A 72089-nucleotide genomic window follows, 5' to 3' on the forward strand; every position below is an offset into this window, starting at 1 on the left:
TCGCATGATCTTGGTGGCCAACTTACCGGTCCATTTCTTGAGATGAATTGTTCTCCGAAGTTTTCCCTCAAAATGGCCATAGAATCGCGAGCTGTGTGGCATGTAGCGCCATCTTGTTGAAACCACATGTCAACCAAGTTCAGTTCTTCCATTTTTGGCAACAAAAAGTTTGTTAGCATCGAACGATAGCGATCGCCATTCACCGTAACGTTGCGTCCAACAGCATCTTTGAAAAAATACGGTCCAATGATTCCACCAGCGTACAAACCACACCAAACAGTGCATTTTTCGGGATGCATGGGCAGTTCTTGAACGGCTTCTGGTTGCTCTTCACTCCAAATGCGGCAATTTTGCTTATTTACGTAGCCATTCAACCAGAAATGAGCCTCATCGCTGAACAAAATTTGTCGATAAAAAAGCGGATTTTCTGCCAACTTTTCTAGGGCCCATCCACTGAAAATTCGACGTTGTGGCAGATCGTAAGTCTATTCATGATGAAATGTCAAAGCATACTGAGCATCTTTCTCTTTGACACCATGTCTGAAATCCCACGTGATCTGTCAAATACTAATGCATGAAAATCCTAACCTCAAAAGAATCACCCTTTATAACTCTTTGCTTTAAACTGGTCATTTGGGGAATTAGAAACAATCATTATATGAACTGATCCAAAGTTATCCATATGGTTAATTTCACCGTTTGTTTTACCAATAAAAGGGGGCGTCCTCTCCCTTTACGACAAATGAAACAACCACTTTGGGAATGGTTCGTTGAACTTCGCTTGGAAGAAGTTCAGATGAACAATATGTGCTCTTGTAAAAGGTTCTCCTGTAATTTTACCTAAGGGTTGATTCACTCATCTTCTTACATTCGAATTATATTCCCCAAATACCCATTTATAATCTTTTAAAACAACTTCATGGGACTCGCATGGAGGAAATGTGATTTAACTATACACAATAACGCAAAAAATTCATAAAAATCAGAAAATCCTCCAATGTTCTGTTTGCAACACGTCGATATGTTGGTCTTTAACCCCATATTGTGGATATATTCTGGGTCGTCGTGAAATTCTGCATTTATTCGTCTGTCCGTATGTGGAAATCACGCTAATTTCCGAACGCTATCGACTTGAAACTTCGGCATAACTGCAGTTTACTGGCACCTCACCAAATTGCTTAAATTTCAAGTATTTTTGTGTGCTGATTCTAACAAGGTAAAATGTTTGGTCTGCAAATATGCATGGCTTCAGAAATAACCAGGGCTGTGGAGTCGGAGTCTTTAGATTTTGCTTAGTTACTAAGATAAGAAGTGTTCTCAGTTTGTTTCGGAGTCGAGCAAAATTTCTACGACTCCGACTCCGAAACAAACTGAGAACACTTCTTATCTTAGTAACTAAAGAAACATTTCGACAAATTAGATTCCATTCGAGTTTTTAATCGAACAATGAAAAACGAAGTAAAGGATTTCAGGCCATTCAAAGTGTATTTATATGGGTGAAATTTCACGGTGATATAAAAAGTAGGTTTTACTAGAATATGGGCCGAATAGATCAATTGTATTGTCCATTTTTAACATATTAAAACATCGATTTTTGACCATATATGTACTCTTGATAAAGGTACAATTTTAAGACAATAGAGCAGTAGAACCTAACGTTCTAAATTTTTTGGCAGGCATGTCGAGTTCGAAGATGGGCCATACAAGACAATTTTGTGATATAGCACCTACATATAAAGCCATCTTCCGATTTGTTTTAAGAAGTTTTTACCAGTCTATTTTTTTTTTTGGAATTTAGAGTTATTATCCATAAATAAATGCGTAAATTTCCCGTCGGCACAGATTTTGTATATGGAGATAATTACTTGAGAAATCTTTATGTTTGTATTAATTTATTTCACCATAAGCCGGCTATCATAAACCTTTTTTCGGAAGGTTCAAGTGTGGTTCACTTTGGGTTTAGCGAACTGCCTGAATTTATTCTTATAATTGGTTGATAGTTTTGCTGCAAGTAGAGGATGCTTATGAGGAATGTAATTCCGAAACGTGCGTCCATCCAACCATCTTGCAGTCTATAGGGCTTTGGTAGTTGAAATGTATTAAAAAACGACAAGTCTCAACTTTATCAACCCTGGCCTCTAATGTCCATAACTGATAGGCCATTTATAAATCGATGTTTCACGATTTTATTTCTATAGAAACAATATTTGTAACTGTCCAGCTATTCCTGTCATCTGTTGTATGATAGTGGTTATTTAAAATTCCGCCTAATTTTTGGCAGTTTATGTTTGTTTTCTATATCCGACACATTTTTTAACATCTAAACTGATTAGCCCGACAGTTTGATTTTGTGTATTTTTCTTTTTTATATAGATTTATTTTTTATAAAATGCGTATATATAGTTTAATTCCAGGATTTTACTTCTTAAAGTTCTGGAAGCTTAATTATTTTTTGAAATTTTTTGTTTTTATAAATACATATTCTGGAGATTGTTGTTATCTTCCCATATTTTGATGTGGTCTCTATATAGTCTTGTGTCGTATTTTAATTTATTGGCGTGACATTAAAATGTAGAGTTCTTTACATCCCTAAAATGCTGAGATTTGTCGTCGAGTCGTATCAAAATTTAAAATGAGGGTCCTTTAAAATAGAATTCTTATATCGGTCTATTTTTGGAACACTACACCTTAAAATTACAATTGGAAACTGTTAAAATGAGATTAGGTACACCATCTGGAGGAATGCTGGAGACGGAGTCGAGCAAAATTGACTCGACTCCACAGCCCTGGAAATAACCCTGGAAAGGTAAATCAAAATTTTGCAATATCGCAGTATCACAAACTTGATTTTGTTGTAAAGCTTGTTCAGGAGCTATTAACTACAGAAAATTGACTTAAATATCAACTAAAATATTTGAGATATTTAAAAAAATCAAAATGTTGGTCAAAATTTTTTGACAAATTTAAGTCTTTCCTATATTTCCTCCCCGTGTGTTTAAGGCCATCCTCTGTTCTTTTTGGGGTATAATTTGTAACTATAGCTAAAGTTTTAGCAAAGTTATTAAGCGTTGATTTACATACAAAAAATATTTATTTGTGGCCTATTAAGAAAAATATGCGTTATCTTGTAGTCACTTATTTGTTGTATTTACAAATTTTAATGCAAATATATGTGTCAATGTTAGGTTATGTTAGATTTAAGTCGCCGATTTATTTTCAGGTTCCTTAGACTATTCAGTCTATTGTGATACAACATTAACTAAAAGTACCTATTACATATGGAAACTTCCCGTTTGAACCGTTGCACCTACTCGATTATTTTCTTCTGTTGAACCAACCAGATTGTACGAAAAATATTAGCAGACTGCTTAAGTTAACATTTTCCAGGTCCGCCAGTAATATAAAACTGTATGCTCCTAAAATTCCCTTACGCCCTACAGAAAATGCAGGGCATTTACACAGGAGATGTTTAATTGAGACCTTTTCCTCCGCATCATGACAGCTCATGCAGTAGTCAGTATACCTCGCACCAATAGTTGTTGCAAACTCGCCTATCAGGCAGCGACCCATAACAGATATCAAGAGTTATATCTCACGTCTTGAAAACATATCAAGTGTGCGGTTTAAGTTTAGTTGGGGCCATATTTGTTTAGTGTTGTTGCAACACTTGCAATTCTCCCATGGGACACTTGCCATTATAACAGCTTTCTCATGCAGCTTGCAGGTAGCGAGAGTCATACCAACAGATTCTAGTTCCCCTGGAAGAGTAGAGGTAGAGTAGTTCCCAGCCTTGCTAACTCCTCCACTTCGCTGCTCAAACTCAGACCCATTTTATGTTCGCGTTAGCCAACTTTTGATTCTCTCCGTAGCAAAAAGTCTCAAACCCCGGCTGAGGGCCTCCTACCAATGTTGCTATATTTTCGCGTTAGCCCCTTAAAATAATAATAGAAAGAAAAACAACCGTAATTTCTCAAAACTAAATTAAATTTAAATCAAACAATATTCCAAAAAAGTAAAATGTTTATATAGGGAAAAGTTATTTATTTGTATTTGTGAAAATTAAACTTAAATTCGCATCGAAACTTTCATTTCCGGTCTCTTCTTCCGATGAGAAAAAAATATACCTTCTTCGTTCTCCTCTATAAACCGGTACAGATCAATTTCATTATTTTCCTTTGTTGGGTCATATAGTTGTACAGCGAATTTTAGAAATTCGGTGAAACAATTTCTATTATTGCTTGGAATGTCTCAGAAAAATTATTTTCTGTATATTATCGTTGAAGCGTATTTTTCCACTTGTATTTGTATGCTGCTTCAGGATTAATGAAGGTTACAGTTTGGTTAGCGTTACAGTATGTATAACCCTCCTCTTGCAAACAATCATAGGCCTGAAAATTAATAAAATTATAATTTATATTTAAAATAACATTGAATTGCATTTACCTTCCAGCAATCGGAAATTATTGTTGTCCCAGGCTTAAAATCATTTGTTATAACCCTGCCAAAATTTTTTGAATTTGATGGCGCTTCTTAGAATCCCCACCACGTCGAAAACGGTAGTATACGATATCCAAAACACGTCGGAAAAGTGAGGTCGCTACTGAGAAATTGTACCACGCCAAGTTACTATAAAAAAATTTCGCATGAGTTCAATTATTAGGTGCCTTTATAGATAAATTTAGAACGACGTCAATAAGAGCCCCTTCAAACTATCAGAAAAAGTGAATTTTAAGATAGTTGCAAACGAACCATTGTGGTCAAGTAAAACACGATTGTTTAGATGTTTATTGATTTGATTAAACATTTATAAACTCTTACAAATATAACATTTATACGACTATCACATCACATTTGACATAATTTTTTTGCATTAATAAAAGAATGATGTCGAGTTACAAGTAGTAGTAGTAATTATGTTTTCAGCACTTCATTATCGTTTTTATTTAAATAAATTATAATAAACTAGTTGCGCTTGGTGTTTCACAAAATATAAAATGGCTCTTGTAACAATAGTGATGGCAAAATACTTTCATGTTCATTTCATACTTTTTGATACACTTCCCCCATCACAGTTGGTGATTGTTGTAGGGTCAGTTAAGAGTCTGTGGTAGCGATAAGGATGAAATGGAATTTTGAAATGCTGTCAGGGAATTGGCGAGAGTGTGATTTTGCACCGGCCTGCAACAGGAACAATGAAACATTTGAAACATTTCCCTTCAACGGAAGAGCCTATATTATATTTTCTTTTTTCGATTCATCACTCTAGACTATTTTTGTGTGAAATCCGATGAAGACCTAAATCCCATTAAAATGTTTTCGACAAATATTTCAAAAGTAATGTTACGTATTTATACAAAATTTTCTCGTTTTTTAGTAAGAATATTAGTACAATTCAAAACTTAAAAATAATAACAGAAAGAAAAACAACCGTAAATTCTCAAAACTAGATTAAATTTCATAGGGAAAAAGTTATTTATTTGTATATGTGGACATTAAATTTAAATTCGTATTCGCGGAACATTCATTTCAGTTCTCTTCTTTCGACGAGTACAAAATACATATTAGCTCTTCTTCGTTGTCATCTCTAAGTCGAGCCAGATCAATTTCATTATTTTCCTTTGTTTGGTCAGTCCAGTGAATTTTTATTTGCTTTTCAATTTTTTAGAAAAATGATTGTTATGTGCACGTTTACCAAAGGGTTACCTAGATTGTTGCGTGTGTTGGCGTTGCCGGTATGCTGGCGTTTAGCGCGGCTATTGCTCGCCGGACGGGGGTAGGTTCTTGCCAACAACATGGACGTTGGCAGCACAGTGACAAAAAAAAACTTAACTCATAGCGGACTTTACATAAAAGAGGTTCGAATAAAAAAAGACCCGAAACGCAAAAGGTTGACAAAAAACAAAAACCGACGTAACATGTACTCTCAACCGAAAAATATTATACCACAATAAACACTCACAAAACGACTGGTTGGCAGATGTTATGCCAACATTATCCCACCCCAGGAAACGTCGAAGCTTCCTTTCCATGATACTCCATAGAAATCCCTGAGCATCCCAAGATTGTGTACCTCTACTTACCCCCACCTTACTTCTTTTCCATCCCCCAACCTCAAGAAGCCTCTACGGCGAACAACTCATTTTCTTTGTTCAAACTATACAAATTTAGAATTTATTAAAGGAGAAAAATAAGCCAAAAAAACTATCCAGATTCAGGTATACAAAATTATCAAGATCAACAGAACTATCTGGTGGATTATAATATAATTAAATAATTGTAAAATTTCGAATGCAAGAATATACATAATGTACAGAAAATATATAAATGCATGCGACAGGATCATCGCCTGCTAGGCTTCTGATTTGGGTTCTTCTTTCGGCAGAAACAAAGGGGTATGAAAGCTGGAGTTCTTCTGTATTACGTTCTGTCCGTGTATGTTTAGCAATGTACGTCCGTCCAGTCAATATAAATATACCGGCTTTAATTTACTTTTTTTTTTAACTTTAATTCAATTTCTCTCCTCCCTTCGTCTAGGTTCGACAACCGTGTGACGGGCAAAGTTCCCAGCAAGATGACCTTCCTAGATTCAAGCTAGGATCCTGGTGAATAAACCACAAAAAAGGGTAAGTTATAATTATAATATAAAATCAAAATCACTAGTTCGTGGCATGTAATTAAATTATCACTTTCATAGCAGTATATATATATTTAAATGGTTTCACAAATAATAAGGTTTTTGTCTTTTCAGATCGTCTGTCTTGTCCCAGGTCCAGCTTTTAAAGCTGCAAGCCCGGAGGGGAATGCGGAGAATCCTGGAGCTCCCACGATGTATCGAACTGGCGATGGTGGCTGATATGCTCGCGTCCCGGTTTCTCAATCAATTACTTTTCTTTATAGCTTTATTTATCGTGATATTTAAGTATAGTTTTAGTTTGTGGTATTTTTTCATTAGGTTAAGTTAACTTATTGTTCATATAACTTATTTTTCATTTGTTTTAGTTTCAATTCAATTTTATAACCATAAGTCTCATATTTTTATACCCTCCACCATAGGATGGGGGTATATTAACTTTGTCATTCCGTTTGTAACACATCGAAATATTGCTCTAAGACCCCATAAAGTATTTATATTCTGGGTCGTGGTGAAATTCTGAGTCGATCTGAGCATGTCCGTCCGTCCGTCTGTTGAAATCACACTAACTTCCGAACGAAACAAGCTATCGACTTGAAACTTGGCACAAGTAGTTGTTATTGATGTAGGTCGGATGGTATTGAAAATGGTCCATATCGGTCCACTTTTACGTATAGCCCCCATATAAACCGATCCTCCGATTTGGCTTGCGGAGCCTCTAAGAGAACCAAATTTCATCCGATCCGGCTGAAATTTGGTACATGGTGTTAGTATATGGTCTCTAATAACCATGCAAAAATTGGTCCACATCGGCCCATAATTATATATAGCCCCCATATAAACCGATCCCCATATTTGACCTCCGGAGCCTCTTAGAGGAGCAAAAGTCATCCGATCCGATTGAAATTTGGTCCGTGGTGTTAGTATATTGTCTCTAACAACCATGCCAAAATTGGTCCATAAGTATATATAGCCCCCATATAAGCCGATCCCCAGATTTGACCTCCGGAGCCTCTAAGAGGAGCAAAATTCATCCGATCCGGTTGAAATTGGGTACGTGGTGTTAGTATATGGTCTCTAACAACCATGCAAGAATTGGTCCATATCGGTCCATAATTATATATAGCCCCCATATAAATCGATCCCCAGATTTTCGGTCTGCAGTTATATATAGGCGATCCCCAATCACACAAAAATTGGTCCTTATCGATTCATAATCATGGTTGCCACTTGAACCACAAATAATCTACCAAAATTGTATTTTTATAGAACACATTGTCAATATGTTATTTCTATAGAAACTTTTGTCAAAATTTTATTTCTATAGAACATTTTGTCAAAATTTTATTTCTATAGAAAATTTTGTCAAAAATTTATTTCTATAGAAAATTTTGTCAGAATTTTTTTTCTATAGAAAATTTTATCCAAATTTTATTTCTATAGAAAATTTTTTCCAAATTTTACTTCTATAGAAAATGTTGTCAAAATTTTATTTTGTGAAAATTTTATTTCTATAGAAACTTTAAACTTAATTATATACGTATTTAATCGGCCTTTTTAGTTTAATATATACCACGTATGGACTATGTTGTATATATCACGGTGTTAGGAAGTTTTAGGATACCTTGCCATCGGCAAGTGTTACCGCAACCCAAGTAATTCGATTGTGGATGACAGTCTTCAGTATAAGTTTCTACACAATCCATGGTGGAGGGTACATAAGCTTCGGCCTGGCCGAACTTACGGCCGTATATACTTGTTTATTATTAAGTTCATATTTTTCAATTGAAATTCATTAGCAATAGTTCATATTAATATTAACAAATTCGAAAAGTTCGACAATAAAAATCCAGTTCTTTTTATTCCAACCAAAATTTCTGATAGACTTTTTCCACTGGTGTAAAAAAGGGTTAGCAACACCACATACAGTGTACATATCTCTTGTATCAGGGGTATCACACTATGCCGGGTTTAAGTTTTACGAGCGCGAAGCACGTCCAGCCAGGTCCAAAAAGTGCCATGGCTCCCTTTTTTTCATCTTTTCTAACTTCGCCATTTTAATTCAGAAATAAAAACAAATATTTCCCCAGCCAACCTGATCATCATATGATTGAAGTGGCGTTGCCAACCAATCTCGCTCAACTAAAAACCATTCACAATGCGACAACCATCTTGACCCTCGCATACAAGGGCGCACACAACATGATTTCCTGTATATATCCGTTGAAACATATTTTTCTACGGCTATACACAGATTACAAACATTTTAGGTGTCTTCATAATCCTTCAATTGTATTTGTATACAGCTTTGTTCCAGGATTTACGAAGGTTACAGAGTGGTTAACACTAGAGGTCTGCATCGAATAACTTTTCACTACATGTATGCAATTCGCTGTCGAATATAGTACATACACTGTCTTTCTCTTAGAGTGCAAGTAGTGATGTGAAGAGAACACTTGCTTGTCAAATACCACCAAGTACTTATCCGAAACAATATGTGTTCCGAAAAAAAGGAACAATAAAAATGCAAGTACTTTAGAAAAAGTACGACATGGATTCTCTTCACTTCACGTTGTACCACAAGTATTTCTCAGTTATGTACGAAGCAAAACTTTCCATTGTTATTAATTATAGATATGTATGTATGTCACATATATCATATATTTATGTATGTCACACACTTACCTTAACCCTCTAATGCCCAAGCCCGCCTTTAGGCGGTCTTCATTTAATAAAGAAGCTTTTAGTAAAACACACCTTAAGACAACAAAAATGGGTAAAATTAAAAGAAAACTTAGTTACAACAGTTCAAGAGGCTTTGCAGCATGTACTGAATTTTACCGTGTAAATTTTTCTTGTTTAGTTTTCTTGCTTTCGTGTCGTTAACATTGAAAATTTAATCAGCTGGCAAAAAAATTGGGGCATTAGAGGGTTAACGTTTGCCGTTCTTTATAACAAACCGAAAACATATATTATGGAGAGTAACTGTTTTTTGTATTTCTGAAACTGCACGTGGTACATTGGGTACTCTATAAAGTTTTGTTCTTGCAACATAATCGACGTGATCACTCTGAGTACACTTAAATAAGAGAGAAAGAGGAATATGTGTTTGTTGGTAGTGAAGACATCAGAGTAGCAACAAGAAGTTACTCGTGGCTTTTGGTGTTCATCAAAATGTGTACCAATTGTTTTGCGACTCTCTCAAATAGATGTACTCATGTAGCAAGTACACGTGTACTCTTTATTTACAAATGGAATTGTGCAGACCTCTAGTTAACACTATAGGTTGTATAACCGTCCTCTTGCAAACAGTCATTTAAATTTTTTAAATTATAATTTATATTTAGAATAACTTTAAACTGAATTTACCTTCCAGCAATCTGAAATTATTGTTGTCCCAGGCTTAATATCCCTTTTTGTAATTGGTAAGAGCGTTTTGAACCGGCCTGAAACCGGAACAATGAAAAAGTTGTTGGAACTTCATTCTACTCCTCCAAAAACTCATTGCCCTTCTACGGGGTTCACTTTATTATATTTTCTTTTTCCTATTTACGATTCATCAATCTCGACTATTTTCCCAATGCGCCAATTTCAATATTTGCGTGGAATCCGCTGAAGGCGCAACTTCTCGCCAGAAATTTTTCCAATTTACTCTGATACTCCTAAGCTCTAACATTATGTAGCCTCTAACATTACGTAATCAACCGGTAGATTTGGCACCACATAAAAACAAAGGCTAATATCTAGTACACCAACAAGTGCGAATTACATTTCTAATGACATTTGTCGGATTTAGAGCGTGGTTTTGAAATGTATTAATTGCATCTGAAAAGAAAAGAATTAAGTAATACAAACGAAATTAAATACTTTACTTACCTCCACATCCATCAATCTGTATTCTCGTACATTTTCTGGGCATTTTTATGAACTCTATCTAGGTAAGAGGACCCACCTAATTAATTGCGCAGTGCCTCTTACGGCACTTTACCAGTTGTTTTGTTTCCGAGTAGATCGCAGATCTCAATATTCATAATCAATAATATCCATATTTATTCATAAACAATAAGCGTGACTAACTAATATCAACGTATTTTAAGTAACGACAAATGTCACTACGAATTGGTTTTTTTTGCCGTGTTCTGGCCTCCCGAACACGCAAAATTTTGGAGAATTGAAATCGCTTATATTTGAGCTTGCACTTATAATTTCCAATTGACTGCCAAAAATTTAATAAATTGGAAAAAAAACAAGTATATACAGCAGTAAGTTCGGCAGTGCCGAATCTTAAATACCCACACAAAACACAGTAAATCCGTATTCTCCGTCCATTCCAAGAAACAATCAACACACGACTGACGCGCAAAATGAAAATCGTGTGTACCTGTACCTTTTCGCTGCAAAAAAGTTAAAAAATTAAGTAGTCACGAAAAAAAATTAAATGGTCTTTATTACCATGTAAAGGTTATAGACATGTCTATACTTAACCTATAAAAATACTTTTTTCCCTGTAACAAAGTAAAAAAATAGAATGGTAAGGTACATGATTTTCCCGACCATGTAATGGTCTCAAATTCTATCATTTAAATAATAGAACATGTTTGCGGCATTTGAGAACCATTCAAATGCTTATTGCCGCCATACATTTTTCTCCGCTCGAAAACTATTTTTACAAAGACAAAATAAATACATGGTTCTCGCGGCAATTACATGCTCTAGATAAGCATTAAATGAATGCGGCAACCATGTCCAAACATGGTTTTTCTGTGCGTGTATGCATGCCAAATTTTTCTTGAATCGGTTCAAATTTAGATATAGCTCCAGAGTTGGGGAAATATGGTAGAATGTCTCATATTTTAGACCCATTATCAATGGGAGTTTCCTCCAATTGACTCAGAGAATATATTTAATATTACAATGGCCAAAATACCCACATATTACACAAAATTCTGTGATGATTTACTAACAGTGCGTTTCATCCTAGGGCGTTAGCCGATTTAAATTTTAATTCTAGAGATTTTGTAGAAGTAAAAAACATTGTCTCCAAATCGGTTAAAATATAAATATTTGTATATGGGAATATAAACCTTCATGATAACTCCCAACAAATTTGAACGAGTTGAGTTGGTAACACAAATTTTGGTTTACATAGTGGTGAAGGGTATAATATAGTCGGCCCCGCCCGACTAAGAAAGCTCGTCCAGTTCCAAAGATTTTCTCTTTAGTATAGCACCGAAAATGTAAGCTGCTTTATAGAAAGAATGAACTACCTTGTGCAAAAATTGAACTAAATTTTACTGCACGTTTTGAGATTTTCACAAAGTGTTGTTAAAACCAATAACATTTAATGCCCTGGGGTGAAATTACACCCTCTTAAAGAAGAAAAAAATAACTAAAGGTAAAGAACAAAATCATTGGCGCCAAATCATTACCATTTTAACCACACAATAGTTACTTCTTACTATTTTTGGGAATTATTCAAAATATTCTTTTGCTTTAGTTCATATTGAACTTATGTGTACGGTCATTGAACTACATACCCAGGTTAGTTCATAAAATGTTTGAGACATACTTAAAAAACGAAAATTTCATTGAGATGTGGAAAATTTCGAAAACAATAAAAAAATTGAACAACAAACAAATAATTGTTTGCAATAAAAATAAGTTAACTTTAGCTTTAGTGCAACTACGGATTAATTTTTCTGTGATCCAAAGTTCAAATTCAAAAAGTTTTATATCTTTACAATAAATTATTAAGGAAAAGTATCCTTAAATCAACTATACCGGTCTTAAGGGTTTAACCATATTCCTCGAAACACAGTTCCGCCCTTTTTGGTAATTTTTTAAACAGATTTTTCATTATTTCTACTGGTGATAAATATTGAAATGAACGGAAGCTTGCTCTAAAAGTTGGTGTTATAATTCCTCTGAAACAAATTTTTTGACTAACGAAGTTTCCTCCGATTGGTTAAAAGGTTTCTTTAACGGCAAATAAATGCATTCCCCACATGTATTTACCTCTCAGGTCTATATATCCGTTAATTTAAAAATTCAAATTGTAACGATCAGTTTACGCCATCACTTATTACAATCATCTCTTTATTTTCTAGTACCTTCTTAAACTTCTCGTATGTTCTTTTTGTTTGCTTAGTTTCATATCGAAATGTAAGTTTCTCGCTCTCTCATAGAAAAACAACTCCTTTTTGTTTTTTTATTGTCATCAAAGATTATATGACACGAAATTGTCGTGACTCACGAAGATTTTCGTGATTCGTGCGTGAGTCACGCTCATGTCAACAGCGTGAGTATGCGTGAGCGTGATTAACAAACCAAAATGTCATGCGTGAGCGTGAGTCACGAAAATAATATCTTCGTGAGTGTGCGTGAGTAACGAAATACACTCACGAAAATATTCCTGCTCACCAACATAAAACGCTTAAGAGTTAGATTCAATTACAATTTTAGTGACACCTGCGATGTTAAGAGTTTAATAACACTCTCGATTTTAATAATGCTCATGTTTTCAGACACTTGGTAAGGTAAATTAATCATAAAATTATTCGTGAGTCACGATATTTTTCGTGAGTCACGACGTTTTCGTGTGTGAGTGTGCGTGAGTACAGATTTTCTTTTCGTGAGTGTGCGTGAGTCCTACCAAAAAATATCGTGCGTGAGTGTGCGTGAATATGATTTTTCAGTCGTGAGTGTGCGTGAGCGTCAGTAAACTATTAATCACGTTCACAACTCTATTATATATTCAGGAAGATAGAAAATTAGCTTCTAAGGAGATCGAACCAGGTTAGTTTAATACTCGAACCGGGTTAGTTTAATACTCGAACCAATCGCGTATACGACAAGTATTAATACAGCATTAAAATGCAAATAAAAAGAAATTAAGTGCACGAAATAAATTTCCATAAAAGGGAAATTGTAATTTTGTTGTTCTTGCCTAAAATTTAACATTGTTTCATTAAGAAAAATCGAAGTGCAAAGTACATTACTGAAACTTATCAGTTAAACAAATAAATTGTAGATTGTCCTTATTTGAAAAGAAATGTGTTTTAATTCTCGGGTAATTAATCACGCCTTAATATAAAAAACGTAACAATATATTGATTCACAAATTTACGGATCTAAGATTTTAAACTTTTTCGCCCCTCCTTTAAATTTTTAAAGGAGGGGCGAAAAATAAATAAATAATTAAATTATATATATAAAATAAATCTACTGATAAGGGCACCCCTAGCTACACTCAAAAAAAGTTTACTTGGATCCAAATATTTTGACCTTCGCTTAAGGATTTTTGGTATTGATTCTGAGCCAAAGATGCGGCTTCTTTAAAATAAAGAAATTTTTAGCGACCTTTCTAGGAGCAATAAAATTAATATTAGGGTACAGATTACATTTATCAAATTTTCATTGTTTTTTCGAGGTTTATTAATAAAGGTAGTCACGTACAAATAAATGCCCGTTTAAAATTTCAAATTATAACGAATACTTCAAAGTAAAAAATTTTTTCTAATTCCAAAAAAAAAAAACTTTAAACCAAAGATGCTAAATCCTCAAAATAAGTCTTATCCTATATTTGAAGTGTTTTTATCTTAAATCTAAAGTTTCAATATATCAGTTAATTTAAGGACAAGTTCTTTAAATCAAAAATGTGTTTCTTTACTTTAAGGAAAATTAGCCTTAGTTCAAAGCAGGGATCCGGAGCGGAGCAAGCCCTTTTTTTGCCGGAGCGGGAGCGCAGCGGGAGCGGCATTTCTAAAATCCGGAGCGGAGCGGGAGCGGAGCGGTTTCCAAATGAAAAACCGCTCCGAATAAAATATTACTTGAATGAAATGTGTAACTTTGAAATTACACTGTGTAGGTAATTTCAAATTTAGCTAGTACTTAGCGTAGTGTGAGTAAACGTTTAAAATGTACGATATGTATTTTTGTACGTACGTACATTGGGGAAAACACAACGTGTTTTTTAGTAATTGTTTTCAAAAACGGCAAATGTCAAAATATATATATAGTATGTGTTGTAAAAGTAACAACAGTACTTTCGATCAATTTCATCCCGTATTACTACAAAGATGTTTGTAATGAACGTCAAATAAATGCGATCTTATTTATATTTAATTTTTTAGTTTTCTACACTGAAAAAAATATTGTCGTGAAGTCAAAGATTCCATGTCCTTAGAATAAGAATGCAAATTTTGCTTAACATGGAAGACGCATTTCTCTACAATAAAGTTTTTTATACCCATCACCATAGAATGGTGACGGGAGTATAATAAGTTTGTCATTCCGTTTGTAACACATCGAAATATCGATTTCCGACTATATAAAGTATATATATTCTTGATCAGGGAGAAATTCTAAGACGATATAACGATGTCCGTCTGTCTGTCTGTCTGTTGTAATCACGCTACAGTCTTCAATAATGAAGCAATCGTGCTGAAATTTTGCACAACCTCGTCTTTTGTCCGCAGGCGGGTCAAGTTCGAAGATGGGTTATATCGGTCCAGGTTTTGATATAGTCCCCATATAAACCGACCTCCCGATTTGGGGTCTTGGGCTTATATAAATCGTATTTTTTATCCAATTTGCCTGAAATTTGAAATCTGGAGGTATTTTATGACCGTAAAGAGGTGTGCCAAAAATGGTGAGTATCGGTCCATGTTTTGGTATAGCCCCCATATAGACCGATCTCCCGATTTTACTTCTTGGGCTTATAGAAACCGCAGTTTTTAATCAATTTACCTGAAATTGGAAATCTAGAGGTATTGTAGGACCACAAATACGGTCCATATTTTGGTATAGCCCCCATATAGACCGATCTCCCGATTTTACTTCTTGGGCTTATAGAAACCGCAGTTTTTATTCAATTTACCTGAAATTGGAAATCTAGAGGTATTGTAGGACCACAAATACGTGTGCCAAAAATTGTGAGTATCGGTCCATGTTTTGGTATGGTCCCCATATAAAACGACCTCCCGATTTGGGGTCTTGGGCTTATAGAAAGCGTATTTTTTATCCAATTTGTCTGAAATTGGAAATCTAGGGGTATTTTCGGACCATAAAGAGGTGTGCCAAAAATGGTGAGTATCGGTCCATATTTTGGTATAGCCCCCATAAAGACCGATTTCCCGATTTTACTTCTTGGGCTTCTAGAATCCGAAGTTTTTATCCTATTTGCCTGAAGTTGGAAATCTAGAGGTATTTTCGGGTCATAAAGAGGTGTGCCGAAAACGGTGAGTAGCGGTCCATGTTTTAGTATATCCCCAATAAGAACGATCTCCCGATTTAACTCCTTGGGTTTCTAGAAACCGTAATTTTTATCTGATTTGCCTGAAATTGTAAATATTCTGGTATTTTAGGCTCGGTCCATTTGGTAATGCCTCCATATAGATCGTCTTCACTTGAATTGCTTGAAACTCAATGTAAAATTTCCAGATTTTACTTCTACATATTTAAGATTTCAAATCAAGACGCTATTTTATAATTTTCTTGCACACTTACAAGAGATGTTAATGATTCCTCTAAAACTCAAACAAAAATGGTTCCTATAAATCCAGAATCTGATATAGTCCTCATAGGTGAAATCTTTAAATTTATCTTCGGGAAGTGTCCTCAAGTCCTCAAGCCTTCCTAAAATTTCAAAGGAAACCCTAATATTTGGTTCATGGTGGTGGGTATTTAAGGTTCGGCCCGGCCGAACTTAGTGCTGTATATACTTGTTTTCTTGTCCAAAAGGCAATAAACTTTTGAATGAAGTTGTAATGTCCTTATAATTAAGTGATTTTACTTAAAAATGTGTATCATAACATGAAAGATAAAATTTTTGAGGTAAGGTCAACGTGACTTTAAAATTAAGAAAAATTTTTTAAAATTAATAAAATTGTCTTTAAATTTGTTTCCTTTTTGCATCTTGCCTACAAAGCAAAAAATCGTTAAAAAATAAGACATGTTTTTCAACACTTTATTTTAAAGACGCTTTTTACTTGAAACATAGCATAATTTCTACTGGAAGTCGAGTCTTAATATGGAAAAAAAATAACTCGTTAACTCGTTTTTAAAGGATTTTGATAACAACTGACGAAAAAATGAAAAATTAACATATGCTTCCTAGAATGCTTCCTTTAATGAAGTCAAAATGGATTTAATATTTCTGAAAAAATCTTCAAAATTAATAAAATATTTCAACACATTGTTTTAAAGTCATTATACCCTAAACCACATAGTGGTTAGGGTATAACAAGTTTGATCTGCCAAAAAATGTGCCTACAAGAAATATTGATTTTAGACCCCATAAAATATATACCGATCGACTCAGAATCACCTCCTGAGTCGATCTAGCGCTTGGAGTCCGTCAATTATTAACCGATTTTGATGAAATTTGGTACTGGGAGTTTTTTGGGCACAAGGACGAACGTTATTGAATTTGGAAGAAATCGGATCAAATTTAGATATAGCTCCCATATATATGTATTGCCCGATTTCGACAAATGGGGTCACGTTGCACTTTTTTTACTAACCGATCGTCGTCAAATTTAGCACAAAATAATCTTCTGTATCACCCTTTAAGTCTGAAAATTTCATCGAAATCGGTTCAGATTTAGATATAGGTCCCATATATATGTATCGCCCGATTTTGTCAAATTAGGTCATAAAACCCTTATTTATCAACCGATCTTACTCAAAGTTGGCGAAATGTAATCTTCTATAGCACTAACTATATGTGCAAAAAATCATCGAAATCGGTTCAGATTTAGCTATAGCTCCCATATATGTACCGCCCGATTTTTCTAAATAAAATAAAACTCAATTGAACAAATAATACAATGTTTGTACTATAATTTTCTCGAAGAGGAGCGGAGCGGAGCGATTTTTTTTTCTCGGAGCGGAGCGAGGAGCGGAGCGGTTTTTTTTTCTCCGGAGCGGGAGCGGAGCGGAGCGAAAAAAATGGACCGCTCCGGATCCCTGGTTCAAAGACATGCGACTTTAACGGAGGGATGCAAATTTACAAAATTTGTGTCCTAAATTTAATGCAAAAAAGGTTTGAAGCAAAGATTACAAACTTTATTTTAATTAAAATTTCATTAATTTAAAGAAATTTGTCCTTAATATTTTGTAAATTTCGCATCCTAAAATTTAGGTTGCGTAATCTTTAATATCACGTCAATATTTTTCAGTGTAGGTTAGGTTTCAGTAAAAAAGGTGATTTATTTTTTAGAGCAAACCCATAAAATTGATATATGAATGAATCACTTAAGAACTTAAATGGACTTGATTGCGATTTGAGCAATTAAAAATACATTCCATCAATTAATTTCGTGATTGAATCAGAAAACAACGTTTTCTGCGTGCAACCAAAATATCTTAACTACCCAACGAAAAAATTTGGAAGTTCTTCTAAAGACACAACTTTAAAAGCACTTCCAAAAAGGTTAACTCAAAGATGTTCTTTATTTTAACTGCACAGGAAGTTCATTTGAGTCAATTTATTTTTTTTTGTTTCAAATGGGTTAAAAACAGATTAAGAATTAATAAAATGGTACAAATTTTTAAAATTTTGCCAAAAAAAGCCAAATCCTTTCTAGAAAAATTGCGAATTTTTGAAAATATTTGATGACAAACGTACCAGACAAGCGTTATAATGTATTCAAAAATCATTAAAAAAATCAAAATGATCTATTTGTCAAAATATCACAAAATTTCTTAATTCACATCCAAAACACTGAATTCGCCTCACACTTTAAGAAGTAATGTAAATTCAGTGCGACGGCTTTTGAAATGGTGGACATCCGTCCTATGACAAGCCCATGCTAAATTCATAGCTTCTGCGTCAATTTGGCACCACTTCCGGATCCAAAAAGAACATTTTCACTACTTTTTTGGCGACGCTTTTTTGCTGTTATTTTCATAATCCTAAAATATATGCACTTGGCAATAATATGAGAAGATCCAATTAAAATTGGATTTAAATCCGAGAGTTTTTCAAGTTTTTAGTTATACAAATTCTTGGGATTTGGGATTCCGAATATCGAAACATGGGGGAATGTGATGTCAAACAAGTATTTGCAAATACAGTTTCAAAATGTTCAATTTATTTTCTTTTTTGTTGAGAATTTCAGGGTAAATGTTTCAAGAACAATACATGTGAGTACAACTTAATAATAATCATCAAATGTTCGTTTTCAAATTTCATATAAGAATAGAGTTCAAAATGGTTTCAATAATACATTACTAGAATGGTATTAAACAATAAATATTTTTATATAAAATTAAAATAAATAATAATAAAAAGAATAAATACAAATGATAAGAGTATAAATAAATTAAATAAATAACATATGCGATGTCAAAGACTTCTTTTGTGATCAATCAATACTCAATTGTCTCTACAACGGAATAATACAAAGAAACGCAATCTGTTAACAATCTGAAGAAATTTGTGTACAAATACGAGTATAAGTCATAAAAGGTCTTAAGATAGTTCATTGGATGTATGATTTCGTTCATTTTTGTTTTAGTTAAAGTTTATAAAATTTATTAATTAAATTTCATACGATAACAGTGGGTTTCCATTAAAAAAAGAAGTTCCGCCGTACGTAGAGATTTATGGACATGAAGGTCGTGTTTTGTAGTATACTTTTACAATTTCAGTTTCCGGAGTCTTTGTTTTGTTACTTGAGGGGGAGGAACGTTATTTCCTAATATTTTCAATAATTCAAAATATATACTAAAAAATCTACTAGAAAAGCATGCAAAATGTATATAATAAATGAAAAGTAATATAAGTGCCATATATATGTATAGATTCAAATCTTTAATTTAATTTTCTCAAATTTGAATTATTATCCAAATTCCAGTTGGTTTTTAAGCTGCTCCAATTTTGTCTTGAGATTTGAATTTAATAAGAAGAAAAAAAAATTAAATACAATTGAGAGATCATTTCATACAATCTACCACTGATTCGAGGGCCTTCGTTCAGCTCCAGGTGCTGCAGATCCCGAAAATCGTGGTGATGATGCGTTAGATGATGTTTGAGGCATGGTTGATGTTGCAGCTTCATTTGCCTGCAGCGTATGTACAGCTAATAGCATCTTCTTACGAGCACCAAAAGCAGTTATTCCCAACTCCATTAAGTTTTCCTCGGTTAGGGTCATAAACATTTCCAAGTCAATTTCGTTTAAAACGAAAATTTCTGGAATAAAAATAAAAAAATTATTAATGCATATAGGAAATATGGGTCATGCGAGGAGATGTGTACACTGTTAGAAAAATATGTTTTTCATATGTTCCGATATAAACAAAATGTGTTTCGGGCACAATTTTTAAACACAATATATTTAAGTGCTAACATGCAATGTTCCTAAACTAACACAAAATGTTTGGGACACATATGTTAATATGTTAGAATATATTATGTTTGGGGCATGAATGTTTCATAAAAATAATATGCGTGAATGTAAACATATATAAATTTACAAATTTCGAGTAAACATATATATGTTGTGATACTTTATTCAGAGAGCGACAGAGAGAGAGAGAGAGAGTTAGTATAGAGAAAGAAATAGAGATGGAAACCGGGAGGGTTGAATAAAAAGATATCAACATAACACAGCGAGAGAATGAAATGAGAGCAATTTCTGTGAAACCGCTTGTATGTTGTTTCGGAAAAATGTTTTATAATATGGCCAAAAATTTGGTATGCTTAAGTCTAAATATTATTTAATTTGAATAGTAGATTGAGTATTCGGAATAAAGAGAATAGACATTCGGAACCAAGAAAATAGACATTTGAAAAAAACAGCATATTTGTATTACAGAAAAAGATGCGAAGAACTCAAAAATGTCGTGGAAGTTAAAAATAAGTGAGGGAATGAACACAATCTTCTTTGGGGAATTCTTCCAAGCATATACTATTTTTGGACTCAAAATGCTTCCAAACATATAATATGCTCACATAAAACAAACATATTAATGTTTCGGCGGTATCCAATAATATATGTGCTTCCTGCAAAATATGTTTGGAACATATGTTAGAGAAGCGATTTTTTTTGAGGGTGTAACGCCACTAAGAGGAAACGATCATGAGGTTTAGATAAGTAGTGACATCTATTAGAAAAATAATGATTTTTCGTTTTACTACGTTCAAACCGTGTTCAAACTACACTGAAAAAAAAAGCATGCCCGGTTCCAAAGATTTTGTCTTTTCTTTAAAAAATTTGGTATTGATTCCGAGCCAAAGAAGCGGAGATTACAAGTAAGGATGTTTTTAGTACACAATTCTCTTTTTTTTGTGTACTTGTTTCTAGGAAGCAAATTTTAATTTTTCGCTTCTTCAGATTTTTTTTTTGTTCATATCCTATCAAAGTTCTTTAAAAACGAGTTAACGACAACTTTATTTTCAAAATTAAGACTCGACTTCCAGTAGAAATTATGATATGTTTCAAGTTAAAAAACGTCTTTAAAATAAAGTGCTGAAAAACGTGTCCTATATTTGAACGATTTTTTGCTTTGTAGTCAAGATGCAAAAAGACAACAAAGTTAAAGACACTTTCATTAAATTTAAAGAATTTTTCTAAATTAATTAAGTCAAGTTGACCTTAGCCCAAACATTTTTTCTTTCATGTTATGATACCCATTTCTAAGTCCAATCACTTAATTATAAGGACAATACGACTTCATTGAAAAGCTTATCGACTTTTGGACAAGGAAAAAAACTTTATATTAGAGAAAAGCGTCTTCTATGCCAAGCAAAATTTGCATTTGTATTTCAAAGACATGAAATTTTTGACTTCAGGACAATATTTTTTTCAGTGAAGAGTTCTGCGAGTGATTGAAATTTCTTGTTCACTAGGGAAAATGTTTATTCTCATAAACTTCTAAAGACTCACGCTTATGACAAATTTTCTAGGAAAAAAACATTTTGAGTTTTCTATACACTGAAAAATTACGTGATATTAAAGATTACGCAACCTCAATTTTAGGATGCGCAATTTACACACTATTAAGGACAAATTTCTTTAAAAATATGAAATTTTAATTAAAAGAAAGTTTGCAATTTTTGCTTCAAAAATTTTTTCATTAAATTTAGAACACACATTTTGAAAATTTGCGTCCCTTCGTTAAAGTTGCATGTTTTAAAACTAAGGCAAATTTTCCTTAAAGTAAAGAAACTCATTTTTGATTTAAAAAAATCGTTCTTAAATTAACTGAAATATTGAATCTTTACATTTAAGATAAAAACGCTTCAAATATAGGCTAAGACTTATTTTGAGGATTTAGCATCTTTGGTTTATTTTATAATTAAGAAAATATTTTTTACTTCGAAGTATCCGTTATAATTTGGATTTCTAAACTGGCATTTGTTTGTACGTGAGTACCTTTATTAATAAAACGCGAAAAGAGAATGAAAATTTTATAAATGAGATTCAAAATCTTTGAATCCAAGTAAACTGTTTTTTGCGCGTAAAAATCAAATTTTGAGAAATTTTTCTGTAGATATAAAATTTTGAAAAATTTTTCTATAGATACAAAATTTTGTATAGAAGTCAACTTTTAAGAAATTTTTTTATAGAAATAAAATTTTGACAAAATTTTCTAAGGAAATACTATTTTGAGAAATTTTTCAATTGAAATAAAATTATGAGAAAATTTTCTATTGAAATAAACTTTTGAGAAAATTTTCTATAGATATAAAATTTTAAGAAAATTTTCTATAGAAATAAAATTTTGAGAATATGTATTTGATATAGAAATTTTGACAAAATTTTCTATAGAAATAAAATGTTGAGAACATATTCTATAGAAATAAAATTTTGGGAAAAGTTTCTATAAAAATAAAATTTTGTGAAAATTTTTTATAGAAGTACAATTTTTACAAAATATATAGAATAAATATATATAGAAATAAAATTTTTACAAAATTTTCTATGACAAAAAATGACAAAATTTTCTATGGGAAATTCTTTTCCTCTGTTGATTAAGCCACTCTTGTAGTTTAGTCAATGCAATGGTTTTAAGCTGAAATCAAAACAACAAATATGATTGAAGAAGAAACAATAAGAAACAAAACAAATAAAGAAAGGGAAAACGCTCTCAAAATAAACCCTGCCAACTGCACTCAAATCGATGATTTGACTTTGGCAAAAGAAAGGGGAGATGTTTGTACAAAGACTTATTTAGTCTACTTAAAGTCTACTATCATGAAACTTTTTTCGGAAGGTTCAAGAGTAATAATAATAAATAAAATTTTTAGAAAATTTTCTATAGAAATAAAATTTTTTTGATATCGGCGTGATGCCTACCTTTATAATACTGTTAGTTCAAATTTTCTAAAAATATTCAACATTTTCTCAATTAACCAAAAGTTTTCTTCCTAGTGGGTTCATTGTTTTTTCAGTGTAAAAAATGTTATAATTTTTTTTCTATAGAAAATTGTTTTCTAAAGAAATAAAATTTTGAGAAAATTTTCTATAGAAGAACAATTTTGAGAAAATTTTATATAGAAATAAAATTTAAAAAAAAAAAATTTCTATAGAAAATTTCGTTAAATTTTTTTTAAAGAATTTTTCTCAAATTTTTATTTCTATGGAAACTTTTCTCAAAATTTCTCCAAATTTTATTTCTATAGAAAACAATTTTCTATAGAAAAAAAAAATATAGCATTTTTTACACTGAAAAAACAGTGAACCCATCAGGAAGAAAACTTTTGGTTAATTTAGAAAATGTTGAATATCGGCAGGCATCACGCCGATATCACAAAAATAAGTAAATATTTTTCGACAAATTCAAGAAAATTTATTAGACATAATTAAGTTTTTTTTACTTGTTGAAGAAAATTTTGTAGTTTAAAGAAAAAAAATTGGAGTTAAAAATTGCAAGAATGTCTTTAGTGACATACAAAGTTCATGATGGACGCATTTGAAGCAAAATTTACAACTTTAAATATATAATAAACTATTTTGTGAGAAATACGAATTTAGTAAATATTTATGCTTAATTTGTGTATAATTTTTTCCCGTTTTTTCGTTCGTTTAACTACGCAAAAGTATATTAAAGTAAAGGAAACGTTTTCCAAACATATTAATTCCATGAGCTAAAATAATGTTAAATTGGCTTTAGTGAAACAGAGTGTTCACTTTTATTGAGTGTATAGAAATAAAATTTTGGCAACATTTTCTATAGAAATAAAATATTGCGAATATTCCTTTCCAACAAAGATTATTAGAGTTTTCTATAGAAATAAAATTTTGAGAAAATTTTTTTAGAAATAAAATTTTGAAAAAATTTTCTATAGAAATAAAATTTTTAGAAAATTTTCAATAGAAATAAAATTTTGAAAAAATTTCGATAGAAATAAAATGTTGAGAAAATTTTATATAGAAATAATTTTTCTATTGAAATAAAATTTTGAGGAAATTTTCTATTGAAATAAAATTTTGACAAAATTGTGGGAAATTTTTCTATAGAAATACAATTTTGACAGAAATTTCAGCGAAAATAAAATGTTGACAAAAATGCGATAAAAACTTTCTAAATAATACGTATTAAATTTGGTAAATTTTTGGTAAAATTTAAAAGAATACATTCAACCACAGCAGTATGTTATGATATTTGTTTACTTACTGATATAATGTTCCAAACCAAGAGCGGTTAACAAAGAATGTATATCCTTATGCTGAGACAACTGTAGACGACGATTTGTTGGCGTGGAGTCAACAATACCCGTTGTTGCACCCAAACCATAAGGTGAAACGAGATTACCAGCCCCTCCACCTAAACCGGATGAAGAACCAGTTGGTCCTCGATGCCAGGGTGATAGATCGTCTACCGTCTCCATCGGAACAGGTGATGTGCGACTTAAACCCATGCCAATCCAGTTGGGTGTGGGAGTGCGCAATTCGCCTGGTACCGGGGGTCTTTCCATGGCCTTGAAACCCATGGCGCGCTTAATGTCAAAATCAAATGTGCGATTGTGCTGGAAAACAAAAACGTTCTTCACAAATTTATAGGAAATAATTTACTCTACTACCTTTAAGTCATAGTGCAGATTACGATAGCTTTCAGCGCTTCCAGGAATCATAGGTCCAATGGGTCCCGAAGCACCCAAGCCTAAGAGGACACCATCACTAGATCGCCTACCCAGGCGGCTGCAACCTGCCTCACTGCTATAATTGGAATCGGGCGAGAAAGGCGATGGACGATTGGTACCTAGTAAAGACGGACCATTGGAACCGCTATTCGGAACCGAACCCAAAACATTACCAAATGGTGGATATGCCTGTTCCAAAGATGTGGTACTGCTGCTAAAGCTTTGATAACCACTGGTGTTATTGCTGCAACTATTGCGTGGAGAAATATTATGAGATTGTGGGATATTATGTTGGTGGGGCATATGGATCGGTGGCTGCATTTGTGATTGTTGTGGCAACTGTTGCTGTTGTTGTTGGTGATGATGATGATGGTGATGTTGCGTCTGCGGTTGATTATGTTGTTGCATAGCCTGCAAATAATTATTGTTGTGATGTGCATGTTGCATATGCGGTGGTGGCTGTGGTTGTTGTTGTTGCTGTTGGTGCGGAGGAGGCGGCTGCGGTTGTTGTTGTTGCCGGGCATACGAATTATTATGGATCTGCAAGTATTTTTGTGTCGGTGAGCAAATGCCCGTTGGAGTTGTAGGATAAAGACCTCCGAATTGTTGTCTATTCATTTGGTTCAGATTTGCGTTGCTGTTGTTATTATTGTTATTGTTGTTAATGTGATTGTTGTTGTTGTTATTGTTTAGCAACAAATTATTATTGTTGGCAAACGGTGACAGGGGTAAGTGTCCTGTAGATGGCGGCATAATATTTGGTGTCTTTGGACTATCATTGTAGCCGGCTAACAAAGCTGTCAATGTGGTACGATAGACCAAATTGAAATCTTTGTCTTGTGGCATAAAATATCGTTCCGGTATATCCGGCTTGATTAGGGGTGTTGTCAAACGTAAAATCTCTTGACGTGCTTCGTAGATTTTATCTAAGAAAGCGTGCACAATAAAAATAAACTTCGAAATTGGAAAGTTCTTTTTGTTTTTCTTACCTATAAACTTTTCGACTCCTTTAACAACAATGGCCAAAGTACTTTGTCTTTGTTTCTGGCGCAGTGTTATGTAAACGCCATATTTGGGACTTAGGCTCATTATCTCAGAGGCATCGTTTTGATTATCGGGAAAGTCAAATATTAAGGCAATTGGTAGATTACCCTGCAGGAGATCAAAATATATCAACCCAAAACGAACTTGATTTTATGTGTATACTTACAAGTAATTGTTGTCGTGCCTTGTATACACCTTCTATGGTCCCTGTTATTGTCACTTGAGATTTTTTCAGTGGTTTAACATTCATATCAGATAAATCGGGAAAGATTATCTTAAAAAAAATAAAATTTTAGTATTCAAAAGGTTGATAAAAATAATTAAAAATCGATTTTTACTCTAAAGCCAATAATTAAAAAGTCGAAAAATCGGTTATTGGGTTGTCCACGTTAGAGACCTCTAACCATGTTACCGTTGTGCGACTTTAGTCGCATTTTGCAACCTTTCTGACGTCATACGACTTTTTGTGAGACGTTTTTAAAATATGCAAAACGTGCGACTGTATGCGATTAAAGTCGCACAAAGGGGAAGTGCTCCAATTAGAAGCAATTTTTATAAATGGGAATTCATAGCCGTGCGCTTTAAGCTTTATACTAAGATCACGTTTTCGCACGAAAAACTGTATATAAAAGTCGTTAGCGCGGAATAAATGCGAAATCTTTGTTTTGAGTATTTTCAGACACATCTATACAACCCTGGATTTTTAGCACGCAAAAATAGGCAGGCATATTATTTCGCATAAATAAGTTAACATCCCTGGGTTTGAGACCCTACACCCTCAAAAAAATCGCGTCTGTAACATATACCCCAAACACATTTTACTTCAAGCATATATATTTTCAGAATTGGTCCAAACAAAATATTGTTTGTATTATTCAAACATAGTATGGTTCACCTGAGGGCATACACTGGTAGAAAAAAATTTTAATGAAATTTCCTTTGTGTGGATATATTTTTAAGGCGTCAATTGGTTACTTGCAGCATACTCCCTAGGTCTCTCTTTCTAAACACATATATGTTATAGGCTATTTCTAAATTAATATATGTTTGCATCTAAGCAGATTATATTTACAAACATTTTATGTCCCAAACATAATATGTTCTAACATATTAACATATATGTCCCAAACATGTTATGCTAGTTTATGAACATTATATGCTTGCACTTAAAAATATTGTGTTAAAAAATTTGAGTTCCAAACTTACAATTTTTACACCCAAACCTATGAAAAAACAGTCTTTTTCGTCCATGTATTAACAGAGATAGATGAAGATATTCGTTTTTCGGAAAAACGAACTTAGTTCTAAGCATTACGTTGAATCCACCGTTGCACAATGGCCCTCCTTCATACATCATAGATTCAACCCCCGTTTCGACCAAACAGCAATTTTAATTCTTTTAAAAACTTAAATTGGCTGATGGTAAATTGGTAGTGGATGTACACCCAGAGAAGGAATATGATCACCTCAAACATGTTTCAAGAGCACCATGTTACTTTTTCACAGCGACCATGTAGCATTTTTGTCGCAAAAATATTCGTTTCTTGTCAAACATAACATGCTTTCCGAAATAAGATACATAATTTCCGAGAAAAGAACATGGTTACGACAAACATGCTACATGTTTTCCGTGAAAAAGTAACATTGTGCTCTTGGAACATGATTGGGGTGATCATATTCCTTCTCTGCGTGTACATTTCTACTAATTTTAACAGAGAGAGAGAAAAAAAAAAACAATTTTTACTCTCTTGCAAGTTTACGTTTTACTGGATTCTATGTTACAATAAGATGGTAAAATATCTTTTTATGTTAAAGGGACTGTTCCTCTATTGTTGTTGTGTTGATTCATAGAACATTTTTATACCCTTCACCACTACTGTGGTACAGGGTATAATAAGTTTGTGCATTTGTATGTAACGCCAAGAAGGAAAAGTCTGAGACCCATCGTTTAGTATACCGATCGTCTTAGAATTAAATTCTGAGTCGATTTAGCGATGTCCGTCTGTCTGTCTGTCCGTCTGTCTGTCTGTCCGTCTGTCTGTCTGTTGATGTATTTTTGTGTGCAAAGTACAGCTCGCAGTTTTAGTCCGATTGTCCTAAAATTTGGTATAGGGTCCTATTTCGACTCAAAGACGATCCCTATTGATTTTGGAAAAAATCGGTTCAGATTTAGATATAGCTGCCATATACATTTTTCACCGATCTGGTCATAATTGGCGTGTATATCAACCGATCTTCCTCAAATTCCGTACATCCGAATATTTTATGAGTCTCGAAAAACTTGCAAAATATCATCCAAATCGGTTCAGATTTAGATGTAGCTCCCATATATAGCTTTCGCCCGATTTACACTCCTTTGTCCACAGAGGCCAATTTTTTGCTCCGATTTAGTTGAAATTTTGCACAGGGAGTAGAATTAGCATTATAGCTATGCGTGTCAAATTTGGTGGAAATCGGTTCAGATTTAGATATAGCTTACATATATAGCTTTCGCCCGATTTACACTCATATGACCACAGAGGCCAATCTTTTACTCCGATTTAATTGAAATTTTGCACAGGGAGTAGAATAAGCATTGTAGCTATGCGTGCCAAATTTGGTTGAAATCGGTTTAGATTTAGATATAGCTCCCATATATAGCTTTCGCCCGATTTACACTCATATGACCACAGAGGCTAATTTTTTGCTCCGATTTAGTTGCAATTTTGCACAGGGAGTAGAATTAGCATTGTTGCTATGCGTGCCAAATTAGGTTGAAATCGGTTCGGATTTAGATATAGCTCCCATATATATGTTTTTCTGATTTCGACAAAAATGGTAAAAATGCCAACATTTTCCTTGTAAAATCGCCACTGCTTAGTCGAAAAGTTGAAAAAATTATTCTAATTTTCTTAAACTTCTAATACATATATATCGAGCGATAAATCATAAATAAACTTTTGTGAAGTTTCCTTAAAATTGCTTCAGATTTAAATGTTTCCCATATTTATACCCTTCACCACTACTGTGGTACAGGGTATAATAAGTTTGTGCATTTATTTGTATGTAACGCCAAAAAGGAAAAGTCTGAGACCCATCGTTTAGTATACCGATCGTCTTAGAATTAAATTCTGAGTCGATTTAGCGATGTCCGTCTGTCTGTCTGTCCGTCTGTCTGTTGGTGTATTTTTGTGTGCAAAGTACAGCTCGCAGTTTTAGTCCGATTGTCCTAAAATTTGGTATAGGGTCCTGTTTCGGCTCAAAGACGATCCCTATTGATTTTGGAAAAAATCGGTTCAGATTTAGATATAGCTGTCATATATTGTCGTGTATATAAACCGATCTTCCTCAAATTCCGTACATTCGAATATTTTATGAGTCTCGAAAAACTTGCAAAATATCAGCCAAATCGGTTCAGATTTAGATATAGCTCCCATATATAGCTTTCGCCCGATTTACACTCATTTGCCCACAGAGGCCAATTTTTTGCTACGATTTAGTTGAAATTTTGCACAGGGAGTAGAATTAGCATTATAGCTATGCGTGTCAAATTTGGTTGAAATCAGTTCAGATTTAGATATAGCTCCCATATATAGCTTTCGCCCGATTTACACTCAAATGACCACAGAGGCCAATTTTTTGCTACGATTTAGTTGAAATTTTGCACAGGGAGTAGAATTAGCATTATAGCTATGCGTGTCAAATTTGGTTGAAATCAGTTCAGATTTAGATATAGCTCCCATATATAGGTTTCGCCCGATTTACACTCAAATGACCACAAAGGCCAATTTTTTGCTCCGATTTAGTTGAAATTTTGCACAGGGAGTAGAATTAGCATTGTAGCTATGCGTGCCAAATTTGGTTGAAATCGGTTCAGATTTAGATATATCTCCCATATATAGCTTTCGCCCGATTTACACTCATATGACCGTAGAGGCCAATTTTTAACTCCGATTTAGTTGAAATTTTACACAGGGAGTAGAATTAGCATTGTAGCTATGCGTGCCAAATTGGGTGAAATCGGTTCAGATTTAGATATAGCTCCCATGTATAGCTTTCGCCCGATTTACACTCATATGACCGTAGAGGCCAATTTTTAACTCCGATTTAGTTGAAATTTTACACAGTAAGTAGAATTAGCATTGTAGCTATGCGTGCCAAATTTGGTTGAAATCGGTTCAGATTTGGATATATCTCCCATATATAGCTTTCGCCCGATTTACACTCATATGACCACAGAGGCAAATTTTTAACTCCGATTTAGTTGAAATTTTGCACAGGGAGTAGAATTAGCATTGTAACTATGTGCGCCAAATTTGGTTGAAATCGTCTCAGATTTGGATATATCTCCCATATATAGCTTTCGCCCGATTTACACTCATATGACCACAGAAGCCAATTTTTTGCTCCGATTTAGTTGAAATTTTGCACAGGGCGTAGAATTAGCATTGTAGCTATGCGTGCCAAATTTGGTTGAAATCGGTTCAGATTTAGATATAGCTCTTATATATATGTTTTTCTGATTTCGACAAAAATGGTCAAAATACCAACATTTTCCTTGCAAAATCGCCACTGCTTAGTCCAAAAGTTGTAAAAATGACTCTAATTTTCCTAAACTTCTAATACATATATATCGAGCGATAAATCATAAATAAACTTTAGCGAAGTTTCCGTAAAATTGCTTCAGATTTAAATGTTTCACATATTTTTTCACTAATATTGTGTTCCACCCTAGTGCATTAGCCGACTTAAATTTTGAGTCTATAGATTTTGTAGAAGTATATCAAATTCTTTCCAGATCGAGTGATATTTAAATGTATGTATTTGGTACAAACCTTTATATATAGCCCCCAACACATTTGACGGATGTGATATGGTATCGAAAATTAAGATCTACAAAGTGGTGCGGTGTATAATATAGTCGGCCCCGCCCGACTTTAGACTTTCCTTACTTGTTTTTTACTAACATTGTGTTCCACCCTAGTTTTTTACTAACATTGTGTTCCACCCTAGTCCATCTTAGATTTTGAGTCTATAGATTTTGTAAAAGTCTATCACTTAAATTTTGAGTTTATAGATTTTGTAAAAGTCTATCAAATTCTGTCCAAATCGATGTATTTGGGACAAACCTCTATATATAGCACCCAACACATTTGACAGATGTGATATGGTATCGAAAATTTAGATCTACAAAGTGGTGCAGGGTATAATATAGTCGGCCCCGCCCGACTTTAGACTTTCCTTACTTGTTTGTAATAACAAGTAAGTAAAGTAGAAAGTCGGGCGGGGCCGACTATATCATACCCTAAACCACCATTACAGAATTAGTAATCATAAGCATTTATGGGGTAACATATAGGTCTGGGAGATAAATCGCAGTTACATATTTAAGAAAATTAAGGGATACATGTCTATGGGTGCTTTGTGTCAATCTGACTATAGCTCTACAAGGACAAAACAAAGTTCCCTACATTGTGGCCCTACGTCCCTACAAGACGCTAAATATTAGAAAAACCCTACATATAGGGAATTTCCCCTACTTCTAGCAACACTGGCTGTGTTGATATTGCACCTACGGAGTTAGTATGCCACTAATATTGAGCCCATTATTAAAAAAGAGAAAATCGTTAAATTAGTGTGTGTAATAAATCAAAATTTGTAAAAATCGAGCAATATTCTTATGTAAAAGCTACAAGTACGTATAAATACGATCGGCTAGTACATCAAAAGTTGAAATTTGAGTAATTTGGTTAATAAATAAGAGTATTATGGCCAAATTTGGGAAAATAGAGCGATGCATATATATGGAAGCTATATCTAAATCTGAACCAAATTGCATAATATTTTGCGGGTTTGATTAATACCACAAAAGGTTACCTTGTTCAAGATTTGAGTAAGATCAGTTAAGAAATGAGGCCTGTATGGTCAAACATAAGGTTATTAGGGGCGAATTTTTCAAAATCGGGTGATACATATATGGGAGCTATATCTACATCTGAACCGATTTTGATGAAATTTTGCACATATAGTTAGTACTATAGAGGACTGAATCTAGCAAACTTTTAGTAAGATCGGTTAATAAATAAGGGTTCTATGGCCAAATTTGGGAAAATCGGGCTATACATATATATGGGAAGCTATATCTAAATCTGAACCGATTTGGATGAAATTTTGCAGACTTGAAGGGCGATGGAAAAGATTACCTTTTGCCAAATTTGCTGACGATGCGTTCGCAAAAACGCGCACCGTGACCCCATTTGTCGAAATCGGGCGATACATATATATGGGAGCTATATCTAAATTTGATCCGATTTCTTCCAAATTCAATAGCGTTCATCCTTGTGCCCAAAAAACTGCCTGCACCAAATTTCATCAAAATCGGTTAATAATTGCGACCGGAATCCTGTGAACAACAAATACATGGACAGACGGACGGACCGACACCAAGCGCTAGATCGGTATATATTTTATGGGGTCTAAAATCAATATTTCTGGTAGGCACATTTTTTGGCCGATCAAACTTATTATACCCAAACCACACTGAAAAAAAAGCATACTCGGTTCCAAAGATTTTGTCTTTACTTTAAAAAATTTGGTATTGATTCCGAGCCAAAGAAGCGGAGAATACAAGTAAGGATACTTTTAAGACACAATTCTCTTTTAAATTTAGGTTTTGTGTACTTGCTTCCAGGAAGCAAAATTTAATTTTTCACTTTCTCAGCTTTTTTTCTTCATATGCTATCAAAGTCCTTTAAAAACGAGTTAACGGCAACTTTATTTTCCAAATTAGGACTCGACTACCAGTAGAAATTATGCTATGTTTGAAGTAAAAAACTTCTTTAAAATAAAGTTTAGAAAAACATGTCCTAAATTTGAACGATTTTTTGCTTTGTAGTCAAGATGCCAAAAGACGACAAATTTGAAGACCATTTCATTAAATTTAAAGAATTTTTCTGAATTATTAAAGTCAAGTTGACCTTAGCCTATAAATTTTTTCTTTCATGTTAAGATACCCATTTTTAAGTCAAATCACTTAATTATAAGGACAATACGACTTCATTGAAAAGTTTATCGACTTTTGGACAAGGAAAATAACTTTCTAAGCAAAATTTGTATACGTATTTTAAAAACATGAAATCTTTGACCTCACGACAATATTTTTTTCAGTGCACTATGTGGTTTAGGGTATAAAAATTACCTGATTTTTGTTATGCATTTTGCTTATGGTATAATTTATTTTTATTTGCAGTTACATGATGCCTGCGTTTGTACATTTGATGGGCACGACGTAAATATGGAATGATTACTTATTATTAAAATTAAACCAAAATAGAGTGTGTAAAATTATGTGAAGTTTGCTTGCACGACATTTTAAATACAAATAAACAATGAATTAATTTATAAATAAATAAAAACAAATAAATAAAGTTAATTTTGTTTTCTTTTCTCAAGTGGCGTCCTTTTTTCGACCAAGAAATTTTTTTTTTTCATAAAGATCAAAACATTTTAGGTTTTGACCATGTTCTTTTAACTGAAAGAAAAACATTTTTGACGAATACCATAACATTTTAGATCGTGACCATTGTCTTTTAAAATTCTTTTTATCAATATAATAACATTTTAGATGAGGACAATTTTATTTTTCTTAGAACCATGTTCACTGACCCAACATGGTTGCAGGTGAAAATGTTACATGGTCGCCGCAAAAATGGCTCCTATCATATTAGTTTGCTATTCGAATATGATTGTGACAATTATGTTTCTTCTCTGCGTGTACTAAGTTCGAGTTTAGCCGCTAAAGTGAAAACTAAATCAGTAAAACAAGGCATAAAAATATGCGTATTTGTTGCAAATTTTATTATAACTTGATGGGGAAACAAAACTCAATCACAAAAATTATTATTATCAATTAATTTTATAATTGGATAAATTAAAAAGTTAATTCGATCAATTAAGTAAAATAAAAAATAATATAAATATGTATAAATATGAATAAATTAGTAAAAACGTTCAAGGATTAAAAATTGTTTAAAAACATATTATTTTACGTATTAAATTTATAGTCGTAAATATTTAAAACCTTAAGGTGACTACTAAGTTTGAGTTTAGCCGCTAAAGTGAAAACTAATTCCGTAAAACAAGGCATAAAAATATGCATATTTGTTGCAAATCTTATTATAACTTGATGGTGAATATCCCAAATTTTCACAGGTTTGTATTCCTTGAAATGGATTTTTAAAGAAAAGTAATTGTGAAAAAATTAAGATTTTTGCGGCTAAAGGTAGGTACTATGTTCTAATTTCGCGTTGAAATTTTCGCGGTAACTTTATTAAAACACTTCAATATGAAGCAGATAAATTAACTCACTTGACGCGCAGATTCTTTTTCCTATAGATTTTGGCGAGACTTTACAGGAATACGTTTATTTTCATTTATAATTTTGATTATATAAGGAAAAGTAATCGCGAAAATAAAGTGGTTTTCAACTCGAAAACCGAACATAGTACCCACCTTAAACTCGAACTTAATACCCACATTAAAGCTAAATAAACTTGCGTTAGTAGGCATTTGAGAGTAGTAATCAATTCCTAAAAATATTTATATCGATTATATCTGTCGGCAGTTTGATTATATGGTTTTTTCGTATCAAATTGCTTTTGTAATGTAGTCAACATATTTTAGTTTTTAGCTTTGTTTAATCTAAGATATGCATCTAGTATTAAGGTTTAACTATGAGTACATTTTTTGCAGTCCGTGATTGTAGGTCTAATTATTATTATTATTTTTTAAGTAATTTTAATGTATTTTCTGTATGTGTAGTATCTTTGTAACTGTATATGGCTATTTTGGTTTGGTTGTAAAATGAGTTAAATAAATAAAAATACCGAATTCTGACCAATTTGTTCGGAAAAGGCACTTACATTCATTCTGTCGTAACATTTTTATTCTATGTCTCCCAAATTTGTTTGCTTGTTTAGAACACCCAATAGAGATACGTTTTAAGCTTTTACCGGCCATTTTGGTCAAGTAGTATAAGAGTTCTTCTCATCCCAAAATCGGCAATTTTTGAAAACGAAAAAAATTGTTGTAAAAAATTCCTATTTTCTAGAAAGCCAAATAACATATGTCCACTAACTTAATGGGAAAGAATTCAATATTCTAGCGGCAAACAGCTGACATATATGCAAATTACAAAAACTTTCAATTTTCGTAATTTTGTTTTTCTCGATTACATAAGAAAAAAAGTTCTCTCAAGTACCTTTCCAATGATATATTATATTTAGACAGTTGTCTAAGTGCAAAGCGAGTGAAATAGTGCATTTATGTAAATGTACGTGTTTATGGAGGATATACTTAAATCTGAACCGATTTAAACTTTGGCACACTTGACCATACTATCAAATATACTCCTTGTGCAAAATTTGAAGCAAATCCGAGAAAAATCGTGGCATCTGAAGCCAAATAAGTGCATGTTGAGCGTAAAATATATATGGGAGCTATATCTAAATCCGAACCGATTTCAAGCAAATTCGGTATGCATAGAAAGAATGTTAATTCTACCACCTGTGCAAAATTTTAAGTAAATCACAGTAATTTTGGTCTCAGAGTGAAAATTTGCCGAATACCATCGGTAAAACGTCCTATTGAAACCCTGGACAAACATTTCGACGGCAAGGACATTCCAACACCATCGCACTCAACATGCGTCAGCTAAGAATGACTTAGAAAGGGATACCTCATTTCTACCGTACAATAGTCATCAAAATCTTCGGATCTCAATCTGTTCGACTTTCACAACTGGGGCATTTAATAGAGTAAGATTGGCAAAAATTTTGGCCCATTTTCAGCGTTTCGCCGAAAATGGGCCAAAATACCGCAGAACTACTTTAGTGCAGCGTGTGATGGCTTTTTCGGCACTTTGAAGGCCATAATTCGTGCCAAAAGTAGATAATTCGAGCAAATCTAAATTAATTTCGAAAATGTTTTGCGATTGGGCAAAAAATTTAAAAAATAAAATTCCACCCTGTACAAAAAGCTATTTTTGCTTCTTAACATATTCTGGATCACATTTAAAAATTTTACGAATTATTGTTCACTAGACCATCAATTAAACAAGTAAGTAAAGTCTAAAGACGGGCGACTATATTATACCCTTCACCACTATGTAGACCAAAATTTGTGTTACCATCTCAACTCCTTCAAGTATATATTCTTATGATTTATCGGGCGATACATATGTATTCGATAGATAGCATAATTTGTGTAATATTTAAAATTGTTGGTATTTAGCAGTGGCGATTTTGCAAGGATATTGGTTAGATCTCGCCAATATATGTGGTCAATTATGGGTTGTGAGATATTATTTGGCGATATTTCCACAATTCGGAGCTTTATTTAAAACTCGACCGTTCTGTGGAAAGTTTGGCATTACAGTGTGTAGGATATGAGTACGATATGGGGAAATCATCATAGATTTTTGTGTAAAATGGAGGTACTTTGGCCCTATTTGTATAAACCGGAAGAACAAATATATGGCTTTATCTAAACTTTAACCAAATTAGATCAAACTTGACACACTTAAATAGCACATTAAATATATTCTCTGTGGAAACTATCGAGTCAATTGGAGGAAAATCCCATTGAAAATGGGTCTAACATATGAAACATTCCACCATATTTCCCCAACTCAGGCGTACACATATATGGGAGCTATATCTAAATCTAAAACGATTTGGACCAAATTTGACATGCATAGTTAGAATAATAATTCTGCTATATCTGCAAAATTTCACGTAAATTGGAAAATAACTTTGGCCTCCGTGGACATATAAGTGCAAATCGGACGAAAGATATATATGGGAGCTATATCTAAATCTGAACCTATATTAACCACATTTGGCACACCTAACGATATTATTAAATGTACTCCTTGTGCAAAATTTGAAGCAAATCAGGGCAAACCCCTGGCTTTTGATGCCATATAAGTGCAAATCGATCGAAAGATATATATGGGAGCTATATCTAGGTTAGGTTAGGTGGCAGCCCGATGTATCAGGCTCACTTAGACTATTCAGTCCATTGTGATACCACATTGGTGAACTTCTCTCTTGTCACTGAGTGCTGCCCGATTCCATGTTAAGTTCAATGACAAGTGACCTCCTTTTTATAGCCGAGTCCGAACGGCGTTCCACATTGCAGTGAAACCACTTAGAGAAGCTTTGAAACCATCAGAAATGTCACCAGCATTACTGAGTTGGGATAATCCACCGCTGAAAAACTTTTTGGTGTTCGGTCGAAGCAGGAATCGAACCCACTACCTTGTGTATGCAAGGCGGGCATGCTAACCATTGCATCACGGTGGCTCCGGAGCTATATCTAAATCGGAGTCGATTTAGCTGATATTTAGCATATTTCATTAGAGCCCAAAACATTTGGCAGGAATTTTTAGCAAACACGTCGATAAATACGTCAATTATGACCAGATCGGTGATAGATATATATGGAAGCTATATCTAAATCTGAACCGATTTGTCTTTGAGCCAAAGTATAACTTTGACACAGAGTTTTACTTTGGCTCAATTTGAGGACGGTCGGACTTAAACTGCGAGCTGTACTTTGCACACAAAATTACATATACAGATAGACAGACGGGCATCGCTAAATCGAATCGGAATTTAATTACCACACAGTAGTGGTGAAGGGTATAAAAATATAATATTTGACTGTGAGTGTATAAAAGCCTTACCTTGGTGTTTGTGCGCTCCATAATACTCAAAAGATTGGTATTGTTTTTTCCTTTAACAATTTCGTGATGTTGTGGTGATATTTCCAGTTGCATATTAACTAAAATTTGGCTCTGTAAAAAATCATTAGAATACATTGGGAAATATTTATGTGAAATTATTTTTAGATATATAGATTTATTTGGAATTAGCCTTTAATGATTTCCTAGCTATATTTAAATGAAACAAATATCAATACTAACTGCAATATTTTCACAAGAAAAATTGATTAGAGTTTGTGTGGCTTCCTGAACATTGCCAGATTCTTTTTCGGAGCCCTTTACCAAAACCAGGGATGAGTGCAATTTCGGGCGAGACGAGAAAATGACCTGAATAGAAGATATATAAATAAATTCAACGGCAAAATTTATCACCAATTATAGCAATATAAAATACCTGCACATTATATTTCTGCTCGACCATCGTTACATATGGGGTTTCCCTGTCGGGTTGTGGACGTCCTGGTGCCATTACAGGCAATTCAAAAGAAATCAATAATGGTGTAGAAAGTCGAACCAGGGATCTAGCTTTTTCTACGCCCTCCAGTGATCCGCATAGTGATACTTGATTTGATTTTTCCGTCGGATTCGAACGATTCGAATCGGGAAAATGTATGTGAGTGGAAGTTTCTTCCATGATGCGTTTTATATTGTTACCACCACGTCCTATAATATAGGAATGGTCGGTATAGGAGACATCCATTTTCATTATAACACGGGTGCCCTTGAAGGAAGTTTTGGAAAAGGTTAATTAATGCATGATAAAAAGAAGACTACCTCATCTTACCCTCGAGTCTAAACTTGCTAAAATACGCTCTTTTGCTTTAGCAACTTCTTCGGCTTTACCCACAATACGTACATGAGGATCTTGAAATAAAGTTGTACTAAAATCTCTCTTTTATTTAAATTTAATTGTAAACCTTACCCTTTTTGCTTTTAGCTCCTATCTTAAGTCTACAAGGCCAGCTTATATAAGTCTCTGTGGTTTTCATAACCTATTCTCATAGATGGTCAACATTAACGATATCACCTAAATCATAAAACGAAATACTTACGCTCTCAAAGAAATATTCAGCTCCATTCATACCCTCTATGGAACTGTCATCTTAATAAATAATGTTATCAAATAAAGATTTTATTGCAATAGTAAAACAGTTTTAATTTTTTGTTTTGGAATTCTTACTTTTTATCATCTGCTCTAATTTCTGTCGATCTACTTTGAAGCGTTCCGTATGCAAATCGTCAGGATTCGTAACACCCAGTTTTAATGCTATCGCTCTTATGTCACTCCAATCACTATCCACTGATGATATTTCACTTTGAGTTTCACTTGGAGCACCGCTCGATGAGGCCAATGTTGCTGCAGCAGAAGCTGCTGCAACCGATGCCGCAGTGGGATATAGAAGTTTGTTAATACAGGCAATCATGGTGTCGTAGCGAATTTATTATCTTTTAATAAGTCGTTGCAATATAAAAAGTGGCAGATAGGTGATGTCGTGTTGTGAAGTGTTGTTAGATTTGATTTCGTACGTGGGAAAATGCGATTTCAAGTTTAGTGCTGAAAATAAAAAAACAACATAGAATTTACTTACTCGTTAGGTTTTTTGCTATTTTAGTTTTGTTGCTATTTTTGTTTTGTAATTTCTTCCGATCCATAGGATCGTTTTGTATTGAGGGCTTAATATAGTTATGGGCTATATGAACCATTTTTTCATAGTATACTGAAAAAGTATTGATCTAATGAAGGATTATGGTACCTAAATTTTAGGACAAGCAATTTATACCATATAAAGACATTTTTTGGAAATAATGAAATAATTTTAATTAAAAGAAAGATCATAATCTCTTTGTCCTTCCGTTAAAGTCATATGCCTTTGAGCTAAGGAAACTTTTCCTTAAAGTATAGACGAAATTTATTTAATTTCTTTAATATTTCAGTTATATTGAGTCTGTAAATTTGGTTTTTAACAAATCGAAATATTGCTCTAAGACTCCATAAAGTATATATATTCTGGGTCGTGGTGAAATTCTGAGCATGTCCGTCCGTCCGTCCGTCTGTTGAAATCACGCTAACTTCCGAACGAAACAAGCTATCGACTTGAAACTTGGCACAAGTAGTTATTATTGATGTAGGTCGGATGGTACTTTTTCGTATAGCCTCCATATAAACGGACCCCAAATTGGGCTGGCGGGGACTCTAAGCATAAGCGTAGGAAGGCCTCTGGGGAGGGGGCTTAGACCCCCCCCAGAAAAATGTTAGCCCCTCCCAGAATTTGAAAACCTATTTACGATTTTCCATTTTTATAAAAAATAAACAAGCCCAGCCAAAAAAGCGTCGCCAAAAAAGTAATGAAAATGAACTTTTTGGATCCGGAAGTGGTGCACAATTGGCGAAGAAGGGATGAATTTAACATGGGCTTGTCATAGGACGGAAGTCCTCCATTTCAACAGCCGTTGCACTGAATTTGCATCACTTCTTTAGGTGTGATCCGAACTCAATGTTTAGAATGTAAATTAAAAAATGCTGTTACATTTTGTCAAATAAATAATTTTTATAATTTTTAATGGATTCTAATGCTTGTCGGAAACGTTTGACCTCAAATATTTTTAAAAATTCACAAGTTTTTCAGATTGGATTTAGATTTTTTTTTGACAAAATTCAAATTATTTGTACCATATTATGAATTCTTACTTCGTTTTTAAGGTATTTGAAACAAAAAAGTTAAAATTTCCCATTAAAAGTATGAAAAAACCCAGTTATAAAAAATTGAATTTAAAGAACTTCCTGAGTAGTTAAAATAAAGAACATTATTGGGAGTACATCTTCTGGAAGTGCTTTTAAAGTTGTGTCTTTGGAAGAACTTCCAAATTTTTTTTGCTGGGAAATGTGTGGAACTACTTTTACTTGCTTTATTATAAATTAATTATCGAGTTATTTTGATGTCTAATTTTTTTAAATTAATTTTTATGAAATAAAACATTAATTGAAATATAACTAAATGAAATATAAATTTTTAGCTAGGGGGGCTATAGCCCCCCCTAGGAAAATTGTCTAGCTACGCTAATGACTCTAAGAGAAGCTAATTTCATCCGATCCAGCTGAAATTTGGTACATGGTGTCAGAATATCATCTTTAACAACCATGCAAAAATTGGTCCACATCGGTCCATAATTATATATAGCCCCCATATAAACCGATCCCCCGATTTGGCTTGTGGAGCCTCTAAGAGAAGCAAATTTCATCCGCTCCGGCTGAAATTTGGTACGTGGTATTAGTATATGGTCTCTAACAACTATGCAAAAATTGGTCCACATCGGTTAATAATTATATATAGCCCCCATATAAACCGATCCCCCGATTTGGCTTACGGAGCCTCTAAGAGAAGCAAATTTCATCCGATCCGGCTGAAATTTGGTACGTGGTGTTAATATATGGCCTCAAACACCCATGCAAAAATTGGTCGAAATCGGTCCATAATAATATGTAGCCCCCATATAAACCGATCCCCCGATTTGGCTTTCGGAGCCTCTAAGAGAAGCAAATTTCATCCGATCCGGCTGAAATTTGGTACATTGTGTTAGTATATGGTCTTTAACAACCATACAAAAATTGGTCCATATCGGTCCATAATTATATATAGCCCCCATATAAACCGATCCCCAGATTTGGCTTGCGGAGCCTCTAAGAGCAGCAAATTTCATCCTATCCGACTGAAATTTGGTACATGGTGTTAGTATATGGTCTCTAATGACCATGCAAAAATTGGTCCACATCGGTGCATAATTATATATAGCTCCATATAAACCGATCGCCAGATTTGACCTCTGGAGTCTCTTGGAAGACCAAAATTCATCTGATTCAGTAGATATTTGGTACGTGATGTTAATATATGGTGTCAAACACCCATGCAAAAATTGGTCGAAATCGGTCCATAATTATGTATAGCCCCCATATAAACCGATCCCCAGATTTGAACTGCGGAGCCCCTTGGAGGAGCAAAATTCATTGGATTCGGTTGAAATTTGGTACGTGATGTTAGTATATGGTATCCAACAACCATGAATGAATTGGTTCATATCCGTCCATAATTATATATAGCCCCCATATAAGCGACCCCCATATTTAAATTCTGGCTCCCTAAGTACCGTGCAAAAGTCCATATTGATTCGTAATTATTTGTAGACTTACATACCTTTTTGTCAAATATATACCACGTGTGGACTAACTCACAATTTAGAAAACGATTTAAGATACCACAACCCAAGTAATTCGATTGTGTATAACGGTCTTTCGTAAAAGTTTCTACGCAATCCATGGTGGAAGGTACATAAGGTTCGGCCTGGCCGAACTTACGGCCGTTTATACTTGTTTGATATTAGTCATGCATTGAATTTTTTTTTTAATTTTTTAATATTTGTTTTGTTATTGTTGGTTTTGGTCTTTAATCATGGTTTTTGTTTTTTTTTTTTTTTTTTTGATTTCAGCTTAAAACCATGCATTGACTAAACTACAAGTGTAGCTTAACCTACAGAGGAAGAGAATGTTCGTCAAATTTATTTGGGTAAAGCCCTTTAGACTGCAAAATGGTTGGATGGACGCACGTTTCGGAATTACCACATTCCTCATCAGCATCCTCTACTTGCAGCAAAACTATCAACCAATTATCAGAGCCACCGTGATGCAATGGTTTGCATGCCCGCCTTGCATACACAAGGTCGTGGGTTCGATTTCTGCTACGACCGAACACCAAAAAGTTTTTCAGCGGTGGATTGTCACACCTCAGTAATGCTGGTGACATTTCTGAGGGTTTCAAAGCTTCTCTAAGCAATGTGGAACGCCGTTCGGACTCGGCTATAAAAAGGAGGTCCTTGTCATTGAGCTTAATATGCACTGAAAAAAAAAGTATGCCAGGTTCCAAAGATTTTGTCTTTACTTTAAAAAATTTGGTATTGATTCCGAGCCAAAGAAGCGGAGAATACTAGTAAGGATACTTTTAAGACACAATTCTCTTTTAAATTTGGGTTTTGTGTACTTGCTTCTAGGAAGCAAATTTTAATTTTTCGGTTTCTCAGCTTTTTTTCTTCATATGCTATCAAAGTCCTTTAAAAACGAGTTAACGACAACTTTATTTTCCAAATTAAGACTCGACTTTCATTAGGAATTATTCTATGTTTCAAGTAAAAAATGTCTTTAAAATAAAGTTTTGAAAAACATGTCCTATATTTGAACGATTTTTTGCTTTATAGTCAGGATGCAATACGACAACAAATTTAATGACAATTTCATTAAATTTAAGGAATTTTTCTGAATTATTAAAGTCAAGTTGACTTTAGCCCAAACATTTTTTCTTTCATCTTATGATACCCATTTTTAAGTGAAATCACTTAATTATAAGGACAATACGACTTCATTGACAAGTTTATCGACTTTTGGACAAGGAAAAAAACTTTATATTAGAGAAATGCGTCTTCTATACTAAGCAAAATTTGCATTCGTATTTTAAAGACATGAAATCTTTAACCTCGCGACAATATTTTTTTCAGTGTGGAATCGGGCAGCACGCAGTGATAAGAGAGAAGTTCACCAATGTGGTATCACAATGGACTGAATAGTCTAAGTGAGCCTGATACATCGGGCTGCCACCTAACCTAACCTAACCTATCAGAATAAATTCAGGCAGTTCATTAAACCCAACAATGAACCACACTTGAACCTTCCGCAAAAAGATTTTACATGATAGCCGGCTTATGCCGAAATAAATTCGTACAAACATATCTCTTTTCCTTTGCCACCGTCAAATCATCGATTTGAGTGCAGTTGGCTGGGTTTATTTTGAGCGTGCTTCCTCTTCTTTCATTCGTTTTGTTTTGTTATTGTTGGTTTTGTTCTTTAATCATTGTTATTGTTTTTTTTTGATTTCAGTTTAAAACCATGCATTGACTAAACAAGTGTTGCTTAACCAACAGAGGAAAAGAATTTTTTAATATTCTAGAATTAATAAATATCATATCACAAATATGTTTTTTTGTAAAAAAAATTGCCAATTACACAATTATGTGTACTTATATTTATGTGGACTTTAAGTTTTTTGTCAAAAGTATCATACAAGTATTTCGATTATTTTATTTGAAGCGTATCCCATTTCCCCTCTCTCGATGAAGTTTTTTGGATAATCGTAGAAAATAAGTATTAAGTGAAAAATAAATTCTGCACAAATAAATGTTGCAAAAAAAAAAAATCGAAATAAAATTAAAAACTTCAGTTATATAAGGATTTAAACATGTGCCGTTTGGATTTTCGAAAATCACAAATCACGATGTATAATCTAAAAAATTAAAACAAGTATTATTTATAATAAATAACATATCGATAAGTAGTAAGAATATTGTGCCTTGGATTCACATTACGTTCATTATCACAAACATTGGAAGAGACGTTGTGATGCATCGTGTTAAGGGATTTTATGTAAGAATTAAATAATTAAAAAATTAAAAGTTTGACATAAGAAGTTGATTAAAATAAGAACTCCATTGCAAACTTTTTAAATAAAAAGTAAAATTAGTGAAACAGCAATGTCGCATTTTTTCTTTAATTTGTTCATTTTAATAAACTTCCAATGCATAACATCTAAAGCAATGTAAAGGATCCGGAAACAGAGTTCTTTCATCCAAACTAATGCAGAATTCTTGGGTATGATCTAATTTCAGGCTACTTCTAGTTTGCAAATTGGGGATCACCACCACTAATATGAAAGCTCTTTTTTGCTGCATTAAAAAAAAAAAACAAAAAAAACAAATTTACTTGAATCTAAATGCATTAACCTTTATAGAAGAATTTTGGTAATGAGTGCGAGTCGAAGATGCGGCTCCTTTCAAATAAAGACATGTTTAGGGGACGTACCTACACTCAAAAAAAATTTACTTGGATCCAAAGATTTTGACCTTCCCTTAAGGATTTTGGTATTGATTCCGAGCCAAAGATGCGGCTTCAAATCTAGGATAAATAAAATTAAAATTAGATAAAGATCTCATTCACCGAATTTGTATCCTCTTTTTGCGATATATTAATAAATGTATTTATGTACAAACAAATTCCAATTTCAAAATCCAAATTTTGCCAGGTACTTCAAAGTAAAAACAGTTTTCTTAATGCTAAAAAAAACTTTAAACCAAAGAGGCAAATCCTAATAAGTCTTAGCCTATATTTGAAGCGATTTTTTCTTAAATTTAAAAATGCAATATGTCAGTTGAGTTAAAGACGATTTCTTTAACGATTTCTAAGGAAAATTTGCCTTACTTCAAAGATCTACAACTTCAGCAGAGAGACGGAAAATTTCAAGATTTGTGTCCCAAATTTAATGAAAAAAAATTTTGAAGCAAGGATTATAAACTTTCATTTAATTAAAATGTCATTATTTTAAAGAATTTTGTCCTTAATTTTGGGTAAATTTCGATTCCTAAAATTTAAGTTTCATAATCTTCCATATTAGATCAATATTTTTTTCAGTGTAGCCTTAAATCTAGAAAATCTAAAAACATTTAATTAAGATACAGACCTAAAACAAAAACAAGAAAGTTTACGGATCTTATTTTAATTAAAATTTCTTTATTATAAAAATATTGTGTAAATCTCGTGTTCCAAAATTTATGAGTAACGATGATTTTTTGTCTCCCAATAAAAATTTTAGACAAACGAAATTTAAGCTCCAAAGTATTTTCTCTGGGAACATATTATCCCGACTGTTTGACAATAATCGTAATTGCCTTAGGATTTCAGGGAATTCCAAATTCCAAATCTTCGAATTTGGGCAAAAATGCCTAGATATTTTTAAATCGTCGACATATTTTTAAATGTCTTCTACAGTTCGGCTGTTAAATAATATGGAGCAACTGCAGTTTATGGGCCCCTCACCGAATTGCTAAAAATTAATACATGTTATGTAATATAGTATGCAACAAGGTAAAATTTTTGTCCCGGATATGCCCGGGTCTTGAGATATAGCCCTCCAAAGGGTCAAAAAACTAAACTAAATTTTTTACCCTTTTGAGGGCTATATCTCAAGACCCGGGTACTTCCCCCGGCTATGGTTGAATTCGTTGGAATCAGCTCACCGAATGACACAACATATATGAAATTTACTCAATTCGGTGAGGGGCCCATAAACCGCAGTTGAGCCAATAATATTAACAAAAATATGATATCATGCACATTTTTATTTGTTTGTTTTATTTTTGTAAAAAAGTTTTAAAAATTTGTGAAGTCATTCGCTATATCATCATCTCATTTATTTTTACATTAGAAATGAAGTTCAATATGGCGACTAAAAATCAAAATATATAATATTCTTCAATTAGCCACATAAACTCACCTCAGTTTTTGTTGTTTTTTTTAGCAAATATTCCCCAATTGAATCACTTTATATCAAAAAATAATTGAAAGTCCAAATAAATAGAGTGGAATAAATTTTGCAATATTTCATTAACTTGTAGAACACAGAAATGCATGACAAAATGACTTAATTGCTTAAAATCTGTGTAGAACGGCATTTATGCAAAAGTTCTCTATTCTATTTTTCAAGTGTATATATATTCACAATTTTATCATAAAAATGATTATTTTTATCATTTGTGTTTTATGTCTCTTGTTAATTTAAAGACGCGTTAGAAAAACGAAATTTTCTTCACTCAATTCTGCATTTCACTTCAATTTCATAGAAAATATCTTGCCAAAATTATTTCATATAAGATCACTTATTTCTACAAAAGAAAGAGTAAGAAAATAGGAGCTACTAAGAGAACTATGTCTAAGCACTAGGTTGTAAGGTGTTGAAAGTTGAACTAATTTTAGTGATATTAATTTTATTGCTTCGAACAGGGTTATAAAACAATTCACCACACTTTAGTGTTGAAATTTGCTACTCTCTTCTTACCGTTTGTTGCATCATCTCATGAGTATGAGGAGGTAGAAATAAATATAACGGTTTTAAGAAGTTCACTGACCGTCTATACGATCGATGTGCTAACTTGAGGAGCTATCGAATGTAAAGAAATGACATTTGTTTTGATTTGAAGTATTAGACTTAATGGTAACAGATGAAAGGTCGAAAAAATGACTATAATAGAAACAGTGTTGCCAGTTATTTCGAAAAATCTTAATTGGAGAGGAAATAATAAGCTCCATTTGAAACTTATAGGAAAATGGTAAAAACACAAATATGCATGTCTAGAATAAAAAAGAACAAACATTTAGGAAAATATAAATTTGATTTATAAATGTTTACTATAATTACTATTAAACCAGTTTTTTTTTATAATTTATACTCAAAAAAAACAAAGGTACCCTCTTTGGCACTAAAACCAATTTTGTTAGTTCATGGAATTATTACACTGAAAACAAAACAAAGATTTTGTCTTTACACTAATGATTTTGGTATTGATTCCGAACCAAAGAAGCGGAGAATTGAAGTAAGGATTAATCTAAGATACAATTCTCTTTCAAATTTGTGTTTTGCGTAGTTAATTCTAGGAAACAGTTTTAATTTATTCGTTTTTTTCAATTGTTTTCTTCATGTGCTATCAAAGTACCGACAACTTAAATTTCTAGATTTAGACTCGACTTTAGGTAGAAATTATGCTAAAGGGTGATACGGTCAATATTTGGTCAATATAAACTTCACGTATTTCTTTCAATTTTGCATTTAAAAAACCTGAACACCCCTCATTTTGAAGATGTGTGTGTAGAATGTTGCTCCTATTTTGATTTTGGAATTCACTCTTCAGTTGCCAAAATGCCGTCCAAGCAAGAAGAGCAGTGTAACAAAATTTTGCTCGCGCATCGCGAAAATCCGAGCTACTCGCACGCAAAGCTGGCAAAATCGCTAAAAGTTGCCAAATCAACCGTTACAAATGTAATTAAAGTGTTTGGGGAACGTTTGTCGACAGCCAGGAAGTCTGGATCGGGGGGAAATCGAAAACCGGAAGCCGCTGAGACGACATCTCTCTCCGAGATGCCGCAAATAAGCTGGGTGTATCGTCTACAACCGTGCATCGAGCCAAACTATCGAGCCGGACTATCGATTTACAAGAAGGTAGTGACTCCAAATCGCGATGATAAACAAAATACGACGGCCAAAGCGCGATCCCGGAGGCTATACACGACGATGCTGACGAAGTTTGACTGCGTGGTAATGGACGACGAAACCTACGTCAAAGCCGACTACAAGCAGCTTCCGGGACAGGAGTTTTATACGGCAAAAGGAAGGGGAAAGATAGCAGATATTTTCAAGCACATAAAACTGTCAAAGTTCGCAAAGAAATATCTGGTTTGGCAAGCCATCTATGCCTGTGGCTTGAAAAGCAGCATTTTCATAGCTTCCGGGACTGTCAACCAAGAAATTTACGTGAAAGAGTGTTTGAATAAACGTCTGCTTCCTTTCCTGAAGAAACACGGTTGTTCCGTACTGGTTTGGCCGGATTTGGCATCTTGCCATTACGGTAAAAAGGCCATGGAGTGGTACGCCGCCAACAACGGGCAGGTGGTTCCCAAGGACAAGAACCCTCCCAACACGCCAGAGCTTCGCCCAATTGAGAAATACAGAACTATTGTCAAGCGGAACCTAAAGAAGACAAAAAAACTGCAAAGGACGAGCAGCAGTTCAAGGCAAACTGGCTTTCTGCGGCGAAGAAGCTGGACAAGGTGGCTGTACAAAATCTGATGGTAGGTGTCAAGCGTGAGGCCCGGCAATTCGGATTTGGAAAAGCGAAAGCCTAACTGAATATCTTTCCTGAATTTTATACTAATTGAACTTGAAAAAGAAATTTAATTTGATTTTTAAAATAAACGATTCAAGTAAACGCCGTATTTTTATTAAAGTATAGAAAAACATCTCGCTTTTTTTTGCTTTGTAGTGAAAGTACAAAAAGTTAACAAATTTAAAGACGATTTCATTAGTTTTAAAGAATTTTTCAGAATAATTAAATCCAAGTTAACCTTAGTCAAGCGGAATTTTCTATCATGTTAAGATACCCATTTGCAAGTGGAATCTCTTAACTATAAGGAGAAAACCACTTTAGGATACAGATTTCATTTATCGAATTTTCCTTTTCTTTTTGCTGTAAATTAAGAAAGCTATTCATGGAATGCGTTAAGGTGAGTATTAAGTTCGAGTTTAGTCGCTAAAATCGCCTTTTTTCACTCATATTTTGTATTTTGTACATCCTAAAATTTAAGTAGCGTAATATTTAATTTCACGTAGATATTTTTTTGTGTAATTTGAAGAATTAAAATTTTAATGCAAAGATTACAAACTGAAAATATTGTTATTTAAGCTTACACTATTGAAGTGAAATATATACTGAGGTGATGGTAGGTTAAAGTGGCAGCCCGATTAAGTTTCAGGCTCACTTAAACTATTCAGTCCATTGTGTGTGAGGTGGTGGTAAATTGTACATCTTAGATTTTTGGAAAATTTGGGCAAACATTTTTTTTTTGCTTTTAATAGGAGTTCAATTTTTTTTGGAGTCTAGCTTTTTGAAATTGCTAAAGTAAGAAACTAACTAGGATTAATAGCACTCAGTAGATTAAAAAAACAATTAAAATATTAGGTCAATATTATATCCGTTTTGATAATTTTTAAATATGATCCCTTTTTTATTTTTATTAAATTTCAAATTACAATTTCATATATATATATTACAATTATACATGGCAAATATATTTATACACGGACGAAAAAGACTGTTTTTCATATGTTTGGGTGTAAAAATTATATGTTTGGACCACAAATTTTTTTACCACAATATTCTTAAGTACAAGCATATAATGTTCATAAACTAGCATAACATGTTTGAGACACATATGTTAATATGTTAGAACATATTATGTTTGGGACATAAAATGTTTGTAAATATAATATGTTTAGATGCAAACATATATTAATTTGGAAATAGCCTATAAACATATATGTGTTTAGAAAGATAGACCTAGAGAGTATGCTGCAAGTAAAATAATGGAAGTAAGCAATTGGCGCCTTAAAAATATATCCACACAAAGAAAATTTCATTAAAATTTTTACTACCAATGTATATTATGCCCTGGGGTAAAACATAATATGTATGAACAATACAAACACTATTTTGTTAGGACCAATCCTGAAAATATATATGCTTGAAGCAAAATTTGTTTGGGATTTTTTTGAGGGTGTACAAAATTCAGCGAAACCTAAAGACAGGTTTGTCTGCTGGCAATTTGAATTCCTTTAAAGTGCACTGAAGAAAAAAGCATGCCCAGTTCCAAAGATTTTGTCTTTACTTTAAAAATTTTGCTATTGATTCCGAGCCAAAGAAGCGGAGAATACAAGTAAGGATACTTTTATGACAAAATTTTCCATTAAATTTAGGTTTTGTGCTTCTTGCTTCTAGGAAGCAAATTTTAATTTTTCGTTTTTCAGCTTTTTTTTCATATGCTATCAAAGTCCTTTAAAAACGAGTTAACGACAACTTTATTTTCCAAATTCAGACTTGACTTCCAGTAGAAATTATGCTATGTTTCAAGTAAAAAAATGTCTTTAAAATAAAGTGTTGAAAAACATGTCCTATTTTTGAGCGATTTTTTTGCTTTGTAGTCAAGATGCAAAAAGACAACAAATTTAAAGACAATTTCATTAATTTTAAAGAATTTTTCTGAATTATTAACCCTTTCACTACCGATGTCCACTTAGAAGGACATTCGAAAAAGACACTACATTCTATTTTCCCTCTTAGTTATGATTTATTTATCGATGTTATTTTAAAGTAGAGGCTTTAATCTAAATAAGTTATAAATATTTTCCATATTGGTGAGCACTAAATATATTTTTATAAACTCTTTTAGCAATAAACGAAAAATACGAAAATTTGAGACAATTTTTCTTTTCAATGTTTCTAGTAAATGGACATTTATACAAAAACTACTGGTACTTTTACGGTTTTTTTTTTGTATTTTTTCTCACACTGTGAAATATATTACAGGCTAAATAGGGCTTATTAACGTAAGGCTATTTGGCCACAATTCAAGAATCAAGTTTTCAGAAAAGGCTCATATGGCTCTTGAAGTAATTGAGGTAGGTTCTCAAAATGACAGCTTTTGTTCTACATGCTTTTAGTACAAGTAAAAACAGAAGAAAAATTAAAGTTTTTAATATTAGGTTTATTTCGGTAGTGAAAGGGTTAAAGTCAAATTGACCTTAACTTAATTATAAGGACAATACGACTTCATTGAAAAGTTTATCGACTTTTGGACAAAGAAAAAAAACTTTATATTGGAGAAATGCGTCTTTTATGCTAAGCTAAATTTGCATTCGTATTTTAAGGACATGAAATACGACAATATTTTTTTCAGTGTGGGTATTACATTGGCGTTGCGCTGTAAAATTCGGAAACAAACGGATCACCCAAAGCAAAAACTACACCTATAATAAAATTTCTTGAAATTGTTTTATTTGTAAATAAGTAAAGAAAGTCTAAAGTCGGGCGGGGCCGACTATATTATACCCTGCACCACTTTGTAGATCTAAATTTTCGATACCATATCACATACGTCAAATGTGTTGGGGGCTATATATAAAGGTTTGTCCCAAATACATACATTTAAATATCACTCGATCTGAACAGAATTTGATAGACCTCTACAAAATCTACAGACTCAAAATTTAAGTCGGCTAATGAACTAGCGTGGAACACAACGTTAGTAAAAAAAAAAAACAAGTAAGTAAAGTCTAAATTCGGGCAGGGCCGACTATATTATACCCTTCACCCCAATGTAGACCAACATTTGTGTTACCATCTCAACTACTTCACATTTGCTGGAAGCTATATAAAGGAGACAATTTTTTTACTTCTACAAAATCTCTAGAATTAAAATTTAAATTGGCTAACGCTATCCAGTTAATTGGAGGAAACTTCCATTGAAAATGGGTCTAAAATGTGTAACAGTCTACCATATTTCTCCAACTCTGGTGTACGTATATGTGGGAGCTATATATAATCTGAACCGATTTTGACTAAATTTGACATGTATAGTTAGAATAATAATTCTGCTATCTATGCGAAATTTCACGTAAATGGGAGTATAACTTTGGCCCCTCTGGTCATATGAGTGCAAATCGGACGGAAGATATATATGGGAGCTATATCTAAATCTGAATCGATTTTGACCATATTTGGCACATACAATAGTATCGTTAAAAGTACCACTTGTGTAAAATTTGAAGTAAGTTAGGGCAAAACTCTGGCTTTTGAGACCATATAAGTCCAAATCGGGCGAAAGATATATATGTGAGCTATATCTAAATCTGAACCGTTTTTAACAAAATTTGACACACTTAACGATACTATTAAACGTACCCCTTGTGCAAAATTTGAAGCAAATCACGGCAAAACTCTGGCGTTTGTGGCCATATAAGTTCAAATCGGACGAAAGATATATATGGGAGCTATATCTAAATTTGAACCGATTTCAATCAAATTTACCAAGCATTGGGAGAATGTCAATTCTACCCTCTATGCAAAATTTCACGAAGATCGGTAGTAAACTTTGGCCTCTGTGGTCATATGAGCCTAAATCGGATGATATTTTGCAAGATTTTCGAGATTCATAAAATATTTGGATATACGGTATTTCAAGAAAATCGGTTGATAAACACGCTAACTAGACCAAATCGGGGATAAATATACAGCTATATCTAAATCTGAACCGATTTTTTCCAAAACCAATAGCGATTGTCTCTGTCCCAAGAAACGGCCCTATGCCAAATTTAAGGACGATCGGATTTAATTGCGAGCTGTACTTTGTGCACAAAATTACATATACAGACAGACGGACAGACAGACAGACTGTACCACAGTTGTGGTGAAGGGTATAAATATATAACAAAAACCTTAATATTCGACTTAGTTTCCCAGAAAGAATCTTCCACGTTTTGGCAACACAAATGTATCAACCATACCACGGTAGAAGGTACCCAGCAAACAGCCTCATTACAAAATAATCTTGTAGGTAAAATTGTTCAAATTTGATAAAAAAAATTACTATTAAATGGAACTTTTGTTTACTTTCGCAAGAGAATGTCCTATGGGGGAATTACTTCTCTGTACTTCATTACCAAGATCTAAAGTGTAAGTGTTGACGTAATGTTGGACAATGGTTTGCACGATATAAACAATAAATGTAGCACATGTGATAGACACGGTTGCCACAGTTGGTAGATTGGTAAAATTCTTCATATTTTGGCAAATTTTGCAAACTATTCCTTTCCAATTAAGAATTTTGACAAAATGTGCTATTGAAATCCAATTTTGAAAACATATTTTCTATAGAAATAAAATTTTTAAAACATTATTTTTATAAGTAAGATTTTGAAAAAAAAAAATATAGAAATAAAATTTTGACAAAATTTCCTATAAAAATAAAATTTAGACAAAATTTTCTATAGAAATAAAATTTTGACACAATTTTTTATAGAACACACAAAAATTTTTTTTCTGATTCAATCACGCAATTAATTGATCCAATTAATTTTTTAATTGAAATGTCTTCAATCATAGAAATGATAGTATGAATTAAAAAATTAATTGAAGGTCAATTAAAAAATTAATTGATCCAATTAAAAATTAATTGGTGCTATTAATTTTTGTGATTGATTTTTGTTTCAATTAAAAAATTTGTTGATTCAATTAAATAGAAATTTGTATAGAAATAAAATTTTGACAAAATTTGTTATAGAAATAATATTTTTACACAACACTTTAAAAAATATTTACGTGATATTAACGATTTCACAACCTCAATTTTAGAATGGACAATTTACACACTATTAAGGACAAATTTCTTTAAAATAATGAAATTTTAATTAAAAGAAAGTTTATAATCTTTGCTTCAAAATTCAATTCCACAGCCGTTGCACTAAATTTGCATCACTTCTTAGGGTGTGATCCGAATTAAGTGTTTTGGATGTGAATTCGAAGAATGTGTGATATTTTGCCAAATAAATAACTTTTTATATTTGTTATGAATTTGATGCATTCTAACGCTTGCCTGAAACATTTGACATCAACTATTTCCACAAATTCCAATAATCCAATAATGGATTTAGCATTTTCTTCGACAGAAATTAAATAATTTGTACCAATTTATTAGTCCTTACTCTGTTTTTAACATATTTGAAACAAAAAAAGTTTAACTTACCCTTTAAAAATATGAAAAAACGAGTTATAAAAAATTGAATTAAAAGAACCTCCTGAGTAGTTAAAATAAAGGACATCTTTGGAGGACATGTTTGCTGGGAAGTTACCAACTGTTTACCAAGTTAGTGCTAAGTATAGCAAGAATAAACCCCACACTGAAAAAAGAGCATACCCGGTTCCAAAGATTTTGTCTTTACTTTAAAAAAATTGGTATTGATTCTGAGCCAAAGTAAGGATACTTTTAAGACACAATTCTCTTTTAAATTTGGGTTTTGTGTACTTGCTTCTAGGAATCAAATTTTAAGTTTTCGTTTTTTTCAGCATTTTTTCTTCATATGCTATCAAAGTCCTTTAAAAACGAGTTAACGACAACTTTATTTTCCAAATTCATACTCGACTTCCAGTAAAAATTTTGCTATGTTTCAAGTAAAAAATCTCTCCCAAATGAAGTGTTGAAAAACATGTCCTATTTTTGAACAATTTTTTGCTTTGTAGTCAAGATACAAAAAGACAACAAATTTAAAGACAATTTCATTAATTTTAAAGAATTGTTCTGAATTATTAGAGTCAAGTTGACCTTATCTCAAAAATTGTTTCTTTCATGTTATGATACCCTTTTTTAAGTCAAATCACTTAATTACAAGGACAATACGACTTCATTGAAAAGTTTATCGACTTTTGGACAAGGAAGAAAACTTTATATTAGAGAAATGCGTCTTCTATGCTAAGCAAAATTTGCATTCATATTTTAAAGGCATGAAATCTTTGACCTCACGACAATATTTTTTTCTGTGCATACAAACATATTGAAACATTTTGAAAGCCAATATCAAAATGCAACTCAGACATTTTTTTTAAAGAAAAATTTCATAATTGTTAAATTTCATATTTTCGTGACATTTGGCACAATTTTTCTTGGTTTTATTTTTTTTAAGATATTTATAAATAATCTACTGCACCATTTTAGATAAAAAATATGGAGGGGAATTTCAAATTCACGCATTTGCTCCCATTATTCTTAATATTCTATATACGAAAAAGTAAAGGAACACAGCTAATATAATAAATGTATATTTTCTTTTCGTCTTGACTGATTTGCTTAAAAAAAAACAGAAATAATAATTGATCTCTCTCATTCTCTTTATTTTTCTCTTTATGGGAGATACATGTTTCTCTTGTTCTTCATTCTCATCGGTTACACAGAGAGACTATAACATACCACGTGAAGATATCACATATTTATTTCTTATTGCTTAGAGTGACCATATGCATACAAGAGTTTAATATTATAATGTACTCACCACCGTGATGTTTTTATTTAAGTTTTTAATGTATCAAACACAATTTAATTGACAAAAAATGTTTATGAGAACAACGCGAAACGATATCAGTCCATAAGAAAAAAAGTTACGTAGAAAAAGTAAAAGTACACAAGTCCGAAGAGTAAATAATTAAACGAAAACGTAAAAATGTACACGCGATATATTAAGGTCAAATTGTCAGTAAAGATAAAAGAACGCCTAAAGAGGGAAGTAAGTCGAGTTAACTTCTTTCAAGTTACAAGAGGGTAACATATAAATGTAGGGAAATATTGTAAAAAAAGAAACTAGGGGTCAAATGTAAGTCAACGCGAATAAAATGAGAGAATTTACGACGAAGTCCGATGTCAGATTTAACGAATATTTTATTTTTTTTTTGTTTATTTTAAAAATGTGCTATTGAAAAGGGATTTTCTTTTCTGGAAGAATAATAATAAACTTAAATTTTGGTATTTATTGGATATTTTGTTTGTAATAAAAAACAATATTTGTTATTTTCTTTTTGTGAATGAGTGACCGATACGAGCGATAGCGTGTTTAGTTAATCACTGTTTTCTATTGATCTCATGAGTCTTTAACAAAGCCACAATGAATTCATTGACGAAGAGTAGTTGTTCTTGCTTAGGAATATGGCAGGCGGTATAACTGTTTCTGGCAATGGGACATCAATAAATAACTAATAAAGTGTGTTTAAGAATTCATGTGGAAAGTGGGCAAAAGGGACTCTCTTACTACTCTCTTAATCAAATGTAAATTTAGATAACTCCGAAAATCCCCCACAAACCAAATTTCACAAACTATAAATTTATCTAAATGGAATACCGAAATTCGCCGTACTCTTTATTCAGCTCTTCAACGTATTTTCAATTCAGCTCACACAAATGTCCATTAGCGGGATCTGCACCCAAATGTTTGAACTAACATTTTTTTTACTTACAAATACAGATTTGAATATAGATTCGGACACTGGTTTTTTGTGTTTATGGTAACTAAAGGGTGATACGGTCAAAATTTGGTCAAGGAAAAACGAGTGTAAATCGGTGAAATCGTTTATTTAAAAAATCCAATTAAATTTCTTTTTCAAGTTCAATCAGTATAAATTTCAGGAAAAATATTCAGTTAGGCTTTCGCTTTTCCAAATCCGAATTGCCGGGCCTCACACTTGGCACCTGCCATCAGATTTTGTACAGCCACCTTGTCCACCTTCTTCGCCGCAGAAAGCCAGTTTGCCTTGAACTGCTGCTCGTCCTTAGCAGTTTTTTGGTCTTCTTTAGGTTTCGCTTGACAATAGCCGAGCATTTCTCAATTGGGCGGAGCTCTGGCGTGTTGGGAGGGTTATTGTCCTTGGGAACCACCTGCACGTTGTTGGCGGCGTACCACTCCATGGCCTTTTTACCATAATTGCAAGATGCCAAATCCGGCCAAAACAGTACGGAACAACCGTGTTTCTTCAGGAAAGGCAGCCGACGTTTATTCAAACACTCTTCCACGTAAATTTCTTGGTTGACAGTCCCGGAAGCTATGAAAATGCTGATTTTCAAGCCACAGGTACAGATGGCCAAACCAGATATTTCTTTGCGAACTTTGACAGTTTTATGTGCTTGAAAATATCTGCTACCTTTCCCCTTCCTTTTGCCGTATAAAACTTCTGTCCCGGAAGCTGCTTGTAGTCGGTTTTGACGTAGGCTTCGTCGTCCATTACCACGCTGTCAAACTTCGTCAGCATCGTCGTGTACAGCCTCCGAGATCGCGCTTTGGCCGTCGTATTTTGTTTATCATCGCGATTTGGAGTCACTACCTTCTTGTAAGTCGATAGTCCGGCTCGTTTTTTGGCTCGATGCACGGTTGTAGACGATACACCCAGCTTATTTGCGGCATCTCGGAGAGAGAGGTTAGGGTTTCGCTTGAAACTACCGGCAACTCTCTTTGTCGTCTCAGCTACTTCCGGTTTTCGATTTCCCCCCGATCCAGACTTCCTGGCTGTCGGCAAACGTTCCCCAAATACTTTTATTACATTTGTAACGGTTGATTTGGCAACTTTTAGCGATTTTGCCAGCTTTGCGTGCGAGTAGCTCGGATTTTCGCGATGAGCGAGCAAAATTTTGATACACTGCTCTTCTTGCTTGGACGGCATTTTGACAACTGAAGAGTGAATTCACACACACCTTCAAAATGAGGGTTGTTCAGGTTTTTTAAATGCAAAATTGAAAGAAATACGTCAAGTTTATATTGACCAAATTTTGACCGTATCACCCTTTATTAATTAAGTCATTAGGCAGTATGGAAAGTATGAATTAGGACAAATAAAAATTATGCCCGAAAGAATCATAGATATTTCCTAAATTCATTTGGCGTATTTATGGCGCCAAAAACAACAACCAATTATTTTTAAAAAGTGGAAAAATTAACTTTTTCCAATGTCTAATAAAAATGTTTGAATTTTTCGAAAACTATTCACTCATTTTTGTCATATTGGTTTACAGTTTAGTTAAAACATATAAAATTTATCCAACATTTTCTTTCCTGAGGGGTTCATTCTTTTTACTGTAGACATATAGTGTATGGTTTAGATCCCATATACAGGGTAGGTGGCAGGATTGCCACCTGCTAAATCTGTCAAACTAGAAATGACAACTACATAATATATGTTTCACTGAAGTTAATTTTATTGTCTACAGTGAAAAAATGTAGCTCTTAATTTATGATTGCTTTTTAACTTCAATTTAGTTAATCTCATTTCTACCTAGTTAGTTCAAATTTCAAAAATTTTATCAAAACCTCGTAATAATTATTATTTTGAACCCTTTTGCAGTTCAACGACTACTTAAAATTAGTTAAAAATTGTACTTATATTCTGTTCATGTATATCGATCGAAAACCCATTCGAAAGAAAATCACTCGAATTCGACTCAATTTGGGTTTTTTTATTTTTGAACTTTCGTTTCGTTCGTATGAGTCTGAGAATTCATTCAAATCTTTAATAGTTTCTTGACACATATATTAGTTGTGTTCCTTTACTTTACTCGTACACCCTCATAAAAAATCGCTTCTGTAACATATACTCCCAAACATATTTTGCTTCAAGCATATACATATTTGGGTATTGCCCAAATATTTATATGTTTGATCTCTACCAATACATAATATGTTTGAAAGCATATTGGCCTATAACAATATATAACAATATATGTTTGGGTAGTCTAAGTTCCAAACATTTTGTATTTTTGCATCCAAATTCAATAATGTTGTCTTCCAAAAAACAATATGTTATTATGTGACCATATAATATGTTTGGAAGCATTTTGCACCCAAAAATATTAAATGCTTAAAAAAAATTCTCCCAAACAATATTGTGCTCAAAATTTTATTTATTTATTTATATATTTACAATCATAATGAATTATGAAAATAAACAGTTAATATAGGTGCTAACAACATAGGTTTTCGACCTGAATGCTCAAAATTTTGTTTCTGCCCAATTGTATATTCCCCGACATCTTTCTCACTTCCACGAGATTTTTTAGTTCTTTGCACCTTTTCCTGTAATACAAACATTGTAGAAGAAATTATTCAATTTTATGATTTTTTTATTTTAATTTTACCTTTTGCCGGACGGGGATTCGAACAGCGGACCACACAGTTTGTAAGGATCAAAGAAGTAGCTGATCAATTGCCCAAGATGTTAATTTTGTAATAACAAGCAACAACCACCAACTTAATTCAATATCGCTCCCTGTTAAATAGCGCTCCAAGCTACTAAACTCATATATGTTTATAGGCTATTTCTAAATTAATATATGTTTGCATCCAAGCATATTATATTTACAAACATTTTATGTCCCAAAAATAATATGTTCAACATATTAACATATATGTCCCAAACATGTTATGCTAGTTTATGAACATTATATGCTTGCACTCAAAAATATTGTGTTTAAAAATTTGTGTTCCAAACATATAATGTTTATAGCCAAACATATGAAAAACAGTCTTTTTCATCCGTGTAGCAAAAAGTAGTAAAAGAAATTGAAAATCCTCTCAGAGTTCAAACTTTGTTAAAGGAGCAGGAGCGAAAATTAAGTAAAAAATAGTAAAAAATGCCAAATAAAAAAAAGAAGTATTGTGATTTGTATAAATACACGCAAAAAAAAAACGTTTGGAAAACGTGTACCGAAAACGTTTTTCTTTTGTTAGAGTTTTTTGAATTACTTCGAAAATTTTTAACTTTTATCACCAAAAAAATTCGTTTGTTACAAAATTTTTATTTTGTCAATAAAAAAAGTTATTTTTGAAACAACAACACAGTCCATTTCGTTTATATCAAACACTGTTCTTTTCTGACTTTAGGTCTTTAATAAGACATTTTTTACAGTTCAAAATTTAATATACTACAATGTAATGTTGAACATTTTTTCGGAATCTTCCGGACATATCTGGAATATATGTAAAAAAAAAACAAAAAAAAAAAAACATTGGTCGAAGCAGGGATCGAACCCACGACCCTTGGCATGCAAGTCGGACGTAGCAACCACTGCTCCACGGTGCCAAAATAAATGTTTGTTTCTGTTAAAGAAACTTTGTTTATTCGGTTCGTGGGCGCCGCAAGCTATGCTATATAAATATAACTTATATGGATATTTATCTATTGATGACCATAACAGGTACATAGCTCAGTGGTTAGTGTGTTGGCTTACAAAGTGCATGGTCCGCGGTTCGATTCTCAGTCCAGGCGAAAGGTAAAAAAATTTTAAAAATTATAAAATCGTATAATTTCTTCTACATTGTTGATATTACAGGAAAAGGTGTTAAGAACCAAAAAACCTCGTGGATGTGAAAAAGATGTGAGGGAAAATGCAATTAGCAAGAAAACAACGTTTTTTTTTTTTGAGTTTGTCTTTATGAAATTGTTTTTACATCCTGGAAAATAATAAACGTTTATCACAAAAAGTATATACTGTACTTCCAAATACACTTCCTTACAGCGAAAAGCAAATGAGAAACGAACTTTGTTTTCTAAAATTTCGTTTGGGAGGAAAGAATTATTTTTTTTCGTGTATTTTCAAAACATGGAATCAGGTAAATTAAATACTCTTATGTCGCAATTATTTTGATAAATGGCAAACATTTTTTTTGCAGAAAACTTTGAAATCCTTATTGCAATGGAAGGGAGCTATAGTTTTGACTGTGTTATTAATAGTACTCCTTGTGCAAAAATTTAAATCATAGTAAAACTCTGGCTTCTGGGACATATAAATTGAACTTTTTTGTGTTGATTTTAAATGTAAGTAATTTGAGGTCGCTGAATCCAAATCTGCACTTGGGTTTTTTCTATCAACTCGACTTTTCGAGATATACCGTAATGTTCAAAATTAAGGCATTTCCGCTACAAATATTGGAAAAGCTTGAAAACGGTTCAAAAAAAAAAATCCGAAAATCCCCAACAATATTATATTTAAGCCGTGCTTACATTGCTTTTAAATTTTTAAGTAGTGTTAGAGAAATCGTTCAAGTTTTGAAAAAAAAAAAAAAAACAAAATGAAATTAAAAAAAAAATAGTTTTGTTTTTAAAAAATTCCAAAAAAATAAAAATGGGACAAAAAACACAGTTTTTATCCAGAAACAGTTAGTTAAATATTTTGCAAATAAAATGAGCTTTATTTCATTACAATCGGTGCACAACTTTTTGTTCATGATTTACTGAATTGATATAAATCGCGAATTCCGTACAAAAATAACATTTTATAATGGGTAATTGTTTGTATGTAATAAGTTAGTTTTTATGGTTCTGTTGATGAAGAACTAAATATTGTTTTTAAGGTTATTTTCTATCAGCTCGACTTTTCGAGATATACCGTTATGTTCAAAATTAAGGCACTTCCGCTACATATATTTGAATAACTTGAAAACGGTTCACCATATTAAATTAAAACAAGTATATACGGCCGTAAGTTCGGCCAGGCCGAATCTTATGTACCCTCCACCATGGATTGCGTAGGAACTTGTACTAAAGGCTGTCATCCACAATCGAATTACTTGGGTTGCGATAACACTTGCCGATGGCAAGGTATCGTAAAACTTTTTAACACTGTCTTCTAAATTGTAAGTTAGTCCATAAGCGGTATATATTAAACAAAAAAAAGGACGACTAAATACGTATATAATTCAGTTTGACAAAATTTTCTATAGAAATAAAATTTTAACAAAATTTTCTATAGAAATAAAAACTTGACAAAATTTTCTATAGAAATAAAATGTTGACAAAATTTTCTATAGAAATAAAATGTTGACAAAATTGTCTATAGAAATAAAATGTTGACAAAATTTTCTACAGAAATAAATTTTTTACAAAATTTTCTATAGAAATAAAATTTTGACAAAATTTTCTATGGAAATAAAATGTTGACAAACATTGCTATAGAAATAAACTTTTTACAAAACTTTCTATAGAAATGAAATTTTGACAAAACTTTCTATAGTAATAAAATTTGACAATTTTTACATGGCTGTTAGAGGCCATATACTAACGAAATGTACCAAATTTCAACCGCATCGGATGACTTTTGCTCCTCCAAGAGGCTCCGGAGGTCAAATCTGAGGATCGGTTTATATGGGAGCTATATATAATTATGGACCGATATGGACCAATTTTTGCATGGTTGTTAGAGACCATATACTAACACCACACACTAAATTTCAATTGGATCGGATGAATTTTGCTCATCCAAGAGGCTCCAGAGTTCAAATCTGGGGATCGGTTTATATGGGAGCTATATATAATTATGGACCGATATGGACCAATTTTTGCATGCTTGTTAGAGACCGTATACTAACATCAGGTACCCAATTTCAAACGGATCGGATGAATTTTGCCCCTCCAAGAGGCTCCGGAGGTCAAATCTGGGGATCGGTTTATATGGGAGCTATATATAATTATGGACCGATATGGACCAGTTTTTGCATGGTTGTTAGAGACCATATACTAACACCACGTACCAAATTTCAATCGGGTAGGATGAAGTTTGCTCCTCCAAGAGGCTCCGGAGGTCAAATCTGGGGATCGGTTTATATGGGAGCTATATATATTTATGGACCGATATGGACCAATTTTTGCATGGTTGTTAGAGACCGTATACTAACATCAGGTACCAAATTTCAACCGGATCGGATGAATTTTGCCCCTCCAAGAGGCTCCGGAGGTCAAATCTGGGGATCGGTTTATATGGGGGCTATATATAATTATGGACCGATGTGGACCAATTTTTGCATGGTTGTTAGAGACCGTATACTTAGACCACATACCAAATTTCAACCGGATCGGATGAATTTTGCTGCTCCGGAAGGCTCCGCAAGCCAAATTTGGGGATCGGTTTATATGGGGGCTATACGTAAACGTGGGCCGATATGGCCCATTTTCAATACCATCCGACCTACATCAATAACAACTACTTGTGCCAAGTTTCAAGTCGATAGCCAGTTTCGTTCGGAAGTTAGCGTGATTTCCACAGACGGACGGACAGCCGGACAGACGGACAGACGGACGGACGGACGGACATGCTTAGATCGACTCAGAATTTCACCACGACCCAGAATATATATACTTTATGGGGTCTTAGAGCAATATTTCGATGTGTTACAAACGGAATGACAAAGTTAATATACCCCCATCCTATGGTGGAGGGTATAAAAATCCGAAACCCCCAAACAATATTCTCTTTAAGCCGTTCTTACATTGTTTTTAAATTTTCCAAGTCGTTTTAGAGAAATTTTCAATTTATCTTCGGAAATGTTCATTATATCGTTATTAAATACAACAAGTATACACGTACCCTCCGCCTTGGACTGCGTAGAAACTTCTACTGAAGACTGTCATCTACAATCGAATTACTTGGGTTGCGGTATCAATTGCCGATGACAAGATATCTTAAAACTTCCTAACACCGTCTACTAAATTGCAAGGTAGTACATATGTGGTATATATTAAACTAAAAAAGGCCGATTAAATACGTATATAATTAAGTTTGACAAAATGTTCTGTAGAAATAAAATATTGAGAAAAGTTTCTATAGAAATAAAATTTTGACAACATTTTCTATAGAAGTAAAATTTGAACAAAATTTTCTATAGAAATAAATTTTTAACAAAATTTTCTATAGAAATAAAATTTTGACAAAATTTTCTATAGAGATAAAATTTGACAAAATTTTCTATAGGAATAAAATTTTGACAAAATTTTCCATAAAAATAAAATTTTGACAAAATTTTCTATAAAAATAAAATCATAGTAGATTATTTTTGGCTCGAGTGCCAACCATGATTATGAACCGATATGGACCAATTTTTGTGTGATTGGGGATCGGCTATATGGACCAATTTTGGCATGGTTATTAGCGGCCACGTACTAAATCCACGTTGCAAATTTCAACCGGATCGGATGTATTTTGCTTCTCCAAGAGGCTCCGGAGATCAAATCTGGGGAACGGTTTATATGGGGGCTATAACATATATAATTATGGACCAATATGGAACAATTCTTGCGTGTTTGTTAGAGACGATATGGACCAATTTTTGCATGGTTGTTACACGCTCACAAAAAATCGCTTCTGTAACATATACTCCCAAACATATTTTGCTTCAAGCATATACATTTTTGGCTATTGCCCAAACATTTATATGTTTGATCTCTTCCAATATATAATATGTTTGAAAGCATATTGGTCTAAACAATATATGTTTGGGTAGTCTAAGTTCCAAACATTTTGTATTTTTGCATCCAAATTCAATAATGTTGTCTTCCAAAAAACAATATGTTATTATGTGAACATATAATATGTTTGGAAGCATTTTGCACCCAAAAATATTATATGCTTAAAAAAATTATCCCAAAAAATATTGTGCTCAAAATTTTATTTATTTATTTATATATTTACAATCATAATGAATTATGAAAATAAACAGGTAATATAGGGGCTAACAACATAGGTTTTCGACCTGAATGCTCAAAATTTTGTTTCTGCCCAATTGTATATTCCCCCACATCTTTCTCACTTCCACGAGATTTTTTAGTTCTTAGCACCTTTTTCTGTAATACAAACATTGTAGAAGAAATTATTCAATTGTATGATTTTTTATACCCTCCACCATAGGATGGGGGTATATTAACTTTGTCATTCCGTTTGTAACACATCGAAATATTGCTCTAAGACCCCATAAAGTATATATTCTGGGTCGTGGTGAAATTCTGAGTCGATCTAAGCATGTCCGTCCGTCCGTCCGTCTGTCCGTCTGTCCGGCTGTCCGTCCGTCTGTGGAAATCACGCTAACTTCCGAACGAAACTGGCTATCGACTTGAAACTTGGCACAAGTAGTTGTTATTGATGTAGGTCGGATGGTATTGAAAATGGGCCATATCGGCCCACGTTTACGTATAGCCCCCATATAAACCGATCCCCAAATTTGGCTTGCGGAGCCTTCCGGAGCAGCAAAATTCATCCGATCCGGTTGAAATTTGGTACGTGGTCTAAGTATACGGTCTCTAACAACCATGCAAAAATTGGTCCACATCGGTCCATAATTATATATAGCCCCCATATAAACCGATCCCCAGATTTGACCTCCGGAGCCTCTTGGAGGGGCAAAATTCATCCGATCCGGTTGAAATTTGGTACCTGATATTAGTATACGGTCTCTAACAACCATGCAAAAATTGGTCCATATCGGTCCATAAATATATATAGCTCCCATATAAACCGATCCCCAGATTTGACCTCCGGAGCCTCTTGGAGGAGCAAACTTCATCCTACCCGATTGAAATTTGGTACGTGGTGTTAGTATATGGTCTCTAACAACCATGCAAAAACTGGTCCATATCGGTCCATAATTATATATAGCTCCCATATAAACCGATCCCCAGATTTGACCTCCGGAGCCTCTTGGAGGGGCAAAATTCATCCGATCCGTTTGAAATTGGGTACCTGATGTTAGTATACGGTCTCTAACAAGCATGCAAAAATTGGTCCATATCGGTCCATAATTATATATAGCTCCCATATAAACCGATCCCCAGATTTGAACTCTGGAGCCTCTTGGATGAGCAAAATTCATCCGATCCAATTGAAATTTAGTGCGTGGTGTTAGTATATGGTCTCTAACAACCATGCAAAAATTGGTCCATATCGGTCCATAATTATATATAGCTCCCATATAAACCGATCCCCAGATTTGACCTCCGGAGCCTCTTGGAGGAGCAAAAGTCATCCGATGCGGTTGAAATTTGGTACATTTCGTTAATATATGGCCTCTAACAGCCATGTAAAAATTGTCAAATTTTATTACTATAGAAAGTTTTGTCAAAATTTCATTTCTATAGAAAGTTTTGTAAAAAGTTTATTTCTATAGCAATGTTTGTCAATATTTTATTTCCATAGAAAATTTTGTCAAAATTTTATTTCTATAGAAAATTTTGTAAAAAATTTATTTCTGTAGAAAATTTTGTCAACATTTTATTTCTATAGACAATTTTGTCAACATTTTATTTCTATAGAACATTTTGTCAACATTTTATTTCTATAGAAAATTTTGTCAACATTTTATTTCTATAGAAAATTTTGTCAAAATTTTATTGCTATAGGAAATTTTGTCAACATTTTACTTCCATAGAAAATTTTGTCAACATTTTATTTCTATAGAAAATTTTGTCAAGTTTTTATTTCTATAGAAAATTTTGTCAAAATTTTATTTCTATAGAAAATTTTGTCAAACTGAATTATATACGTATTTAGTCGTCCTTTTTTTGTTTAATATATACCCCTTATGGACTAACTTACAATTTAGAAGACAATGTTAAAAAGTTTTACGATACCTTGCCATCGGCAAGTGTTATCGCAACCCAAGTAATTCGATTGTGGATGACAGCCTTTAGTACAAGTTCCTACGCAATCCATGGTGGAGGGTACATAAGATTCGGCCTGGCCGAAATTACGGCCGTATATACTTGTTTTATTTTAATTTTACCTTTTGCCGGACGGAGATTCGAACCACACAGTTTGTAAGGATCAAAGAAGTAGCTGATCAATTGCCCAAGGAAAAATAAGATGTTAATTTTGTAATAACAAGCAACAACCACCAACTTAATTCAATATCGCTCCCTGTTAAATAGCGCTCCAAGCTACTAAACACATATATTTTTATAAGCTATTTCTAAATTAATATATGTTTGCATCCAAGCATATTATATTTACAAACATTTTATGTCCCAAACATAATATGTTCTAACATATTAACATATATGTCCCAAACATGTTATGCTAGTTTATAAACATTATATGCTTACACTCAAAAATATTGTGTTTAAAAATTTGTGTTCCAAACATATAATGTTTATAGCCAAACATATGAAAAACAGTCTTTTTCATCCGTGTAGAGACCATGTAACACCACGTACCAAATTTCAACCGAATCGGATGAATTTTGCTCCTCCAAGAGGTTCCGGAGGTCAAATCTGGGGATCGATTTATATGGGGGCTATAGATAATTATGGACCGATATGGACCAATTCTTCCGTGTTTGTTAGAGACGATATGGACCAATTTTTGTATGGTTGTTAGAGACCACATAACACCACGTACCAAATTTCAACCGAATCGGATGAATTTTGCTTCTCCAAGAAGTTCCGGAGGTCAAATCTGGGGATCGATTTATATGGGGGCTATATATAATTATGGACCGATATGGATCAATTCTTTCATGGTTGTTAGAAATCATATACTAACACCACGTACTAAATTTCAACCGGATCGTATAAATTTTGCTCCTGCAATAGGCGCCGGAGGTCAAATCTGGGGATCGGTTTATATAGGGGCTATATATAATTATGGACCGATATGGACCAATTTTTGTATGGTTGTGAGAGACGGTATACTAATACATTGTACCAAATTTCAGCCGGATCGGATGAAATTTGCTGCTCTTAGAGGATCCGCAAACCAAATGTGGGGATCGGTTTATATGGGGGCTATATATAATTATGGACCGATATGGACCAATTTTTGCATGGTTGTTAGAGACCATATACTAACACCACATACCAAATTTCAACCGGATCGGATTATTTTTGCTCCTCTAAGAGGCTCCGGAATTCAAATCTGGAGATCGGTTTATATGGGGGCTATATATAATTAGGGACCGATATAGATCAATTTTTGCATGGTTGTTCAGCCAGATGGGGCTATATGTAAAAGTGGACCGATATGACCCATTTGCAAAACCGTCCGACCTACATCAATAACAACTACGTGTGCCAAGTTTAAAGTCGATAGCTTGTTTCGTTCGGAAGTTATCGTGATTTCAACAGACGGACGGACAGACATACTAAGATCGACTCTGAATTTCACCACGGCCCATAATATATATACTTTATGGGGTCTTAGAGCAATATTTCGATGTGTTACAAACGGAATGACAAAGTTAATATACCCCCCATCCTATGGTGGAGGGTCTAAAAATTTCGCAGTTCCAAAGTTCCTTTTAACTAGGACATTACAGCATACTTATCAAGGATAATAGTACTTTCGTTGTTAAACAGGAAAATCCCACAACATTTCAATAATGATTTATTGCATCGATTAAGTATATTATAAACTTATATTCATATTATGTGAATATACATAAACAAAAAAAAAACAACATCAAAAACTATTATTCAAAAATAAACTCGAATTACTGCCAATGTTGTACAAAACTATCAAACAAAAAAATGAATTCAGGACAAACATCCTACACAGATAAATAACAAGAAGACTTTCAACATTAAAATGTGGGAAAACATGAGATGATATTCTTATATGTCATACAAGCATGATTGCGAATTTTATTGTAGTATAAACCCAGATATTTAATATGGTCACATAATCTATAAGAAGTACAAACATATATGAGGACATTATGAATTACTATCCTTATGGCGTCGCCGAACTTCTACATCCAGGACAACAACGATTACAACATTGAGAATGTATTACACCAAAAAGGATGTACTGCAGTACATTAGGATAACAAAGTGCTTTGCACAATTTCATAAATGGCTGCAGGAATTTAATGACTCTACACTCGTTTTGGTGGAACAAAAAGGAGCCAATAATGTCATCATGATACTCCAGAAAAACTGGGTTTCCCCTAGACTAGGGGATGCGATGTGATGGAAACTGCAAAAACCAAATCAAATTAGCATATGTTTTGTTAATGATCCCTGATATAACCGGGAGACAATGATAAATGAATGCTGCTAGTTGGGAAAGGGTGAAGGAAAACTCCTACTACTTAATTCCCTTCAGTGGCATCGAATGAGTTCATTCAATTTACAAAAGGAATGATTTTATTTTTATAGCTTGATTTAGAAAGAAAAAATAAATCTCTAAACGTTTACATTTCCTTCACATTTCTAAGCTCTCTTATCCTTTTTACCATCTTGCCTTGATATTTGCACGTAAACAAATCAAATTTTCCCTTTTTATTGGCACCGAATGGCATGTACAATAAAATCAGTGGAGCTTTACATTCTAAGGAGAGTACATACAATCGCATAGTATTCCATGCCAAGTTGCAAAGAAGCATTTCGAAAATTTAATTTACCACAATTGCATGGCGATGACAAATGTTGAGCTATGGAAAAAAGATTCAGGTGAAGAATGCGAATGAATGTGCCTTCCATCGTTTGTGCCTTTTTTAACACCCTTATAAAATAATATAATTCAATAAAAATGTATTAACCTTAGCGTGCTGTTATGACTTCTTTCACCAGAATTCAAATTGTTCTACCCACTTCGTGCCATAGGCAGCTATCCTTTGAATACCTCAGCTTTAAATCCCCATCGTAAACGAATTCTTATAGAATAGACAAAACACGATTTTTTATATTAACCCTAAAAAAGTTGTTTTAGTTGTTGTTGTTGCTTCACTTGTTCGCTGTTGTATAGAAGGAAATCAACAGTCAATTTAGAACCTGACAATCAGGTTACACAGTGGATCCAAAATATGCAAAAGATATATTTTAAAGTCAATGAACAGTAGCACGATCGTAAATATTATATTGGACCCATAACATAAAATTTTTATTGAAACCATATTTGTTTATTGTTTCTTAGGGTATTGCCGGCCACACTATTTGACCACCAGAGTGTCAAAACTTTTATTTGGAAAATTTTCAAAATATCGGGACATTGATTTCGGAAAATATTGCTATCATGATGTTATATATTAAATATGAGCTAAAAATGTTTAGTGGTTTTACTGTGTCGACGAAGTCATTTTTTGCATTCTGTTGAATATTTGCTTAGTTTCACCGTTAGGTATGTTCGTACTCGTATTAAGAAGGTCATGTTAAAAATTTTAAAATAAAAAAGAACTAAATGGATAGGAAGTTATCTTGAAAGTGTTTTTTTTCTGTCCACCATATGGAGGAGGTTATACTAACTTTGTAAGTCCGTTAGTAATACATCGCAATATTGGTCTCACACCCCACACCGAAAAAAAGTAAACTGTTTTATAGGAAGAATGAACTACCTCGCACGAAAATTGAACTATTTTGTACTCCATGTTTTGAGATTTCCACGAAGTGTTGTTAAAACCAAGAAACTTTAGTACCATGTTGTACTTTTTAACTGTTGTTCTCGAAATTACTCCCTCTCATAGAAGAAAAAATTAACTAAAAGTAAAGAAGAAAATCATTGTCGCCACATCATGACCATTTTAAACATACAGTCATTCTTACTATTTTTGGGAATCGTACGAAAATTTTCATTTGTTTTAGTTAAAAATGAACTTATGTGTACGGTCATTGAACTTTATACTCGCGTTCAGTTCATAAAATGTTTGAGACATACTTAAAAAAAAAACGAAAATTTCATTGGACTGTGGAAAGTTTCGCAAAAAATAATAAAATTGAACTACAAACAAATAATTTTTTTTGCAATAAAAATAAGTTAAATTTGGCGTTAGTTTAACTACGGAATTTTTTTTCTGTGCATAAAGTATATATAGTCTGGGTCGTTGTGAAACTCTGCACTGAAAAAAAGCATGCCCGGTTCCAAAGATTTTGTCTTTACTTTAAAAATTTTGGTATTGATTGGTATTGAAGCGGAGAATACAAGTAAGGATACTTTTAAGACACAATTCTCTTTTAAATGTAGCTTTTGTGTACTTGCTTCTAATTTAATTTTTCGCTTTTTCGGCTTTTTTTCTTCATCAAAGTCCTTTAAAAACGAGTTAACGACAACTTTATTTTGCACATTAAGACTCGACTTCCAGTAGAAATTATGCTATGTTTCAAGTTAAAAAAACGTCTTTAAAATAAAGTTTTTAAAGGATTTTAACGATTTTCTGCTTTGTAGTCAAGATGCAAAAAGTCAACAAATTTAAAGATAATTTCATTAAATTTAATGAATTTTTCTGAATTATTAAAGTTAAGTTGACATTAGCCGAAACATTTTTTTTTTTCATGTTATGGTACCCATTTTTAAGACAAATCACTTAATTTAACTTTTGGACAAGGAAAAAGTTTTATATTATTAGAGAAATGCGTCTTCTATGTTAAACTTGCATTTATTTTAAAGACATGAAATCTTTGACCTCACGACAATATTTTTTTCAGTGTGAGTGGATCCAGCGAAGTCTATCCGTCAGCTAACTTCTAAACGAAACAGGCTACCGTATCGGACTACATTTAAGTTTTGCCCCCATATAAACCGAAACCCAGATTTGACTTATGGATCTTCTTGGAAGAGCAAATTGATGTAGATGGGATGGTATTCTATATCGGCTCACTTTTAGGTATTGCCATATAAACCGACCCCCAGATTTGACTTGCGGATCTTCTTGGAAGAGAAAATTTCATCTTATCCTATTGTAACTCGGCACGTGCTCTCACTTCATTGGTACCATGCACTCAAAACAGAGTTTACTTGGACCCAAAGATTTCGACCTTCACCCATAAAAAAAACTAAAGGATACAATTCTCAATTACAGAATTTTCATTCTTTTTTTCGATATATTTATAAAGAAATTTACTTACAACAACAGCCAGTTAAAATCCAAATTATAGCAGATACTTCAAAGCAGAAACTGTTTTCTTAATTAAAAAAACCTTAAACAAAACATGCAAAATCTTCAAAATAAGTCCTAGCCTATACACCCCCAAAAGAATCGCTTCTGTAACATATACCCCAAACACATTTTGCTTCAAGCATATATTTTTTCGGGATTGGTCCAAACAAAATATTGTTTGTATTGTTCAAATATATTATGTTTCACGTTAGGGCATACACTGGTAGTAAAAAATTTTAATGAAATTTTCTTTGTGTGGATATATTGTTAAGGCGCCAATTGGTTACTTCCATTATTTTACTTGCAGCATACTCTCTAGGTCTCTCTTTCTAAACACATATATGTTTATAGGCTATTTCCAAATTAATATATGTTTGCATCTAAGCATATTATATTTACAAACATTTTATGTCTCATACATGTTATGCTAGTTTATGAACATTATATTCTTGCACTTAAAAATATTGTGTTAAAAAATTTGAGTTTCAAATATATAATTTTTACACCCACACATATGAAAAACAGTCTTTTTCGTCCGTGTATTTGACGCGTTTTTATCTTAAATCTAAAGATTCAATATGCTAGTGAATTTAAAAACGATTTCTTTAATTTTAAAATGTTTTTCTTTACTTTAAGGGAAATTAGTTAAGCTGCTCTTGTAGTTTAGTCAACGCATGATTTTAAGCTGAAATCAAAACAATAATAATGATTGAAGAATAAAACAACAACAACAAAAAAGAACATTTTCCTTAATTAAAAAACACACAACATTAACGGAAAGATGGAAATTTGCAAGATTCACGTCCTAACTTTAATGAAAAGAAGTATATACGGCCGTAAGTTTGACCAGGCCGAATCTTATGTACACTGAACAAAATATTGTCGTGAGGTCAAAGATTTTATGTCTTTAAAATACGAATAAAAATT

At 33.1% G+C, this 72089-nt stretch overlaps 1 protein-coding gene across 3 annotated transcripts; it reads right to left on the bottom strand.

The window, feature by feature from the left end:
• Positions 1–18704: 18704 nt before the first annotated feature.
• BicC (protein bicaudal C) lies at positions 18705–55582 on the bottom strand. Of its 3 annotated transcripts, none has more exons than XM_075294193.1 (13): positions 55050–55582; positions 38711–39085; positions 38583–38632; positions 38453–38522; positions 38315–38394; positions 37925–38251; positions 37732–37857; positions 37492–37602; positions 25933–26040; positions 25712–25874; positions 24663–25648; positions 24257–24608; positions 18705–19826 (listed from the first exon to the last, which is right to left on the bottom strand). In XM_075294193.1, the coding sequence occupies exons 2-13, from the start codon at positions 38952–38954 to the stop codon at positions 19585–19587; spliced, it is 2859 nt and encodes a 952-aa protein (XP_075150308.1). In that variant the 5' UTR covers positions 38955–39085; positions 55050–55582; the 3' UTR covers positions 18705–19584. The 3 variants fall into 3 exon arrangements, with proteins under 3 accessions (XP_075150308.1, XP_075150309.1, XP_075150307.1); XM_075294194.1 differs by lacking the exon at positions 55050–55582 and adding an exon at positions 46458–46598; XM_075294192.1 differs by lacking the exon at positions 55050–55582 and adding an exon at positions 45897–46344.
• Between the last annotated feature and the right edge of the window lie 16507 nt (positions 55583–72089).

This window comes from Haematobia irritans, chromosome 2 (assembly GCF_050003625.1).
Source record: "Haematobia irritans isolate KBUSLIRL chromosome 2, ASM5000362v1, whole genome shotgun sequence".
Classification (NCBI taxonomy): Eukaryota; Metazoa; Arthropoda; class Insecta; order Diptera; family Muscidae; genus Haematobia; species Haematobia irritans.

What these genes read in the sequence shown, in the direction of transcription:
- BicC (XM_075294193.1), bottom strand. Translation starts at nt 38,954, where the DNA reads ATGATTGCCTGTATTAACAAACTTCTATATCCCACTGCGGCATCGGTT. An exon ending in AGGCACGACAACAATTACTT is followed by an intron (nt 25,875 to 25,932) that starts GTAAGTATACAC and finishes GATCTCCTGCAG; the next exon opens with GGTAATCTACCAATTGCCTT. An exon ending in ATCTGCACTATGACTTAAAG is followed by an intron (nt 24,609 to 24,662) that starts GTAGTAGAGTAA and finishes TTTGTTTTCCAG; the next exon opens with CACAATCGCACATTTGATTT.